The following is a 72,089-nucleotide window of genomic DNA, read 5'->3' as shown; positions in this document are numbered from 1 at the left end:
TGTGTGTTGTGTGAAGAAGTACTTCCTTATGTTTATTTTAAATGCCTGCGTATTAATTTCATTAGGTGACCCTTGGTTCATGCGTTATGTGAAGAGGTAAATAACAGTTCCTTATTCATTCTTTCCAAACCATTCATGATTTTATAGACCACTCGCATATCCCGCCCTGCTGTCATCTCTTTTCCAAGCTGATCAGTCCCACTGTTTTTAATACCTCCTTATATGGAGGCTGTTCCATACTGCTAATAATTTTTGTTGCCCTTGTCTCTACTTTTTCCAATTCTAAAATATATTTTTGGGGGGCAGGGGGGGAGAGGAGGTGACCAGCACTGCATGCAGTATTCAAAATATGGGCATGCCATGGACCAGGGGTGGTCAACCTGAGCCTGAGAAGGAGCCAGAATTTACCAGTGTACATTGCCAAAGGGCCACAGCAATAAGTCAGCAGCCCCCCCATCAGCTCCTTCACCCCCGCTCCCAGCACCTCCCAAACAGGTGTTTCGTGGCATGTAGGAGGCTGGGGTGGGGGAGGAGGAGGAGTGAGGGCATGGCAGGCTCGGGGGAGGGGGTGGGAAGGGGTGGAGTGGGGGCAGGGCCTGTGGCAGAGCCAGGGGTTGAGCAGTGAGCACTCCCCTGCACATTGGAAAGTTGGCGCCTGTAGCTCCAGCCCTGGAGTCAGTGCCTATACAAGGAGCCGCATATTAACTTCTGAAGAGCCACATGTGGCTCTGGAGCCACAGGTTGGCCACCCCTGCCTGGATTAACATAATGGCATTTTGATATTTTTTGTCTTACTTGCCTTTCCTAATGGTTCCTAACATTCTGTTCGCTTTCTTTACTGCTGTTGCTGAGCAGATGTTTTCAGAGAACTATCCACAGTGATTCCAAGATCTCTTTCTTCAGTGTTAACAGCTAATTTAGACCCCATCATTTTGTATGTATAGTTGGGAGTATGTTTCCCAATATGCATTACTTTGAATTTATTATCATAAAATGTCATCTGCCATTTTGTTGCCTAGTCACCTAGTTTTGTTAGATCCCTTTGTAACTAACATTGCCACCTCACTGTTTACCCTTTTTTTCAGATCATTTATTAATATGTTAAACAGCACTGGTCCCAGTACAAATCCTTGGGGACCCTATTATTTACCTTTTGCCACTGTGAAAACTGACCTTTTATTCCTGCCCTTTGTTTCCTATCTTTTAACCAGTTACTGATCCATGAGAGGACCTTCCCTCTTATCCCACGACTCATTACTTAACTTAAGAGTCTTTGGTGAGGGACCTTGCTAAAGGCTTTCTGAAAGTCCAAGCACACTATATCTACTGGATCACCCTTGTCCTCATGCTTGTTGATACCCTCAAAGAATTCTAATGGATTGGTGAGGCATGATTTTCTTTTACAAAAGGCATGTTGTCTCTTCCCCAACATATCGTGTTAATCTATGTGTCTGATAATTCTGTTCTTTACTATAGTTTTAACCCATTTGCCTGGTACTGAAGTTAGACTTACTGGCCTGTAATTACCAGAATCACCTCTCGAGCCTTTTTTAAAAATTGGTGTCACATTAGCTATTCTCCAGTCATCTGGTGCAGAGGCTGATTTAAGTGATAGGTTATATTCCACAGTTAGTAGTTCTGCAATTTCATATTTTAGTTCCTTCAGAACCCTTAGATGAATGCCATCTGGTCCTGATGATGTATTACTGTTTAATTTATCAGTTTGTTCCAAATCCTCATCTACTGACACCTCAGTTTGGGACAATTCATCAGATTTGTCATCTAAAGGGAATGGCTGAGATGTGGGAATCTCCCTCATATTCTCTGCAGTGAAGATTGATGCAAAGCTGTTCCATATTGTCACAATCAACCTGCTAGCCAACAGTAGGGCTATATTTGGAAACATTTTTGAGCTACTTGCAGGCTGTCTTCTTAGTATCAGCCAGGAGGCACAGCCTCTCTAGGATCCCCCTCTCCTAGAGAAAGTCAAAACAACCTTTTTCCTACAGTCTCCTGTTTGACATTGCCTTGTTCATTGGAATTAGGGGGCCAATAGGGTTGCTAATTGTCCAGTTTTCTACTAGAATGCACTGTTGAAAAGGGACCCTGGTGGCTCTATTCAGCGCCACTGACCAGGCCGTTAAAAGTCTGGTTGGCAGCGCAGTAGGGCTAAGCAGGCTCCCTACTTGACTTGGCTCCGTGCAGCTCCTGGTAGCAGTGGCATGTCTCCCATCTGGCTCCTACATGTAAGAGCATCCAGGGAGCTCTGCACGCTGTCCCTCCCCAGGCACCAGCTCTGCAGCTCCCATTGGCCACGCCAATGGGAGCTATGGGGGTGGTGCCTGTGGACAGGGCAGTGTGCAGAACTTCCTGGCTATGCCTCCAAGTAGGAGCCAGAGGGGGGGCATGCTGCTGCTTCTGGGAGCTGTCTGAGGTAAGTGCCGTCTGGAGCCTGCATACTCACCCCTCCTGCGCCCCAACACCCTGCCCCAGCCCTGATCCCTCTCCCGCCCTTTGAACCCCTCAATCCCAGCCTGAAGTGACCTCCTGCACCCCAAACCCCTCATCCCCAGCCATACCCCAAAGCCCACACACTGAGCCAGAGCCCTCACCCTCCCATGTCCCAAACCCTCTGCCCCAGCCCTGATCCACCTCCTGCCCTCCAAACCCCTCAGTCCCAGCCTGGAGCACCCTCTGCACCCCAAACCCCTCATCTCCAGCCCCACCCCAGAGCCCACACCCCCAGCTGGAGCCCTCGCACACCCCTCACCTCAACCCCCTGCCCCAGCCCAGAGCCACCTCCCACACTCCAAACTCCAAATCCCACATCCCTGGCCTCACAGGAGAGCCCACATCTTCCCTGCACATCAACCCCCTGCCACAGCCCAGCGCCCCATCCTGCACCCTCAACCTCCTCATTTCTGGCCCCACCCCAGAACTTGCACCCTCAGCCCAGAGCCTGTACCCCTTCCCACACCCCAACCTCCTGCCTCAGCCTGGAGCCCCCTCCCATACTCTGAAACCCTCAGCTCCACACCCCAGCTTGGAGCTCCCTCCAGCACCCCAAACCCCTCATTCCCAGCCTCAGCCCAGAACTCACATCCCCAGGTGGAGCTCTCACCCACTCCCGCACCCGAATTCCCTGAGCCAGCCTGGTGAAAATGAGCAAGAGAGTGAGGGTGGGGAGAGCGAGTGACAGAGGGAAGGGGGATGGAATGAGTGGGGGGGGGCGGGATGGGGCGGGGCCTCATAGGAGGGGCGGGACCAGGGCAGAGCAAGATTGTTCAGTTTTGTGCCAGTAGAAAGTTGGCAACCCTGGGCCCAAACTCTCAGTTGGTGTAAATCAGCATAGTTCCATTGACTTTAGTGGAGTTATACCAATTTGTACCAGCTGAGGATCCACCCCAATGGAGTTATACCAGAGTAAACACTGGTATAAGTGAGAGGAGAATGAGGAGTCTGGTTATTAAAGTTCTTATTATCCATAAGGGAGGATGTATTCCATGTTCCAGAATGCTGTTTAATAACCCAGAACCAATTAACATAAAATTATTTCCCAAAGAGGAATCCAAAGGTGCATTTGAATGAAATACATTGGTCCAGTTCCTCAGATGGTGTCAGTTGGTGCTGCTCCATCACAACGGAACTATCTCAATTTACACCTGCTGAGGATCTGGCCATTGTAACTGTAACTGTAACTGTGCCGAGAAAGCAGCATGGTAGGGTTACAAGGTTGAATTCCTGCATTGCTGAATGGCATTTAACACCACGCATCTTTAATTTTACACCATTGGATTCACTTCCAATCCAAATTGATTTTTTTCAGTGAAAATAATGTTGTTCGCTCCAGCAGAGCTTTCATGTTCCAGGATCATTCTTGCTGGTGCTAAAGAGCCAGGCAGTTTTCTATTGCCTCATCCTGGGACATCAGGGAAAGGAGGGAGGACCAAGCCCTAGAAAATCCAGGAAGAATGAGACACACAATCAGAACTTTAAGTGCACAAGGAAAGAAGAATTGGGCAGTAAGATTTTACATCCATACCTTGAGGAGGTGCCTCGATTGCTGAAGTGGTAGCTTCATAAATCAGGTGATGTTTTAAATTTGCAATCTGTTTGGTTTGCATAGTTTATCTTATTGGTCAGTGTTATGAATGGTTACAGTGACAATCAGTCCCAACATAGTAACTTTTAATGCCAGTGTACCTTCAATTTTCCCTCCACTTTGATGTGTGAGACTCAGAATTTTATTCTGTTCTTCCCTAGTTTAGGGCCAGATTGTTCCTCGTGTTGAGGTGTGCACAGCCCACTTAAGTGCTATGTTGAATTGCAGCCCCTGTACATGATGCTCCAAAAGGGGGTGTGGATGAAGAGGTACAATGATTTGGCCTCCCAACTCCAGTTATCAGAGCTGGTCCACTATGCAGTGGAGGGGAATCAGTCATACCCCAAGAAAGGTATAGTAGCAGGCATGCAACTTCTGTGCACCTATTTTCAGAAGTGCCTAGTGGTTTTGGGTGCCTTCATTTTTGGGTATCACCTGATTTTCCGAAAAAGCTTAGCTCCCACCCTTGCAAGTGCAGGTCCCTTCAAAAGGTTATAATTTGGGCACCCCAAAATGGAGGCAGCTCAACTCTGAGTCACTTAAGCTGGGTAGAATGCTTCACAGAACTCCACATGGAGTTCTGCACCATCCCTTAAACAGACCTGTAGGAAAATGGAACAATCCAGCCCCAAGGGGTTTTTGTTTTTCTAACTACTATGTCACTTTTCTCTTTTATTTCTCACTACTTGCTTAGGAACATGGACTCTTATACTCTTTTATAGCCACCTGCTGCAAACTGCACTGTAGTGGGGCAGTGACCCTGCTCCGACCATGAAAGGGTTAAAAGCCAGCCCTTGGAGAGGGATGGGTCTGAGAGCCAATAAAAATAGGCTGATTGGGAAGGCGGCCACAGCTGTGGCCATGCCCAATCAGGCCACAGCTGGCCCTATAAAAGGGCCATGAGCCCCAGGAGCTGGGGCAGTCTCTCTCTAGCTCTTGAGAGAGAAGGACCTGGCTTCCTGGGAGTGAAGGGTACTTGAGACAGCAGTGCTGGGGAAAGGGTGGAGGAGCTGGGGAGCTCTAGCCTGGTCAAAGGCCAAAATAGGTACTAGGGTTGCAAAGGTGCAGCCTGGGGTTAGGCAGAGGCAGCAGGTCCAAACCCCCACCTTGCCACTGATGAGTTATTTACAGACTGCAGTCTGCCCCTGTGAGTGAGGGTTAGATGATGTAGCAGTAGCCACTGAGGCAAGGTGGGTTTAGAGGGTGGGGGTTCCCCTGGGAGGGGAGACCCAGAGCAGGGGTACTGCAGGGGCAGAACCCTGAAGTAAAGGGCACTGGGGTCTGGGCAGGACACAGGGCCTGAGGCAGGTGAGCCATAGGCCTGCAGAGGGTGCTCTGGGCTGAAATTGAGCTAATTCCCAGGATAACCAGCAGGAGGTGCTGCAGCAGGGAGTCTCGCCTTGCTACATGAACTTATGCTTTTTTAATATTATACCCTTTAGTTTCTCTCCCCCCGTACCATGCTACTTATTTCAACTCATTTTCTTTGTGTGTTTATTGATATTAGCAGGCTTGATTCTCATTTATACCAACCCCCCATTCTGGCAGTGTGAAGGGATCTTATAGTGAGAATAATTTTTTTATATGCGTTCTAAGGCCCCTTTTCATTGCCAAAGTGGTGTAAGGTGGCCTTAGTGTAAATGAGAATCAGATCCCTGACACCACCCTCCCCCCGGTGTGTGTATTTGTTTCCTAAGAATGAGGCTTTGTATTTTTCACAAATAAGTGCCTCTGGAAAGGCAAAAAATTAAACATTTGCTGCTTGTTGTTCTTCCTTTTGAATTGCTTAATTCAATAAAACTATAGAACTGGTAGATATTGTGTTAACGTGTTTGTTCTGGTAATAGTTTTCAGTATTTATATTTGTCAAAGATGTACTTCCAAAAATCCTTTCAGGGATCTCACTTTTTAGAGTTGTATACAGATTTCTCTGAGATGAAAACAGTGGACATTCTACTCTACTGATATACTTTCTAATTTCATTTTGATGGGTGAGTCCTATGAATTTTGGCAGGATTTGCTCAATGAACTTTCTCTCTCTGGGCTTTCTTGAAGACGTCATGTAGGCCATATATTCCTAAGGTTCTAATGCACTTCTCTCAAAGGATCCCAAACCATTTCACAAACTCATGGTCCAGTTCTATCAACAGTGGTTACCTGAGTAATCACGCTGGGTCTGGTTCTGCATGGTTGTGCCCTTTGTGAAGCCATTTCTGTCTGTGGATTGTAGATATAAAACACTATGCTTCTGATTTTGTAGCATTTTATGCTCACTAAAGGCATAAAACCGAGTTAATTGGGATCACTAGATGCAACAGCATCAAACCCTAAGTATGTGAAGCACAGACTGCAATCCAACTGAACTCTGGGGTGGTGTGCAGAATCTAATATAATCTAAAATATTATTGCATATGTTGTGATTATATGACAAAGGATTTCCTGCTAAAAGACTGAATGTCAAGGCTAGAGAGATCAGAGGTAATAGCAGGATGAAGCTGGTTGCTTTTTTGTAAATTTATTTTGAAAGGAGATCTTGGGGTTTACCTAAATCAAGGTAAGAGTGTAAGGATAATCATGGTTATACTCTGAAATAACTTTTACAAGTAAAGTTTAGTTGATCTAGTGGTGGAATGAATTAGAATTAATTGTTCCTTTTGGATTTACTGTATTGAACCTCTTTTACAGGTGATGGAATGCAATGGAGTGTTCAGATATTTTTTGAGTGTCTTGAGTTTGTCATTTTTTTTTCTACATCAAAATGACCCAGACTTTTGTGCACCATCCATTTAAAGGGCTGTGGAGTTCAATGGCAGTCAATGTGAGTCCCAGGATAGCTATCACTTAAGCCAAGTTTGATAGAGTGGACTCCCATATCTAATAATGCTAATCTACAGTAGTGGATGAGGCACATTTTTTCCTGTTTTTATAGAATATTTCATATCGTGAGCTTGAAATATATTTATTGACTATTGGTTTATCTCAGATTTGTTGAGGAAAAATGATCGTGCGCCAGTGATAGGTGCATGCAAAGCTACACGCACACATGTAGAGCCTGAATTGAAGTTGTATAAAAATTTGGCCTCGAAAGTTTGGTTGTCCACTATACTGGTAGCTGTGGATTAGTTTTAATTCTGATCCTGAAAGCTTTCAGATTTGGAACTGCAGCTGTAGTAATCCTCTTGTTGTACTTGTGGAATCCTCTCCATTTTCTATAATAGATGGACTTTCTTACATCTTTTTCTTGCCTGAAGTTGAGATCCTGTTGAACAAGATGAACTTTGACGAGAGTACCTAGATTTGGAGGCTGTCCTTCATTTGTCTAACAAGAAAAATGTCTGTAGGCTGAAAATGGAATGATTGATCTGTATCTACTTGATAGATTGGATACAGTGATGATATCTCATGTGATCTTCAAATACTGAACCAGGAAAAGACTCTGCTAAATATTTTAGAAAAGCCTGCATGATGAAAGAAATGGTAACGGATATTGTGGGTCACAACCATGTAGTGCACGTCTCCTTGCTCTTGTCTACAGCAGCTACTGTGTCTCCATCAACACCTGCTACCTAGAGGTTTTTGCTTTGTTACTTTTTGATTGACAGGTTTGAAAGACAAAACCCATAGGAAGTTCACATTACAAAATGGAACTGTCACCATCACAGCATTTCCCTTTGATCCAAATTACTCATTTCCTTCATGCCAAAAGCAAGAATGAGTCCTGAAGTCCCATTTGCACAGTTTGCAGTATTTGTGATGCTCATCGATTCTTAAGCATTAGGCGTTTTCATTTTTTGTCACTTTCATTGAGCTTTTGTGCTTGTGTAGTTCCTTCATGTGCCCTATGTTTTGCAAAGAGCAAAAGACACGAGAGCTGTGCTGAGAATTGCTGTAAAAACAAAGATCCCTGTGCAGTATTGAAATACCTTGGAGGTGTACTTTGGGACCAATGATTCATAACTCTGGGTGCCTAAGTTTTTTGGGTGTCCAACTGAAAAGACCCTAAAGGAGCCTGATTTTCAGAAAGCACTGAGCATCCACTTTCTGAAAAACCTTTAAAGTGTCTCTACTTGGGCACCTAAAATCACTCGTTGCTTTTGAAAATCTTGGCCTGGGTTTCTAACTGAAGGCTTGTGCGTATGTGTTCCTGGCAACTGAAGAGAGCCTGCCGGAATAACAAGTCAGTGATGAACTTAGACCTAGCATGCTATCTATTTAGCCACAAAGAGCCCTCCTCTCCCATGAGCCCTTCTTCACAGGCATATAGACATCTCTCTCTCTCTCCAGTCCCTAGTTCCCCATCCAGGCTTTGTTCTCACTCTGACACTGGCAGGCTCATCACATCCATCTCCTTGCCTCATCCTTCCCCTGCTCACTCCAGTTCCTGACTTCCTGGTGTACTTGCGTGAGCAACAAAGGCTGCAGAGTCTCATAAAATGGAAGGCTGTGTAGCCACAGGTGGGAAAGGGATAGAGGGAGGATATGATTTGGTGTGGGGAGGCAGAGGTGAGGGAGTGAGCTGGATAGAGCCTTGCAGTGCTCATATCTTTCCTAGGGTGCTACAGAACTCTGTCAGCCCTGTAAGAAGCATACAACCCCTAAAAGAACAATGCTATATATATATATATTTTTTTTTACAACTGAGGAAGTCCATACTTTGAACTGTTGACTAAAGAGTGGACATCATGTCCTAGAATTAAAACACATTTTAAAACTGCAGATTAAAAGACTACTCTCTCTTTTAGTGCCAACAGAGAAATACAAAAGAGATGGAATACCACTGGGGATAGCTCTGTTTTAATGCAGTTCCTAGTCAGTTGAATGGAGGGCACATTTGTACAAAGATCTGGTAACTCTTGAAGGCTGGTGGTCATTTAACCCATGAGTGGAAAAAATATTTACAGTGTCTGTCTTTGATTTTTTTTTCTCTTTACATTTTGTCTATATATTCTTAAGAACGGCCATACTGGGTCAGACCAAAGGTCCATCTAGCCCAGTATTCTGTCTTCTGACAGTGGCCAATGACAGGTGCCCAGAGGGAATGAACAGAACAGGTAATCATCAAGTGATCCATTCCCAGCTTCTGGCAAACAAAGGCTAGGGACACCATCCTGGCTAATAGCCATTGGTGACCTATCCTCCATGAACTTATCTAGTTCTTTTCTGAACCCTGTTATAGTCTTGGCCTTTGCAACATGCTCTGACAAGAAGTTCCATGGGTTGACTGTGCATTGTGTGTGTGTGAGTGTGAGGGGGAATACATCCTTTTGTTTGTTTTTAAACTTGCTGCCTAATTTCATTTAGTGACCCCTAGCTCTTGTGTTATGAGAAGGAGTAAATAACACTACTTTATTTTCTTTCTCTACACCAGTCATAATTTTTATAGACCTCAGTCATATTCCCCCCACCCTTAGTTGTCTCTTTTCCATGCTGAAAAGTCCCAGTCTTATTAATCTCTCCTCATAGGGAAGCTGTTCCATTCCCCAATAATCTTTGTTGCCCTTTTCTGAACCTTTTCCAATTCCAATATATCTTTTTCTAGATGAGGTGACCACATCTGCACACAGTATTCAGGATGTGGACATACCATGGATTTATACATCTATCTTAATGATTCTCAATGTTCTGTTCTTTTCTGACTGCTGCTGCACATTGAAAGGATGTTTTCAGAGAACTATCCACAATAACTCCAAGATCTCTCTTGAGTGGTAAAAGCTAACTTAGACGGCATCATTTTATGTGTATAGTTGGGATTGTTTTCCAATGTGCATTACTTTCCATTTATCAACATTGAATTTCATCTGCTATTTTGTTGCCCAGTCACCCAGTTTTGTGTGAGCCTTCTGTAGCTCTTTGCAGTCTGCTTGGGACTTAACTATCTTGAATAGTTTTGTATCATCTGCAAATTTTTCCACCTCACTGTTTACCCCTCTTTTTCCAGATCATGTATGAATATGTTGAATAGGACTTGTCCCAGTACAGACCCCTGGGGGACACCACTATTTCCCCCTCTCCATTCTGTAAACTGACCATTTATTCTTACCCTTCATTTCCTATCTTTTAGTTACCAATCCATGAGAGCACCTTCCCTCTTACCTTGAGTAATTGAATGTTAAAGGCATTGTATTGACAGCCCTGTAGCTAAGTCCTTTGTTTCACCAGAGAATAGATACATCACAAGCAGTGCTAGCATAAAGTTTCCCCACACCAATGTGTCTGCTCTAGCCTGGAAGGACCACTGTAATCAGTTCTAAGGGTACTTCAGTTTCCATGGGTTGAGTCCAAAGCCAACTGAACTCAATGAAAAGATTCCCATTGACCTCAGTCGGCTTTGGATCAGGTCCCATGCCCTGGCCTCTCTGCAGATGCTGCCATCAAAAGGTGGCAGCACATGGAGGGTTTTGATGTGTAGTAGTGTGGACTGAGGCAATTACTCATCTCATGTTTGCCAGCAAACAGCCCTTTATATGCCAGTCACCCTGCAACCTGGCTTAGATGAAATTCACCATTTGTTAAATATCTAACATATTTTGTATTTTTTTTTCAGTGCTGCTTCTCCAGCTTTTGAGAACTGTGCTAAGAATTGTGTTTGGTATTTTCTCTGATGGCTTATATTTGTGAATCAGTCTCACAGGCCTTGCTTCTCTTCTTATTGAAGTCTCATAGACTTTAAGATCAGATTGGACTATTATGATCGTCTAGTCTGACCTCTGTACAACACAGGCCACAGAATCTCACCCACCCACTCCTGTAACAAACCCCTGACTTATGCCTGAGCTATTGAAGTCCTCAACTCATGGCTTAAAGAATTCAAGATGCAGAGAATCCTCCAGCAAGTGACCCATGCCCCATGCTGCAGAAGAAGGCAAAAACCCCCCAGGGCCTCTGCCAATCTGCCCTGGAGGAAAATTCCTTCCTGACCCCAAATATGGTAATCGGCTAAACCCTGAGCATGTGGCCAAGACTCGCCAGCCAGACACTGAGGAAAGAATTCTCTGTAGTAACTCGGATCCCACCCTATCTAGTGTCCTATCACAGGCCATTTGGCATGTTTACCACTAATAATCAAAGATCAATTAATTGCCAAAATTAGGCTATCCCATCATACCATCCCCTCTGTAAATTTATCAAGCTTAGTCTTGAAGCCAGATGTCTTTTGCTGCCACTGCTCCCCGTGGAAGGCTATTCCAGAACTTCACTCCTCTGATGGTTAGAAACCTTCATCTAATTTCAAGTCTAAACTTCCCGATGGCCAGTTTATATTCATTTGTTCTTGTGGCCACATTGGTACTGAGCTTAAATAATTCCTCTCTCTCCCTGGTATTTATCCCTCTGATATATTTATAGAGAGCAATCATATCTCCCCTCAGCCTTCTTTTGGTTAGGCTAAACAAGCTAAGCTCGGAGTCTCCTTTCATAAGACAGGTTTTCCATTCCTCGGATCATCCTAATAGCCCTTCTCTGTGAATTCAAACTGGAACAGGTATTCTTCTTAAACATGGGAGACCAGAACAGCACACACTATTCCAGATGAGGTTTCACCAGTACCTTGTAGAACTGTACTAACACCTCCTTATCTCTACTGGAAATAACTCACCTGATGCATCCCAAGACCACATTAGCTTTTTTCATGGCCTTATCACATTGGTGGCTCATGGTCATCCTGTGATCAACTAATACTCCAAGATCGTCGTCCTCTGTTACTTCCAAGGGATGCGTCCCCAGTTTATAGAATAGAATATCAGGGTTGGAAGGGACCTCAGGAGACCATCTAGTCCAACCCCCGCTCAAAGCAGGACCAATCCCCAATTTTTGCCCCAGATCTCTAAATGGCCACCTCAAGGATTGAACTCACAACCTTGGGTTTAGCAGACCAATGCTCAAACCACTGAGCTATCCCTCCCCCCAATAACACATTCTTGTTGTTAATCCCTAAATGACCTTGCACTTTTCACTGTTAAATTTCATACTATTACTCCAGTTTACAAGGTCATCCAGATCTTCCTGTATGATATTCAGGTCCCTCTCTGTATTGCAATACCTCCCAGTGTGACAGATTTCTGTTACCAATCTGCCTGAAGCATCAGGTGATTTAGTCTGAGGCCACAGGATCGTTAAGGGAGGAGATAATGGACCACACCAAATATCTAAGTTTTAAAGCTTTATTGCTAAAATAACAGCAGAGAGTGATAGGTGCTCCCCACATCACTCAGAGGAAGGAGGAAAGCATTAATACCCCAAGCTGTAACTGACTTTCATACTCGCACATGCACAAACTGAGACTGGCCAAGCCTGGGTGTAATGTAAGAAGAAGAGGGGGAGGGTGGAGAGGAGTTCTGGTCCTAGACCAGGTCATCTGGGGTCCGCTGTGATCTCCAAGTTGCTCCGGTTCTCAGGAGGGTTTTAAGTCCTGGGCTCCTTTGGGGGTGTTCCATTCTGCGACCTCTGTTCCTGGTGCTCTTTGTACCAGTCAAAATGGACTCTCTGTGGTCTCCTTGACTTTCCCAAAATACACAAGCTAGACTCAGTTGTTCTCTGTTTTCCTCCTCTGTGGCCTTCGCTTGCCTTACTTGTTATGGGCTGGCTCTGCAGGTCTGTTTTGTTGCATCTTCCTTTCTCACAGCTGGTTGGTGGATTCCCTCTTTCTTGGCAGGCGGCTGAGAGTCAGATGTGTGCTGTTGCCTTGAGCTGGCTGGAGTCAGCGTCTTGTCTTCGGGCCTAGTAGGAGCGTGGAGTTAACCTGTTCTTTGCTCTCTTCCGACTCTCCCCCACGCACCCTCTGGCCTCTCATGACCTGCAAAGGAATCCTTCATTCCACACTCATACCTTTGACTGTCCCAAAAAATCCTGCAATGTTTGCAACAGCATAAGCAATATACAATGCTGATCTACCTTCCCCAGGGGACCCCTAGAGGGCCCTCGCTGTGTGACACCAGCTTTGTCATCTGCAGACTTTATTAGCACATTCCCACTTTTTGTGCCAAGGTCAGTAATAAAAAGATTGGTCCCAAAACCGATCTCTGAGGAACTCCACTAGTAACCTCCTGACAGTTCACCTTTCAGTATGACCTGTTGTCATCTCCCCTTTAACCAGTTCCTTATCTACCTTTCAATTTTCATATTGATCCCCATCTTTTCCAATTTAGCTAATTCCCATGTGGAAGTGTATCAAGTGCCTTACTGAAATCAAGGTAAATTAGATCCACTGCGTTTCCTTTGAGAAGGTACCAGAACTTTTTTTTTTTTTTTAAAGATAGGTCATTTCAAGAGGCCCATTTACTTCACTGGGATCAATATCGTGTACAGAAATCTTTTTTTTTAGGAGGAGAAAGTGGTGAAACTGACAATTTACAAGCCCTAAGGAAAAGACCCATTCGAACAAAATATTTCTGCGTTACCTTTTCTTAAGCAAAAACAGTGTTCTAGTTGTTTTTCAGGCTTCTAGAAGTTTTTTGAAGGGTTTGTTCATATCTAGGTTAAAAAAATGACAACTTTGTATTATGTGTCTGGGCTAAGTTGACAAGCATACTGCATGGGTGATTTTTATAGAGAGCAAGGCCCAAAGGTGTCCAAAGCAATCTAGTCACAAAAGTAAAAGTTGTCATTTCTGAATAGGTTCTTAAAGAAAAGTGAACCTCCATTTTTCTTGATAAAAATACAATAGAGAACCAAAACCATGATTATGTATGTGTGCTTAGCTTTCATGGATAAATGGCTACAACCATCTTAATTTAATAAGTGAATCATGCAAGCTTCTTGTATGCCAATGATTGATGTCTTTGAATATGTAACTGACAATTGTGCTGTTCACAAGTTGCTGGTGGTTCTGCATTTTTGCAAACATGAACAATCACCTGCATCTTGGTGGGGTTTTTCCCCCCATGTGATTCTCATAGCAAAGCTGCCGCACTGGGTGCTGTCTTGTAAATCCAATCTTTTCTTCACAGCTCACACAACTGCATGCCCCAGGCCACAATTGCTCTGGCTAAGCCCTTGTACCAGTTCTGTACTATTCTGCAATTACTGTCACTTCAAGGACTTCACATTACAGCACACGGGAGACAGGAGATGAAAAGGCCTTCTCATAAGAGATTAGATTGCTTGAGGTTAGATTTTTTTTTTTCCCCTTAAACAAATGTACACTCTTGACTGGATGTCTGTTCAAAGATTGTCATATTTCATGGGCTGAGGTGTTCTGTCTGCCCTTGCAGATGTTGATCATTATCCACTCACGTAGATGTTGGGGAATGTTTTTTTACAGGGGTAAAGAAGGTGCTTGAATTACTGTGTATGGCATGTGGGGAAGGAGCTCCCTCATCCTCACATTCGGTCCTCTAAAAAACTTGTTGTGATCTTTCTGTGTAGAAAATAGTCAGCCAGTACTCATACCCCAAAAAGGGCTGATCATCCTTTTCATAGAGCTTCTTGTCATGGATGTTTGTAAGTAGGAAGGGTCTGTTGTATTCAGCTATCATTCTTATATCATGCCTATGGTCATGATGCATCAATGTCACCTCCTCCAGGTCTTCTCAAATGACCAATATGTCCTGATGATTCACATCTCCATTTTTAAAGAACAAAATATATGGAAAAGATGATATTTCTCCCTAGGAGTTAGTCTTCCTGGATCCAGTTCAGCTCCATGGCTAATGGGAGTGCATCCATGTGCCTGAGGGTACTGTTTATAAGGCCACTTTGTATTCAGATCCTTGCATTCAGGCTTCTGCACTGTAGAAATTATGCAATTTTTTTTTAAAGGATGCCAGGGACAATTTCTGTAAACTACTCCAGAAGAGTTTCATTCTCGGAGAATTTGGAAAGGTGTGGAGAAGAAGAGTGCATTCTTTCCATTTTAAAGCATAGGTTTCGGGGGGGGGGAGGGGAATTAAAACTCTCTAGAGGAAGTTTTACTCCATTCTTCATTAAACTCCATCTGGTGTGAAGCTGGCATGTCACTGGGGGTGACCTGCATAGCTAAAATGAAGAAAATTGAGTTAATCACAGATTTATATGCTGAATGATCCCACTAACCAGGCTCTGAGGGACATTGAGCACAGAGGGGAAAAAAAGATTTAACTAACCTTTTTAAAAAAATAGATTTCCTTTCTGTTAGATTCACTGGCACTTCCTAGATTGCTGAGGACCTCCCAGAATGCATTATGCTATGAAATTACATCATTGATAACATGAGGCTTCTTGGAATTGGTGCCATTAGCACACGCTGCTAAGACTGTGATGAACTCCATTTTTATTTTAGAAGCACAGTGATGTTTTTTTTCCACCTGCATGCACTTAAAATGGCCAGCAGCAGCAGCATAGTGGTTACGAAAGGAACTGTTTTGGTCACACTTTAGTTGCTATCTCAGTCAGATACTCAAAGATTTGTGTTAATGTGAGATAAAGCACTTCCCCAGCAATGAAGGCGTGTGGAGAATGCCAGGTGGTATGTTCTTTCACAGTGACATGAGCCTCGTGTGTCTGATTGAAACTTAAACATAAGGATGAAAATCTTATGAAGAAAGTTAATTGGTGATGTTGTCATACCAAGAGCACATCAATGTCATTTTACATGAATGTCTTCATCCAAAGCTCTGCTGATGTACTTTTTATTAATTACCTGATAGCTTTGTAGGAGAACAATTATTTTTGATTTATAAAGATTTAATGAGGAAGTTTAGCGCCAAGCCCTGTAGAGTGACCATTCACCCCACGTGTAACTTAGACCTATTCTCCACCCTCTGGTTGTCCTGTAATCAGCCTTTAGGATTGCCAAAGAGACATAATTATTTTAGCAGTGCAGATAGCTGATCTGCTTATGCCACCAGTGCTATATTTGCTGGGTTAATTCTTGCAGTTAGTATAGGTTACATTATAACAACATGGGCCAGTGGATAGGGTACTGGACTGTAATCCAGAGCCATTGGTTCTGTTCTTGGCTCTGCCACTGACTGGCTTTGTCGCTTCAGATCTCTGCCTCAGTTTCCCCATATGTAAAATGGATACCACTTGTAAACTACAGGGAGATCTATGGATGAAGAGTACTATATAAAAACTACATATTAGCACAACAACCATTTGGCCAGACTTGCTAAACTCAGGAAATTTGTATTCTCTGCAGTTCCTTCACCCATATAACCTTCAGTTGCATAGCAGAGGTTTTGCACAAAATCATTTTGTGCAATTCCATCTTAGATCACTTTGTCCTGGCCAGGAACAGAACAACTCAAGACCCACTCTAGATTGATGCTTATGTTTACAATCTTCTTCTCTGGCTTCAGTATTCTCTCAGAAAACTGCAAAGCACAGTGCCACTGGAACACTTTTAATAGCGGAGGTGCTGAAAGCCAGCACCCTTACTTCTGTCTGCACCTCCCCCTGAGCTGGGGCAAGGAGCAGTGTCATGTCTCCAGGAGTGAGGGACCCAGACAGGGGTAAGCGGGCCGAGGTTGGGGCCACAGGTGGGGACAGGCATGGGTCTGGCAGTTGGGACCTGAGGCACAGGGCCAGCAGTGGCACCCTGGGCACGGGGCTGGGAGCCTGTGTGTGGGGCCAGGAGCAGAGCACAGGTGCGGGGACAACAGCTGGGACCCCTCATGCAGGGATGGGAGCAGAGACCCACGTGAAACCTGGGGGCCCTGCAGCACCCCTGCACCACTAGTTCCTGCGCCAATGGCACATATCTGTTGGGACTCCCAAGGGGCCGTAAGTCTCTTCTAATGCTTTTCTCACTCTTTCCCCAGTGCCTCTCATCTTCTAGAACTGTTGTGTAACACACAAGCCTGAGCACTCAACAGTATTGGCAATCTGGTGCAATGGGCTTCTGGGTCCCTTTCATTCACAGCTCAATGGAGTTGAAATTGTGGTGAACTGTTTTTCAGAGAAAACTTCAGGTATGTACTGCCCTAAAGAGGAAATTATCCAAGGCCTTGTCTACATGCAAAACTTTCCTGATTTAATTAAACTGTTTTAGTTAAGCCAGTGCAAAACCCCTAAGTGGACACTCTTCATTTTGGTTTAAGAGTACTTTATTTCAATTTAGTTTCAATCTGTTCTCAGTAACTTAGGCCTGGTGTGTACTACAAAGTTAGTAAGTCGCTGTGCGTCGACCTATTTGTCCATATGTCTACACTCAAATTTGCCTGCAGCTGACATAAGCACCCTGTCGTGGCAATGCAGTAATATCACCTTCCCGAATGGGATTGAGCTGTGGTCAACCTATTGAGAGTGACACAGTGTGAGTGTAGATACTGCAAGACCTATGTTGATTCTAATAGTCCTCCAGCAGCTATCCAACTATGACCTCTCTGATCTCAAGTGTGAGCTCCACCACCCAGGGATCACAGACACCAAAAGCCAACCCCTTCTCCACCCCCCCACCAAAACCCTTGTGTGTTTTTTTTAAATGTATTTTCCTGGTTGCCTAGCTCAGCATCTTAGGGTCTCACAGGGATCAATAGCGGTGCTGCATGAAAACACAGGACCTTCAGCAGGCATACCACAAAGCCAGGGAGACCAACAATTGAGCTAGTGCTGAGCTGCAAACTTCCTGCACCACCCTTTACAATGAACTGCGTGCCTAGGGTTGCCAACTGTCTAATCGCACGCACCCAAACACCCTTGCCCCATCCCTGGCCCTGGCCCTGACTCTGCCCCAAGACTCTGCCCCCCCATGACTCACTTTCATCAGGCTGAAGCAGGGAGTTGGGGTGTGGGAAGGAGTGCAGGCTCTTGGCTGGAGCTGAGGAGTTAGTGTGGGAGGGGGCTCTGGGCTGAGCTTGGGGCAGGGAGTTGGGGTGCAAGAAGGGGTGTGGGGTGCAAGCTTTGGGAGGGAGTTTGGGTGCTGGAGTGGGCTGGGACAAGGGGTTGGTGTTTGGGGTACAGGCTCTGGGAGGGAGTTTGGGTGCAGGAGGGGGCTGAGGGCTTGGGCAGGAGGTCGGGGTGTGGGAGGGAGTGAGGGGTGTGGGCTCTGGCCTGGCAGTGTTTACCTCAGGCAGTTCCCAGGTGGTTGGGTAGTGGGGCTAAGGTAGGCTCCTTGCCTGCTCTGGCCCCCTGCCACTCCCAGAAGCGGCCGGCACGTCCCTACAGCCTCTGGGGGGTAGGCCAGGGAGCTCCATGCACTTACCCTGCTTGCCCAGCCTCCGCAGTTCCCACTGGCCACAGTTCCTGGCCAATGGGAGATGCAGAGTTGGCAGTCAGGGTGGGCAGTGCACAGAGACCCCCGACCTCTTCCCCCGCCCCCTGGGGCCGCAGGGATGTACCAGCCACTTCTGGGAGTGGCACAGAGCCAGGGCAGGCATTGATCCTGCTTTATCCCCTGTCATAAATATAAAGGGAAGGGTAACCATCTTTTTGTATGCAGTGCTATAAAATCCCTCCTGGCCAGAGGTAAAACCCTTTCACCTGTAAAGGGTTAAGAAGCTAAGGTAACCTTGCTGGCACCTGACCCAAAACGATCAATAAGAGGACAAGATACTTTCAAATCTGGGGGGTGGGTGGGGGGAGCAAAGGCTTGGTCTGTCTGTGTGATGCTTTTGCCGGGAACAGATCAGGAATGCAGACTGCTACTCTGAACTCCTGTTAAGTTAGTAAGTAATCTAACTAGAAATGCATTAGATTTCCTTTTGTTTAATGGCTGGTAAAATAAGCTGTGCTGGATGGAATGTATATTCCTGTTTTTGTCTTTTTTTTTTGTAACTTAAGGTTTTGCCTAGAGGGATTCTCTGTTTTGCATCTGATTACCCTGTAAGGTATTTACCATCCTGATTTACAGAGGTGATTCTTTTACCTTTTTCTTTAATTAAAAGTCTTCTTTTAAGAACCTGATTGATTTTTTTTTCATTGTTCTTAAGGTCCAAGGGTTTGGGTCTGTATTCACCTGTACAATTTGGTGAAGATTCTTATCAAGCCTTCCCCAGGAAAGGGGGTGTAGGGCTGGGGGGGGGATATTTTGGAGGAAGATGTCTCCAAGTGGTCTCTTTCCCTGTTATTTGTTTAAAACGCTTGGTGGTGGCAGCATACTGTTCAAGGACAAGGCAAAGTTTGTACCTTGGGGAAGTTTTTAACCTAAGCTGGTAAGAATAAGCTTGGGGGTCTTGCATGCAGGTCCCCACATCTATACCCTAGAGTTCAGAGTCGGGAAGGAAGCTTGACAGCCCCACTATGCCATTGCATGTTTAACAGCTTAAAGTCTCCCGGTTTTGGCTTCAGTAGCCTCCAGGAGATAGAGCCTGATTCTGGGAGATTCCTGGTGAAACTGGGAGGGTTGGTAACCCTATGCACGCTATATTTGGCGGAGACCCCACCAACATGCCACAGACCCCCAAGGATACCTCCGAGCCAGAGGATACGTCTACACTGGAAAAAAGAACACTCCATGGCAGCGAGTCTCAAAGCCCGGATCAACTGACTTGGACTTGTGGGTTAAAAATAGCTACCTGGATAAAAATAGCAGTGCACACATTACTGGTTGGGCTGGACCCAGGCTTTGAAACCCAGTGAGGGGGATGGGTCTCAGAGCCTGGGCTCCAGCCCAAGTGGGGACATCTTGACTGCTATTTATAGCCTCCTAGTGTAGGGCCAAGTCAATTGACATTGGCTCTGAGATCTGCTGCTGTGGTTTTTTTTTCTTTTTGAAGTGTAGATGCACCCTGAGACACAGCCCCCTGCCCAGAACAGTGGGGGGAGGGGAGACACATGGGGGAGGTCCAGCTCTGTTCCAAGCCAATATCTTTGAGTCTCTATTGCAGTCTGGCCATTCCTGCCAGCTGAGCATGGACCTGGCCAATGAAGGGGAAGGAACTTTGGGTAAGCATGTGCACGCATTTTTCCTTATGGTGTTTAAATGTAAAGATGGTGCCCAACCTAACTCTAAGTTAGCAGGACACAGGTGTTGACTTTTCATTGTTTTACTTGCATTAGAAGAGGTAGTGGTGCAACAAACTGAGACAGAGTTGGTATCTGCTTTTCATTCCTTTTCAGAAGCTGGCCAGGGGAGAGTGGAGCAGTTTGTTTTTGTACATTGGGATGTCCCTTGTATCCTCCTGAGAGATTTTGATGAAACTTTCATGGAGGTACTCTGCAATCCTCTCTCCTCAGTTTCTTCCTCTGCGGTAGAACGCTCCCACACCACTCTGTTATGACTTCAGCAGGCACCACTGCAGTAAACAGGTTAGGGGCATATGGTCCTGGTGGCTTTGGGAAACCAGCAGGAGCTGTGCTCTCTGAGCCTTTGTGACCCTCAGGAGTGAGATCAGCTAAAATCACCATGGTCTATCACATATAGTACCAGTACTGGGTGCCATGGCCCTGCACTCCATGGAAATAGGGGCTGAAATTGTATTGGTTCCATAAAACCAAACAATGCCCTCCTAAGAACAGCCATACTGTGTCAGACCAATGGTCCATTTAACCCAATATCTTGTCTTCTGACAGTGGCCAATCCCAGATGCTTCAGCGGGAATGAATAGAACAGGGAGTCATCAAGTGATCCATCCCTTGACGTCCACTCCCAGCTTCTGGCAAACAGAGAGGCTAGGATGCTCAGACCATGGGGTTGCATCCCTGACCATTTTGGCTAATAGCCACTGATGGACCTATCCTCTAGGAACTTATCTAGTTCTTTTTTGAACCCAGTTACAGTTTTAGCCTCACAACATCACCTGGCAACAAGTTCTACAGGTTGACTGTGCATTGTATGAAGAAGTATTTCGTTTTGTTTATTAAAAACCTGCTGCCTATTTTCATTGGATGACCCCTGGCTCTTGTGTTATGTGAAGGAGTAAATAACACTTCTTTCAGAGTAGCAGCCGTGTTAGTCTGTATCTGTAAAAAGAAAAGAAGTGTCTGTAGCACCTTAGAGACTAACAAATTTATTTGAGCATAAGCTATCGTGAGCTACAGCTCACTTCATTGGATGCATGCAGTGGAAAATACAGTGTGGAGATTTATATACACAGAGAACATGAAACAATGGGTGTTACCATACATATTGTAACAAGAGTGATCAGGTAAGGTGAGCTATTACCAGCAGGAGAGTGTGTGTGTGTATTTGGGGGGAGGAACCTTTTGTAGTGATGATCGAGGTGGGCCCTTTCCAGCAGTTGACAAGAACATGTGAGGAACAGTGGAGGGGGGAAATAATTTTACTTTGTGTAATGACACATCTACTCCAAGTCTTTATTCAAGTCTAAGTTAATTGTATCCATTTGCAATTCAGCAGTCTCTCGTTGGAGTCTGTTTTTTTAAATTTTTTTGTTGAAGAATTGCCACTTTTAGGTCTGTAATCGAGTGACCAGAGAGATTGAAGTGTTCTCTGAATGGTTTTTGAATGTTATAATTCTTGACGTCTGATTTGTGTCCATTTATTCTTTTACGTAGAGACTGTCCAGTTTGGCCAATGTACATGGCAGAGGGGCATTGCTGGCACATGATGGCATATATCACATTGGTAGATGCGCAGGTGAACAAGCCTCTGATAGTGTGGCTGATGTGATTAGGCCCTATGATGGTGTCCCCTGAATAGATATGTGGACAGAGTTGGCAACGGGCTTTGTTGCAAGGATAGGTTCCTGGGTTAGTGGTTCTGTTGTGTGGTGTGTGGTTGCTGGTGAGTATTTGCTTCAGGTTGGGGGGCTGTCTGTAAGCAAGGACTGGCCTGTCTCCCTAGAACTGAGAGTGATGGGTCGTCCTTCAGGATAGGTTGTAGATCCTTGACGATGCATTGGAGAGGTTTTAGTTGAAGGTGATGGTGAAGCTGAAGGTGATGGCTAGTGGCATTATTTTCTTTGTTGGGCCTGTCCTGTAGTAGGTGACTTCTGGGTACTCTTCTGGCTGTCAATCTGTTTCTTCACTTCAGCAGGTGGGTATTGTAGTTGTAAGAATGCTTGATAGAGATCTTGTAGGTGTTTGTCTCTGTCTGAGGGGTTGGAGCAAATGCGGTTGTATTGTAGAGCTTGGCTGTAGACAATGGATCATGTGGTGTGGTCTGGATGAAAGCTGGAGGCATGTAGGTAGGCATAGCAGTCAGTAGGTTTCCAGTATAGAGTGGTGTTTATGTGACCATCGCTTATTAGCACCGTAGTCTCCAGGAAGTGGATCTCTTGTGTGGACTGGTCCAGGCTGAGGTTGATGGTGGGATGGAAATTGTTGAAATCCTGGTGGAATTCCTCAAGGGTTTCTTTTCCATGGGTCCAGATCAATGTAGTGCAAGTAGAGTAGGGGCATTAGGGGACAAGAGCTGAGGAAGTGTTCTAAGTCAGCCATAAAACTGTTGGCATCCTGTGGGGCCATGCGGGTACCCATAGCAGTGCTGCTGATTTGAAGGTGTACATTGTCCCCAAATGTGAAATAGTTATGGGTGAGGACAAAGTTCAGCCACCAGGTTTGCAGTGACATTATCTGGGATACTGTTCCTGATGGCTTGCAGTCCCTCTTTGTGTGGAATGTTGGTGTAGAGGGCTTCTACATCCATAGTGGCTAGGATGGTGTTTTCAGGAAGATCACCGATGGATTGTAGTTTCCTCAGGAAGTAAGTGGTGTCTCGAAGATAGCTGTGAATGCTGGTAGCATAGGGCCTGAGGAGGGAGACTACATAGCCAGACAATCCTGCTGTCAGGGTGCCAATGCCTGAGATGATGGGGCATCCAGATCTTGGGTAGCAGATAGAATACCGCTGGTTGGGTTTCTAGGAGTGTCTGTGTGGATTTGTTCTTGTGCTTTTTCAGGGAGTTTCTTGAGCAGATGGTATAGTTTCTTTTGGTAACCCTCAGTGGGATCAGAGGGTAATGGCTTGTAGAAAGTGGTGTTGGAGAGCTGTCTAGCAGCCTCTTCATATTCCGACCTATTCAAGACGACAACAGCATCTCCTTTGTCAGCCTTTTTGATTGTCAGAGTTGTTTCTGAGGCTGTGGATGGCATTGTGTTCTACACAGCTGAGGTTATGGGACAAGAGATGCTGCTTTTCCACAATTTCAGAGTGCTTCCGCTGACATGCACAGGCTATGGAGGAGTCCACCCAGAATCCTTCTTTTTGTAGTCTTGGTAGGAAGGTTTCTGTGGGTTAGTATGTTCAGGGATGTGTTTGGAAATATTCCTTGAGTCAGAGATGTTGAAAATAGGATTCTAGGTCACCACAGAACTGTATCATGCTCGTGGGGGTGGAGGGGTAGAAGGAGAGGCCCCAAGATAGGACAGATTCTTCTGCTGGGCTAAGAGTATAGTTGGAAATATTAACAATATTGCTGTTGTGGCCCCTTGTGGCATGTAGTAGTTTAGATAGTTTAGTGCCCTTTTTCTTTTGTAGAGAAGCAAAGTGTGTGTTGTAAATGGCTTGTCTACTTTTTGTAAAGTCCAGCCACGAGGAAGTTTGTGTGGAAGGTTGGTTTTTTTTTATGAGAGTATCCAGTTTTGAGAGCTCATTCTTAATCTTTCCCTGTTTGCGGTAGAGGATATTGATCAGGTGGTTCCGCGGTTTCTCTGAGAATGTGTGGCACAAGCTGTCAGGATAGTCTGCGACGTATGTAGATTGTAATGGATTTTTTTATCTTTCAGTCCTTTTGGTATGATGTCCATCTGTTTGCATTTGGAAAGGAAGATGTCTGTCTGTATCTGTACAAGTTTTTTTCATGAAGTTGATTTCCACTCCATACAGCTAAATTTAGTGCCTTGCATAATGACAGGTTTCAGAGTAGCAGCCATGTTAGTCTGTATCCACAAAAAGAAAAGGAGTACTTGTGGCACCTTAGAGACTAACAAATTTATTTGAGCATAAGCTTTCGTAAGCTACAGCTCACTTCATCGGATGCATGTAGTGGAAAATACAGTGGGGAGATTTATATACACAAAGAACATGAAACAATGGAAAAGAAGCTTGGCCATGCCTCCATCTAGGAGCAATTGAGGGAGGGAGGTGGAGTGAGGAGGGCAGGGCCTCAGGGAAGAGGCGAGGTAGATCCTGGGTTGCCCTTAAATTCAAAAAGTGATGTGGGCGTAAAAGGGTTGGAGAGCACTGCTGCAGCCTCTAGTCTACAGGTCCAACAGTCATGGGCTTGCCTCCCTTTTAAATTAATGGAGAACTCCATTTTAGTACTTCCCTACCCCCCATAACATACCACGTGGTGTCAGGGGCTGCATCCTTTCCCGCACCACTCTATGCCAGGGGACAGTAAGGAAAGCCACAAGTTCACATACCTGTGAGCGCTATAGCATGCATGTGGTGCCAAAATTGATTGAAACAGGAATGTTTATCTACTTTTCTGATTTTAAAGTTCTGTTTTGTTAATTAATTTTAGAAGTTGGTATGGTATTTGTTTTTAATTGCACATTAGTTTGCACTATTTTTGATATGCCATAATGTTCTATTTTCTGGAAATAATTAATCTTTATTACTTCATAACATACACTGCAGAATGCCTAGCACAGCTCAAAGCATCCACTACTTGGAATTGTCCAGGACCACAGAACTCATAGGGTCAATGAAAAGCAGTGAAATAGTTATAAATGTATAGCAAGCACCACATAATTCTAGGTGAGTTAAAAGACAGCATGATATTCATAAATGTACACCAAGCAGTACCTAGCATTTCCTAACAGCCCCTAAAATTTTAGGGCCAGGGAAATCACTGTCTACAACACAGCATTACCGTGGCTGACCATTAAAGGGCTCTTTCAAGACCTCGTCAGCCACCTAGCTGTGCATCAAGCTCTTCTAATGGCCCTTGTGTCTAGTTGTTCAAACTTGGCAGATAGGTGCTCCCCCTCCACCCCGGCAACAATTTTTCCACCTTTGCCTCATAGCTGTTATGCAGGACACAACAGGTAGCTGTAACCAGTCGATATTTTTCTTATTGAGCTCAAATCTTGTGAGTAAAGATTCCTGCCAATGTTCCCACTAGTTTTTTCCGCCCCTGTGTGGAATGAATTTTATGTGCACCAATATGGAGGTGATGTGTGGCAGGGGTGGGGCTGAGGGGTTCAGGATGCAGGAGGGGGATCAGGGCTGGGGCAGAGGGTTGGAGTGCAGGGGGGAAAGGGCTCCAGCTGGGTGTGCGGGCTCTGGGGTAGGGCCGGGGATGAGGGGGTTTAGGATGCAGGCTGCCCTGGGGCTGTGGTAGGAAGAGAGAATTATAGAATCTCAGGGTTGGAAGAGACCTCAGGAGGTCATCTAGTCCAACCCCCTGCTCAGAGCAGGGCCAATCCCCAACTAAATCATCCCAGCTGGGGCTTTGTCAAGCCTGACCTTTAAAAACCTCAAAGGAAGGAGATTCCACCACCTCCCTAGGTAACCCATTCCAGTGCTTCACCACCCTCCTAGTGAAAAAGATTTTCCTAATATCCCACCTAAACCTCCCACACTGCAACTTGAGACCATTACTCCTTGTTCTGTCATCTGGTACCACTGAGAACAGTCTGGATCCATCCTCTTTGGAACCCCCTTTCAGGTAGTTGAAAGCAGCTATCAAATCCCCCCTCATTCTTCTCTTCTGCAGACTAAATAATCCCAGTTCCCTCAGCCTCTCCTCATAAGTCATGTGTTCCAGCCCCCTAATCATTTTTGTTGCCCTTCACTGGACTCTTTCTAATTTTCCACATCCTGCTTGTAGCGTGGGGCCCAGAACTGGACACAATACTCCAGATGAGGCCTCACCAATGCCAAATAGAGGGGAATGATCACATCCCTCGATCTGCTGGCAATGCTCCTACTTATACAGCCCAAAATGCCATTAGCCTTCTTGGCAACAAGGGCACACTGTTGACTCATATCAACATATCATATCCCAGTACATGGGATTCTTCTGTCCTAAGTGCAGGACTCTGCACTTGTCCTTGTTGAATCTCGTCAGATTTCTTTTGGCCCAATCGTCTAATTTGTCCAGGACCCTCTGTACCCTATCCCTACCCTCCAGCGTATCTACCACTCCTCCCAGTTTGTCATCTGCAAACTTGCTGAGGGTGCAATCCATGCCATTGTCCAGAAAGAAGATATTGAACAAAACCAGCCCCAGGACCGACCCTTGGGGCACTCCACTTGATACCGGCTGCCAACTAGACATGGAGCCCTCTTCCCACCACAGCAGTACAGGACTGGGGGAGAGGCATCTCTCCCTGCCACAACCCTGTACACTATGAGCTCCCTTACCAACCCCTATTCCCTACCTCACCCTACATGTCTCTCCTTTCCTGGCCCCTGTGGCCGCTTCTTCTCATCAGATGTGCGGCCCTTGATGGGCTCCAGTGAGGCACAAAGTTCGGGAGCCCCACTGCTGCAAATCCATCCACTCTGTCCTGCACAGTGCCAAGAATCACAGTTCTATATCAGAGACGATTAATGGCCCTGGACGCCTGCATGACATGGGCCCCCATTGTGGACTTTCCAACTCCAAAATGATTACCCACTGACCAGTAGCAAACCAGAGATGCAAGTTTCCATGGTACAATCACCACTCAATTCTCCACTATCAGTCCAGCTCTCATTCTGGTGTCCTTGCACTGGAGGGCTGGAGTGAGCTTGGCCCACTGATCCAGGAACCTGGCCTTTCCTATCCAAAAGTTCTGCAGCCACCGCTTATCATCCCTAACCTGCATTACAATCACAGCTGCCAACTTTCACAAAGTAAATAAGCACCCCCGACTTTCACAATAAGCCAAAAATCAAGCTAATCCCATTTCAAAACAAGGCCAAAACAAGCCAGTCCCTAAGAACCCCAACACTCTGTGACTAGATCCCCCCAGTGTGCAGTCTGGAATTGTGGTGGGCCTGCTGTGCACCCTGACTCTTGCCCCCCCTTTGCCGCTGTTCCCCCCCCCCCCCCTTATCCCTGCTTGCCAGGAGCAGATTAAAAAAAAAAAAGCAACAAGCAAAAAGCTACAAGCCAAAAATTAGCCAACAAGCAACTCTTTCAAGCCCAATTTCTGTATTTTTTTCCCCATGGGTTTGGCATATCTGATTATGATATAATCCCACCAGTCAGTGTTTGTTTCTTGGACCTAGAAGTGGTGCTCCATTACCTGCAGCTGCTCCATGAATGCCACCAACAACCTTGAATGGGTTTAAGCTATGACCCTCAGCAGCTTGGCCTTGATGAAATCATCATCCCCCCAGTTGTTGTGGTTCTTCCTGCAGCTCTGCAAATACCAGAGGATTGTTCAACCTGTGTTTGCAGCATTTGTCAGAATAGCACAGAGCTCTGTGGGCTTCATGCTTCTGTCAGATATGGCAGACAGTGAAAAGTGCTGTGTGATTTTTTTTGTGGGATTTAAAAAAAAGAAAATTATGGGATATGGATGACATTATGGGATGGAGAAAGTTGCATGATGGGAACTTGATCTCATGCTCCCAGTCACCCCTCTGCCACTCATTTCTGCCCCACCATGCATTGCCAAAATTTTCCAAAGGACAGTGCACCCAGAAGCTGGCAAGTGGCACGCTGGGATACCTACACAGCATGCACCACTGTGTGCATTGAGACAAACTTTCCTAGTGAATACATGCAATGTGGACATAAGTAGCCGAGTATGCAAGCATATAAGCGACATACTATCTGTGGTGGCTTTATGCTGATGTTACTTGCATCACAACAGTTGGTATTGTAGACATGGCCTCAAATTAAACCCAATTAGGTGTGGTTGAAACTGAAGTAAGAGTGCCCCTGCAGCATTTTCCACTGGTTTAACTAAATCAGTTTATAATCACAATCTTAACTGAAACCAGGGCAACTCTGTACATAGTCAAGCCCTGAGACATGGCACCACTTGTCTCTGTACCTTGTACAACATATTGTGTACAATGTAAGCTCTGAACTATTGGCTCCTGACATTTTCATTTAAACAGAATTCCAGCTCTCATTACAGCAAGTACAGGGCCAGATCCTCCACGGCAGTATATTGGGTTTATGTTGGTGTAGCTCTTCTAATGTCAGTGGAATTGCACCAGAATAGAAGTGCTGTAAAACTGTGTGGAATCAAGCCAAAGGAGGAGAAATAAATTTGGTTTTAAAAAATGCAAGTTATATCTGGAGGAAAAATAACCTAAAACTAATGGGGATGGTCCACATGCAGTTTTTGTATTGCTTTAACGATATGTGTGTTTTGTTTGTTCATGTGTGGGTTTTTTGTTTTGTTTTTACTTTTCTTTTCTCCTTTATTGCTTATTGCCACTGAGTGCAACAGAATGAATGATGTCTGGGTTTGGTTTTGTGCTTCTCCCCACCCCGCAACTAACTTTTCAAAACTCCTCAACTTTGGAAGAGTTTCAGGTTGGCAAAGGAAGCATGAAACATCATAGAGCCGATGCTCTAACTTTGCAAAAGTTGGTGAAATTGGAGAGCAGAAAGAAAAATTGAAAGAAAGAAAATGAGTAAGTGGGGGGGGGGAGGGAAAACCCTGAAAATTTGACAGTTCAAAACTCTTCAGAAATGTAGTTCATGGAAAAATATTAAGAAATCTAAAAATTGCTCCATTTCAAACCTACAAAATGAAAATAACTCAACATTTTCACAGAACTGTCTCCCCCTCCCCTTTTTTCTTTTCTTTTTTTTAACCAGCGCACCTAAGTTTGATTTGGAGCATGGTACTTTGTCCTGTCTGTGTTACATACAGATAAATGGGTGATACTACTGGGCTACATGTTTTAGATTTTTTTTTTTTAAATCTCACATTCAAAAATATAAGATTTCACGTTCAGCAGTATCATAAGGTATCCTTGCCCATAGCTATTATATGCCCTGTAGGTTTTTATACCATGCTCATCACCAGAATCCAAAGGCAGAGAGAGAAAAATGAAGTAGCTTAGGCAAGATCATATCAGTAGCAGAAACAGGCCCAGAACCCAAGTTCCTGACTGCTATCCCATTTCATTATCCACTAGGCCAGGCTACCGTCCTTCCCCCCCCCCCCGTACAACTGGCTTAAAGAGCCAACAGGGGATTACCATTGTGGTATAATGCCAGCATAGGGGGCTTTACAGGGAGAGCAACTTAGGCCATGTCTTCACTACCATTTTTGTCAGTATAACCGACGTTGCTCAGGAGTGTGAAAAAACACCCCCAACAGAAGTGCTGCAGTGGACAGCACCATGTCAGTGGGAGGGCTTCTCTTGCTGACATAGCTATCGCTGCTCGTGGAGGTGGTTTTATTATGTCGACGGGAGAGCTCTCTCCTGCTGGCATAGAGCAGCTACATTGGTGCCGCTCTGCCGCTGTAAGCTCACTAGTGCAGACATGGCCTTAGAGTTGTTCTAATTTTTGCTGAAGTCAAGCACTGCTTGGCCAGCCCTGGAATTGGGCAGCAAGAGCAGGTGTGTAAAAGCAGCATGAAGCTTCCTCTAAGCAGGATCTCTCATATCCTGCCCTGAGCACAGCTGTGGTGAAGCCAACAATCAGGGCCTTGTTCCATTAGTTGCCTACCACCCAGGGATGTGTGTGAACCACTTAGATGCTACAGTGACAAGCACTGCAGAAGGGTCTATAAATAAGTTATACTATATAATTACAATATGTGTAAATGTACAAAACTTACAGGCTGTAGCTTTCTACCCGATACAGTATGAATTAGCTCTATTGTAAGTTCCAAAACAAAGCGTTAACAACATGGGCTGCAGACTCTTAGCTACCGTGCCATTACCAAGCACCACTACAATAGCAAATGTTGCTGCTTTGAACTGCAGAGTTGTTTCCTTTATTTCTCATTGACACTAATTTGGAAAGCCAGGAATCTGCACAGAAGCCCTGGCAGGGTTTTCACTATCTTTGTTGAAGTGAAGATACAAATTTTAGAGGCAAGGGGAATTTGGGGGGGGGGGGGAGTTAGGATTGGTTTTATTTTTGTACTTTGGTAGACCTTTTAGTGGGGGGGGAAGGAGGAGGGAGAAGTCTAGGTGAAACAGCTTCTTCTAGTCTCCCTAGTCTGTTACCCCAACTTACTCTCCCAGACATGTCATGTGCACCCCCCTCACAGATCACCTCTGAATTTGGCTCCCTTAGTGCAGCAGAGATTAAGCTGGTGTAATGCCAGGACACCAGCAAAAGGAATACAGCAAGAAAAGCAGCTAACGGGAGGGTGTGAGGCAGTATAAGTGAAAGCAGGCCAGCCCCTTCTTTACCATACACATTCTCATAGCTCTTTCCTTTTCCTCAGGATGTACATTTCACTAGCATAGGCTTCTTTACACACATTCACACATTGGTAAATGGGTCAAACTGAATAGAAGGAAGTCTAATGTACATCACTTCACTCCTGAATTTGGCTCCAGACAGTATGTATTTATTTGTTTTGATAATACACACTAAAAAGAGCTTTAGGTGCTTGTGAATACATATACAAAAGCAATTCCATTATAAATGATTCAGTTCTGGCCCATATAATTCCTAACCAATGAGCTGTGCAAATTCAAAGTTAAAAACACTCTTCCTCTTCAGCAATTATAATTTCCTGACATCATCAAATGTTGAGGGGAAACAATGTGGTTTTCAGCATGCCCTGAAGCCCACTGGTTTGCTGAGTGACCTTGTGTAAATCACATCCCTGCTCTGTGCCTCAGTTTTCCCATCTGTAGAATGGAGATAATGATACTGACCTCCTTTGTAAACACTAAGATCTACTGATGAAAAGTGCTGTATAAGAGCTATTATTATTATCGGATTCATTTCAAACCAGGGAGAAAAATGAGTTGCAAAGCCATGGGACTCCCCTCAGACAATTCCCTATTAGCAGCCCCTTTTCAAAGACAAAGATAATACTTCAGTTGTCACCCAGAAACCCAAAGGCAGCCAGTTCAGATTATGGAGCACTGGTACCATATGCACATGGGAGGGTAGGCCCGATTATGTCACTCTCAAGTGACATACTGTAAAAGTTATACTAGTTATACTGTAAAAATCAGTCAGCATTTCACTGTACTATGTGCGAACCAAATGGAGAGACTGATTCATATACAACTTGTCCACTCTATGGTGCAAATAGAGTGGAGCAGCCAGGGATGGAAAAGTAGGAACTGGAGGGAAGACTGGGATAGAGGGCTTGGGAGAGACACTCAACACCAAAAAGAAGAGAATTACAGTTGAGAAGGACAGTCCAATAAGAAATTATTTTTTACCAGTAATGTTTCACAATTGCATCCGATGAAGTGAGCTGTAGCTCACGAAAGCTTATGCTCAAATAAATTTGTTAGTCTCTAAGGTGCCACAAGTCCTCCTTTTCTTTTTGCGAATACAGACTAACACGGCTGCTACTCTGAAACCTGTCTCACATTTTGAATCAAAACTTTCTGAAGTTCCATTTAAAAACCCAGCATTTTATTTTAGACCTGTCTGCTCAGTTTTTACATTGTTACCTACATTTTGTTATGCGCAGGGCTGGCCTTAGGAATGGGTGAACAGAGCAGTTGCCCTGGGCACTAAATTCTGGGAAGGGTGCCAAATCAACATGAGGAGATGGGACGGCCTTTTTGTTTTGTTTTCACAATCACCCCATCAGTAGGGGTGAGGGGGCACAGTTTTCAGCCCTGGGTGGCAGAACCTGATTATGCCATACAATGCCCCAAGCATCTTGTCAGGGAAGCATTTTTATATTATCCTACATAATGTATAACTTATTCTCATCAGAACCCTGAATACACCCAGAATGGGTTTGAATGCTAGTCCAACCCTCCATGAACATTTAGCACTTACAATATTTGCACAGTACAGCACCCTACCACCCACCCGAGGCCCTGGGCCCTCATTCCAAACTACTGTTTGTTATCTTCCAGACACTAGTGTCTTGATTCCTTTGCTCATTCCTAAACCCCCTCTCCTGAATCTTCAGAGGGCATCAGGTAGCTGCTTTCTCTAGATTTGATGGTGGTTTACTAGTATGGTCCATTGTTCCCTCAAATCCAGAGACACTTCTGTGGTGTTAGAAATCAACTGACTCTCCTCCAGTAGTGAGCAAGAGAGAGAGGTAGCACTCCTCCAACTGCTGTTACTCCCTGAATGAACTGGATGTGCAAGTAGAGCTACATATTAGGGCTTCCCTTAGAGTTGTCTGCTCAGCCTCATATGGTGCTACAGTTAGTAGCAGTTAGTTTAGGAGTTAGTTTAGCAGCTGGCAGCTGCAGGAGAGGAGTGCTTCCTCTTTTTGACTGTCTGTACAGGGAAGGCAGGCTGCTTCCTAATGGCTCTGAAGACTGGATTCTGAAGGAAAGTGACTAATGCAAGAAGGTCCCCAAAGGTCCCCCCTAATGCTAGAAAATGGATAAATCAGTCACTTGATATATCAAGGAGTCCCCAGGGAAAAGGCATGGTGGGCTAGGAACAGCCCATTGATAGATGGAGGGGATCAAGCCATCGGCCTTACCAGAAGACGGCAAAGGTAAGATTTGGGAGTCTTGGGAGTCCCAAGGCCTGGATGAGGGACCTCCTGGGTGGTAGTGAGCTCTCCACTCATCGCTGTGGGATGCAGTTTCCTGGAGATTCAGGTCCTCTAGAACACATACCTCCAAGTGAACTAGGATGGGCTCAAGAAAAACATCCAAACTTCTCAGCATATTAGCAGCATCTAACCCATTCCAGGGAACCCCCACATTCCAGTTCATGAACCCATATAAATCAGACCCTGCAAGGTTCACTGAATCCTTGTTATCTTCCTTTTATTGCTGTAAGTTACTGATATTGGAAATGCTGTGTCATAAAACACAAGGTAGAGAAGATATTCTTTGTGCATTCTATTAATCTTCCACATTGTTATGTGGACACTGAGTGATATGCAGAAAGATGAAGGACTGAAAAGGGCCAAGAGACAAGGCAAAGGAGGGAAAATATAGAATAGAAAGCGCCAGGAGAGAGAGAGAGAGAGAGAGAATGAATTTACACAGAACAGGAGACGACAGGTGGAAATAATACTGACTGAAGGGAGAGAGAAAGAGACAGGGGTCACAGGTAAAAGGAAAGCTCATGCCAGAAGATAAAAGGTGACTATCTTTTCACCTCTTAGCTTCTCCTTCTTCCTCCCTCTTTCTACCTGGCTCTCCATAATTTCCTTTTTCGTAGCATTCCTACTGCCTGTTGTGTGCTTTTCGGGTGTCTGAGCTATTTACCACCTAGTCATCATTGTGCTTTCTAATCAGAGAGATAGATAAAGGATCATTAACCTCAGTGTGCTGAAGTTAAACTATATATAAATATACTTATCACATTCCAACATCTTTGACTGACGGAGACATTACGCACTGCTTGCGTGAGGCGGTATTCTTAATACAGTTCTTTACAAGGGGAAGAAAGGACAAGAATTCATGGGCTGTACACCACATGACAGACCATTTCAAACAAAAAGGAATAATAAATATAATGCTCTTACTGTGCCTTCCATCTTAGGGTCTCAAAATATTCTAAAGACATGTATTAATAAGCATCACAATATCCCTGGCAAGTAGGTAGATAATATTTTTATATTTGTTTTGCAGCTGGGAAAACTGAGGTGCAGCCAGGTTATTGGCCTGATTTTCATGTGCTGTGTACTCACAACTCCCTTTGACTTCAGCACTTCTGAAAATTAGGCCATAAGTGCCTAAGATGACACAAGTACTCCTTTTCTTTAAGATGGCACAGCAAGTCAATGTCAGATTGGCAGATAGAACCCCATTTCCCTCTGATATCGTCTAAATCCCAGCTAATAGGTTCTGATTACTAGCCAATGCTTCCTCCTTTCTACAGTTTAGAAAGCAAAGTAGAGCTGAGCAAGCAATTAGTTCAATGAATCAAGGTCCAGATCCTGTAAACTCTTAATCATAGGTGTAACTTTAAGCATGTGCTTAGTTCTATTGAAATCAAAGGGGTTGTGCAGTTGCACACACATGCTTACATGTTTCTTGGATGAGAACATTATTCTCTTTTTCTGTTTGCAGAATGCCTGTGAGAAGAATTCCCTTGCATTAATTTATTATTCAGTGATTTTTAAATTTCATGTATTTATTTTTTCAATTTTTCCTCCTCTGTGGATTGATTGCAAACAGTTTGTTTGAGCATGTAGGTGTACACATCAACTTAGGAAAAGGAGTACAAATTATACTGAACTAAAACCTTCTACTTTAATTTTCACTCTGTCACAAAAAAATTGGGCCTTGCAGTTTAACACACAGGCACATGGCACACACACACACCTTTCTTCTCACCCAAATCTCAGTCTGACCCTCTTCACTTAAAACAGTGGGCTAATTTATGGCTCTTACAATCCTGAGCTGCACTGTAGAGGGTAAAACGGCATATTGCCAAATAAAGATTTGATGCCTCTGAATGGCAGAATACATTCAGAGCTCTGGAGGAGCATGGGTAAGGGATCTCCTTGCTACACCCATACAACAGGTTTAGCCGCATTTCCTACAGCATGACTACACAGGGGTTGGAGCCAGGACCATGCTCTTGCTTCACTGAGAAATGCCCTCTAGTGTTTCTGAGCCAGCCACCCTAACAGTGCTTAGAGCCATTCCAATTATGCATTGCACCCTGACAAGTGCACAAAGTAGAGGTTTGAAGAATTCCCAATACTCTTTCTCCCTTTCAGATATACCAGATTTCAGAGTAGCAGCCGTGTTAGTCTGTATTTGCAAAAAGAAAAGGAGTACCCGTGGCACCTTAGAGACTAACAAATTTATTAGAGCATAAGCTTTCGTGAGCTACAGCTCACTTCATCGTTCCACCAAATGCATCCGATGAAGTGAGCTGTAGCTCACGAAAGCTTATGCTCTAATAAATTTGTTAGTCTCTAAGGTGCCACGGGTACTCCTTTTCTTTTTAGATATACCAGAGGGAGGCATAATTTAGCCCAGTACATTAGGATGATTCCTTTCTTGTTACCCTAACATGAGCCCTGAATATATTTTAATGAAAAAGGTGTTTCCTAGCAGGAACCCTTACCTTTGATTTTCAGCACTTAGTTCACAGTTTAACTCAGAAGCCTGTGTGTAAATCCTGGCCGTAGATCACATCAGTGAATGATAGCAGGCCTTGGGGAACACAGTTCATTCCCTAGTTATAATGAATCATTTTCCTTTTATGATTAATAAATTCTGCTCAGAGACATCCTGTCTGAGGAAAGAATTTGGTTGGAGTGAGTTCCTTTTGGATACTGAGGGTGTCTGACACGATTTAATTATGTCTCACTTTGGTTCTTTTGTAGCATGATCATTTAAATGAGGTTTATCATAAGTGGCCTAGATTTGTAATTTCACCATTTTAGTGCATCCTGTGAGGTAATGAGTTCCCTCAGCTTCCAGGGACTTCAAAGGGAGCTGAGGACACACAGCACCATACAGAATTAAGCCCCGATCTCTACAAAATATTGCAGTGGAAGAGAGCTCCCTCCTCCCTCTCTTTCCCTGTGAAGGATTGTCATACTTACACATAAGATAGAAAGAGTAAAGATTACAAGAGTTTCTTTTGCTGGGATGAGCCCTACCTTTGTGTGAATAGCTGGTTTGGAAACAAAGCCCTAGAAACCAATTCGCCCACATACCAAGTGCAAGAGAGATTTCACAGAGTTTCTAAACTGGCTTTCAATGTGGAGAGAGGAAACTAGTGGAAAACAGGCTATAACAAGCTGGTGATTTTTCTCTGAAATAATCTGTTATAAATTCCTACTATCCCAACTGATTATTATCCTACTTAGGTTATTTCAGATTAAAGTTTTAGTAAAAGTCAATATGAGGGTGAGAACCAGTCATTTGCAACCACACCTAAGAGCCAGAGCATATCCCTGAGTTCTGCTCTTGTCTACATGACTGGAAATGAAAGCGAGCCAACTTTATAAAGCTATTTCTGCCCCTGGGCATGTAGAGGTGTTGTGGATCCAGTGTCCATGCATGGGAATGGGGCACAAGAAGGGCTAGGATGATGGGCATCATTCTCTTCAGTCCTGCAGTACGTCTTCTCAGGAGTTCATGCAGATGAAGGCTGTATCAACTATTGAGAAGAACCAACAGACATTATGCTGTGGAACATTATTTTAAGAGGAGGTAAAGAGGCAGCTGTGGCTAGAAGTCATTGCTTCAGAGGAGAAAAGGGACAGCAATAGTGGCAGGAGACAGCCAGCATAGAGGCTGAGCTCTATATGAATTTCCATGGTTTCCTTTGGACCCTGGAAGATCCCTGGAGTTTGTAATCTCTCTTATTCTGCAAGGAAGCAACCACCTTCTTTCCTTTCTGACAGCAGGATTTGGAGGAAGCTCTATAAGGAGAACTTTATGGCTTTTTCTCCTCATACAAATAAAAAAAAAATCCACAAGAAGGGGTGATAGGACCCACCCGGTGAGAAAATAAAATTTCTCCATCTCCTTTATCTGTTCCCTCTCTTCATTCCTTTTATCATCTCCTTTAAAGCTTTATCCTTTTCACGTACCCTTTCTTCTTCCATCCCTTCTTTCCCTTCATTTTCCCTTTGCCCCTTCATCTGCTTCTATTTGTTATCTTTCACCTCCTTCTGCTTGCTCTTCTGTTCCTCTTCCCTACATTTGATCCAAAGAAGTTGCTTGTTCATGCATATTGATACATGTTAATATAAATCATATACAGATGGCAACTAAGAAAACAAAACTCATGGTGGGGGAAAGGAAGATGGGGAAAGAATGAAGAAAAGCAACCAAGTTGTTCCTATTCCTACTTCATGATTGACCAGGATTCTGATGCATTTTCCATGTTTGGTGGTTGAGAAAGGCAATGGACTGGCCTTATATAACACATTAATTCATTACAAGTGTTAAAAACTATTTGGATCTGATCCTCTTCTGCTCTCACTCACACTAGTTTTACACCAGTGCTACTTCCTTGACTCCAGTGAAGTTGATCCTCATTTATAGGGGGTGTAACTGAGAAGAAAACAGGACCTGTTGTCTCCAAATTACCCCTGCTGAGAATTTACGCAATAACAGATGTTAAAAGGATAAATCTAAAATTGTTTGAGAAGACGACATGGGAAAAGAAATGACAAAGAGCAATGGAGTGAGATCCGGGGCAGAGCAGTTTCCGCAACAATCTGTACAAAACCAAATGAGAATGAGCACAGGGTATGTCTACACTGAGTCTGGGAGCAAACCTCCCAGCCTGGGTCCACAGACCTGTGCTAGCAGGGCTCATGCTAGTATGCTAACATGAGCTATGTAGATGGTGCTTTGAAGTTGGAACTGGGGCTCTGAAACCCCCTCTTTTTGTGGCTGCAGATCCCCAGCACCAGTGTCTACAGAGCTAATTTTAGCATGCTAGCAGGAGCCCTGCTAATACAAGCCTTTGGACCCACACTGGGAAGCTTGCTCTTAGATGCAGTGTATACATATCCTGTTAGACTGAACATTAATGCTATAAGACTCCAGAAATGATACAGCAAATCTGCAATACAGAGACTTAGAAATGTTGGAGTAACCTAGGGAGGAGGCAAAGCATTTCCAGTATTGGATGGTGGCCCTGTCCTAAGATGCAAGTATACTGGAAGCTTAATTGCTTCACAAAATAGCTTTCATAATATAAGGATGAAATTACCATTAGGCCTGCAGTCTCATACAGTACCTCAGAGCATGCCTTTAGGGGTATATTCATAGACCAATAAAAAATCCCTTGTATCTTAATGCTATAATAAAAGTGGCAGCTTATGTGTTCTTGGACTGCAGGATGAAAACACCATAAACTGTGAGAATGTAGTGTAGCTGGAGTAGAGCATACCTGGAGTGGTTTATGAGTGCCAGCAGATTTTGAACCTTGCAAATGACTTCAGTTTGGTACTATATTCCGACTGGGGCTTGCTTTCTACAGTTCTCTGGCAATAGCCCTCCAAATACAATACTTTCCTGTCTGATGCTATATATCCCCCTCTATACCAATAAAAAAAACCCCATTTTTCAAAATTGTGTTGAAATATAATCTTAACCCTGCTGCAATGGATGTTATGTTGGGAAAATAAGATGTTGGGAAGAAAGGTGGATAGGGTCATCAATTATGGGTTTGAATGTACACGACTCAGAAAGGATGGGCCTGAGCCTGCTTCCAAAGAAAATTCCCAGACATTTCAATGGCATCAGGAGTGGGTCTTAAGGCAATTCAGACCCAGTGTTGAAATTCACTCCAGATTTTCTGTTCTCTCCAAGCTCTGCTTGGGGTGGGCAGAGCGGGCAGGGTTAGTAGTAAAGGTACCTTTGAGCCACCTTTGTACTTCCCCCCAATTCTGGGCTCGGCCCCCAGTGTAAGTTAGAGTAGCCTTACTTTATGCTTGGCTGGCTATGGCCAGAATGGGCTGTTATGACAGCTGAGAATAGCCAGAACACAGCACTTCCCCTGCTCCCCACCCACGCAGCCTACACTGGGGGTGGCAGAGCGTTATCACTCCAGCTTTGTGCTGCAGGCGAATTCTCTTTTTAGGAGGGAATTCCTCAATAGGCAGATCTATCAGCTTTATGACCCCCATAGTGCCACAGGAGAGGATCAAATGGTCTATAATGTAACAGACAATCAGGCCCTGTATCTCTCCCTGTTGTACTGGGACATTGGTGGAGAATTCTATAATGATATTTTTTATGTATCATCTAATCAGCAATACCCACATACAAGAGGCTGACTTTCCTAATGGATTTTCCTGATTCTAGCTTATCTTGGTTTTGTGGTTTTAAGATAGAATTTTAGCTGTATTTTATTATTTAATCATTTGTGATTTAGACTAATAGTGGCCAAGCATTTGGAGAGACTGTGTGCTGGTTTACCAGATTAAGACTTTAACTGTAACAGCCAGTGATCAATTTGCTCAACTTCCCAGGCAACCAGCTACCTTTCTCCTCTTCTTCTGAAGCCAATGGCCTTCTTGCCCCACTTCCCTTCCAGCCAATGACCTCTGCTCCTTCTTCCCTTAATAATGAATCTGGGGCCACCCCGTGTGCTGAGCCCTTGTGCACCAATAGTGTCTGCCTCCCAATCAGCTGTCTGCATTCTCATCTGCAGTTGTAAGTCCCAAAGTGGCCAGATCATTTGAGACCAGGATCTTCATATATCTGTTTTAAAAACAAATGCTTCAATAGTCTAAATCCCTTGCAAATAGTCTACTGCTCATTACCACACAATAACACACTAGTGTACATGGGATGACGGGAACATTACTCTTTCATTATTGGCAATGGACTGTATGGGAACAGGGTTAAGAAAACTCTGATTAGTTTTTCCTTCTAATCTCTCAGTTTTGTATCTGTCTCTTCTAGACGGGGTCTAGTATACTTTACTACGATGGGGGTTTAACTTTGCTGATCCTGTCCATGCCAGCATTTTCAACATTGGTTTGGAAGGAACAGCAAATGTTTGCTGCACTGCAGTGTCCACAGAACTCGATAGCAAAAGTAGCTGGCCAGCAACAGAAAGGGGGAAATGTGGCCACACAGATGGATAGATATCCATGTATCTGTATATAAAGAATGAAGAGAGGTCCTTGCTTTGCCTTTGAGCTGTGACCCTCATCACTGGGTTATGCTGTCCCCCACGCTCTCTTGTGTGCTGTTCAAAAGCCTCAGCTTTGTGACATATGGGGATCCCTTGGCTCTTTTATTGACTTCCTTTATGCTTCACATTTCCTTCCATATATGTGTGCCTATGCTTGTGGAGGTTGTTGTTGCGTGTTGCCACTTACAGTGTCGTTTGTAACTGTTTCATCTTCCTTCTCCCTGTCTATAGGCCAAATTCACAGAGATGCTCTCAGTTGCAGTTAATGCAAATTACAGGTACTCAGCACCTCTCAAGAATTGTCTCTCTACCTGTCATTCCTAAAGTACCATCACCATAGCCTAGCATGCAACCATCAAGTACACAATTAAGAAATGCAAAATTTCATCCACAAAGATAACACTGTCCTGCTCTCCGTGATCTCACCACCATTTTTCTAAGGGATATGTTCTTTCTCATTTCTTTTCCTGGAAAAAAAGCTGTCAGCCATTTGTTAATCACCACTGCAGTAATGCATATGTAGAGGTGTCTGGCACTGTGTTCTTTGACAGGCATGTCCTGATCTCCAGTTTCACTGTAGACTCCATCAGCCACAATGTGCCCATTGATCTCAGCTCTCAAGCTGGGTTGCCCAGAGAGTCTTTGAGATATCTAGGCCCCAGTTCATTGAAATATTTGAAGATTAGCCTAAAACCTTGAAATGGATGTAGCATAGGGAGCCAGATGGGAGGATCAAGCACCAATATGATGTGCTCTTGTTGGTCGGACTTATCTAAATGGCTGTTCACTGCATGAGGAACCAGCTGACTTTTCTATGTAGCCTTCATAGTAGTCCAACACTGAACAAATTGCAATAGGCAAGCCTTAAAGTGGCACGTATTGATCACCTGATAGGAAAGAGTGCAGTCTCCTAGCTTGCTGAAACTGGAAAAAGCCATATTTCTGCTATTTCAGTGTTTTGGAGGTCCAATGACTCCAGAAGGAGCACAAGGCTGTACCTCATCATGACAATCAGGGCAGGTAAGGTAAGACCAGAGCTCCTGCTAGTTCCTTGTTTTCCTCATATCAGCATAATATATTTCTTATCTGGACTGAATTTAAACTAGCTGCTTTTTCATCTCAATATTTATCTTGCTCACACTTCTCTCTCTCCATATATAGTAATCCTGCACTTCTCTTGACCATTCCTTGAACTGCTGTGCTATCAGTGCATTTTATGGGAAATGATAATGTTCCCATGGTGACTGCCATCTTGGGTGCTGCTGATGTGCAGTTTCATTGCTTGTATACATTTTTCCACTTTTTTGGAACAATTGGAGTCCTAAATGGTAGTTAGACACCAGCATTTATACAACTTTATTTAGTTTATTTTTAATATAATGCCAAAAAAACGGGACTCTGTTTCAGTTTATTTTTCCTCCAGATCCTCCTCCTTTGTCCTTCTAGTTTTGCTTCAGTTTTCGGGGGGGGGGGTTCATAGTTAAGGCTAAGATTTTGTCATGATTTTTAGTAAAAGTCATGGACTGGTCACGGGTAATAAAAATTCACGGAAGCCATGACTTGTCTGTGACTTTTGATGCTGCAGTGCCATAAACAGTGGTGGTGGGGAGCTGTGGGGTTCCCTCTCTGCCCAAAGCAGTTCGAAGCTGTGGAGGGAGTCTGGGGGGGGCTCCACCCACAGTAGGAGCTGCAAGGTGACCATATTTCTCAAAGAGAAAATGGGACACCCCAGCCATTTGCCCTAGGCATCCCCCCTCCTCCTCCCACATGGGGCTGTTGCATGTCTCTGGAACCGTGAGGAGGGCCCCCTCGGGAATCTGTCGCCTGTCGCTGGAACTTTGCAGGGGGCTCCCTGTCACTTGTCACCTTGCTGTCGCCTGTCGCTGGAACTTTGCAGGGGGCTCCCTGTCACTTGTCACCTTGCTGTCGCCTGTCGCTGGAACTGTGCAGGGGGCTCCCTGTCACTTGTCACCTTGCTGTCGCCTGTCGCTGGAACTTTGCAGGGGGCTCCCTGTCACTTGTCACCTTGCTGTCGCCTGTCGCTGGAACTTTGCAGGGGGCTCCCTGTCACTTGTCACCTTGCTGTCGCCTGTCGCTGGAACGTTGCAGGGGGCTCCCTGTCACTTGTCACTTTGCTGTTGCCTGTCGCTGGAACTTTGCAGGGGGCTCCCTGTCACTTGTCACCTTGCTGTCGCCTGTCGCTGGAACTTTGCAGGGGGCTCCCTGTCACTTGACACCTTGCTGTCGCCTGTCGCTGGAACTTTGCAGGGGGCTCCCTGTCACTTGTCACCTTGCTGTCGCCTGTCGCTGGAACTTTGCAGGGGGCTCCCTGTCACTTGTCACCTTGCTGTCGCCTGTCGCTGGAACTTTGCAGGGGGCTCCCTGTCACTTGTCACCTTGCTGTCGCCTGTCGCTGGAACGTTGCAGGGGGCTCCCTGTCACTTGTCACCTTGCTGTCGCCTGTCGCTGGAACTTTGCAGGGGGCTCCCTGTCACTTGTCACCTTGCTGTCGCCTGTCGCTGGAACGTTGCAGGGGGCTCCCTGTCACTTGTCACCTTGCTGTCGCCTGTCCCTGGAACTTTGCAGGGGGCTCCCTGTCACTTGTCACCTTGCTGTCGCCTGTCGCTGGAACTTTGCAGGGGGCTCCCTGTCACTTGTCACCTTGCTGTCGCCTGTCCCTGGAACTTTGCAGGGGGCTCCCTGTCACTTGTCACCTTGCTGTCGCCTGTCGCTGGAACTTTGCAGGGGGCTCCCTGTCACTTGTCACTTTGCTGTCGCCTGTCGCTGGAACTTTGCAGGGGGCTCCCTGTCACTTGTCACCTTGCTGTCGCCTGTCGCTGGAACTTTGCAGGGGGCTCCCTGTCACTTGTCACCTTGCTGTCGCCTGTCCCTGGAACGTTGCAGGGGGCTCCCTGTCACTTGTCACCTTGCTGTCGCCTGTCGCTGGAACGTTGCAGGGGGCTCCCTGTCACTTGTCACCTTGCTGTTGCCTGTCGCTGGAACTTTGCAGGGGGCTCCCTGTCACTTGTCACCTTGCTGTCGCCTGTCGCTGGAACTCTGCCAAGGCTCCACTGGCTGTCAGCTCCAGAGTCTGGCAGCCTCTGGGGCTGAAGCAGAGAATGTCATGGAGGTCTCTGGAATTACAGATTCCCGATTCCGTGACTTCCATGACCTCCGTGACATAAACGTAATCTTAATCATAGCTGGTACCGCTCTCATCCCAGCATTGTTTCAGCTCTCCCATCCCCATTCACTTCTATTCCCCATCTCTGTCCTCTCCCCACTGCTGCCCTGGCCACCTTGAGGCTCTCAAGGTTTGAGCCCAGATGATGGGTTCTGCTCATCATCCAAATGCCGGTGATTGAGAATGTGGTTGGTTTTTGGTTGTTGTTTTTTTTTTTTTTTTTTGGAGCAGTCACCCTTTGTGAGGGTCACAGAATTGACTGCCCTCAGCCAGGCAAGTGGGGAAAAAGGGGAGGAAACAATTTCTTTGGAACGGGGACTAATTTTTGCACGGCGAGCTGCAGCCAACAGCTCCCCGTCACCGGCGCTCCGCCTCCCCCGGGGAGACCTGCACAGACGAGGAGGCAGGAGACGGTCGCCGCGGCCGCCCCGCCCAGGCCCTTGGGGGGGGGGGGCGAGCGAAGGAGCGGAGGGAGGGATGCGGGCGGGGAGTGGTTCCCCTTTGGGGTTGCCGGGAATTGCGGGGCGTGCCCCCGCCGCTCTCCGCTACTGAAAGTGAAAGTGGCGGTGTTTGGGGCCCGGCGGGGCGAGTGTGTGTGTGTTGGGGGGCGGGGTGGAGAAGCGGCTGGGGGCGGAGATCGCCCCTCCGGAGCTGTTTGTTCCTCTTGCTCTGCGTGTGCAGGGGGAGGAGGGTCCTGGCCGGCCGCCTTCCCCGGCTCTCGCCGAGCTCAATGTGAGGGGATCGGGGCGCTGATGAGCCTGGGCAGGGCCGGCGGCGGCGGCGGCGGCGGCGCTGCTGCTGCTGCTGCTGGCGGAGGAGCCGGAGGCTAGCGGGGCTGCGGTCTGCCCGGCGGGCCCGGGGGGATGCCGCGCAGCGTGGGAGCTGATCGGAGAGGGAAAGCAGCCGCCGCCGCCCGGAGAGGCCGAGGAGGAGCGGAGCGGAGCAGCCCTGACATGCCTTTCCCTCTGCCTCCTCTCCAGCGGCCATGTTAGCCCGGAAAGCCTCGGCGAGCGCGGCTGCGGGAGCTGCCTACCCGGCGGGTAAGGAGAAGGCAGAGCCCGGGAGCGGCCCGCCGGGACCCGCGGCCTTTGCTCGGGGGCCGGGGGAAGGGGCTCAGCCCGCTGCCCTCCCGGCCCCAGCGGGGCGGGGCACGGAGGGAAGCCCAGCGGCGGGCAGCGTTACCCCTTCGCCCAGAGGCTGCTTCTACAGCCCCCCCCTCCCCGCGCCCGTCCCCCCGCAGGCTCGGGATCCCCGGCGGCGGGGAGCGGGGATCTGGAGCAGGGAAGCGGCGGAAATCGGCTGGGCTGCGTGGGGGGGTTCGCGGCGCCGATCCGGGCTGCGCTGCCCCGTGGCATGTGCCCGGCGGCGGCGGCGGGGTCCGTCGTGGCCCGCGGGGCTGCGCTGGGCTGACAAGCTCCGCGCACACTGGGGGGCCCGATCCCGGCCCTTCCTGCTCCCTCCGCTGTGCCACGTTTGCGGGCCGCTGCCCAGGGCTTTCTGCGTCGGCAAAACGGAGTCTGGCGGCGGCAGGAGGCTTCCCCCTTCCCCAGCCTCCCTGCTGTCAGCCGGGTCCGCCCCACCGGGCTCCTCTCCTCGCTCACCGTGTGCTCTCCCTTTCTCCGCAGGCAGGGGAGGGGACAGTGGGCGCCCGCTGCAGTCTTCCCCGGGCCTCGGAGCCGGGGGATCCCGGACCGGCCCGCCATCACCCATCGCCTTGCCGCCGCTTCGGTCCAGCAACACCGCCCACACGGTGAGAGCCGGGAACGGAGGGGGCAGGGGCCAAAGGCCTGGCTTGATCTATTTGCAGCGACCCTCTGCGGCTCATAGGACCCTCCCCGTGGTGCCTGGGGCTCTGCGGCGCCAGGGCATGTTCATTCTCCAAACGCAATAACCCCCCACCGGCCGCCTCCCCCTTCGCATTAGTAGAAATACACGTGCTAGGCGCAGTCCGGCTGCCCGCCTGCCAGAGAGCCGTGAATGAGGCCAGAAAGGGCGGAAGCCGGTAGGATCCCTGTGAATTACCCTGCCTGTCTCCTGTCTCATGAGTCCTCTTCCCAGCCTGGTTTCAACAGGTATTCTGATGGGGCCGAGGCGGGTACTTTTTTGAGTCCCTTGAAGTTTGCATGCTTGGGATTGAACCCCTGGCCGCCATGAGTCCTGTGCGAAGCGGGGGCAGGCCCCTGGCCTAGGAGGGTTTCCCAGGTTGTTATCTGTAAAAGGAATAATGTATAAACACTGCTCATTGCATTTGAAAGGGTCTGGTTAAATGTTGCATGGCTCGCTTTGAAGCTGGCACCTTGCATGGATTTTGCATGGAAGGCCTGTGCTGGTACCTGTGGTCCCATGAAATGCCGTTGTTTTGAACATGAGGTTAATCGCTGTCATTAGAGGATGGCCTTTACTACAGTGCGGGAATGGAAGCTGCTCTTTCCTCATTTGTCTGATTAGCTCAGGCTGATCGCTCTTTCCCAGGGTAACAACTATTATTGTATTCAGGGGCAACAGGCGGATGAAAGGCTGACACTGCAACACAGTGTACCTAAAGAAGCATGTGCTGCCTCACCTGAAGGGGATTTTTATTTTTCAGGTCTGTGATATCTCACAGTATCTTCCGGTCCTAGCTAATCCCACTGGAATGGAAATTCACAAGTGTACCACTGTTTATGGATGCAAGAGGGCACCTCTCTCCTTAATGTGTGACTGAGTGGATAGCAGGTCTATAGGAGTATATATTAGAACTAGGTTTCAGAGTAGCAGCCGTGTTAGTCTGTATTCGCAAAAAGAAAAGGAGTACTTGTGGCACCTTAGAGACTAACAAATTTATTAGAGCATAAGCTTTCGTGAGCTACAGCTCACTTCATCGGATGCATTTGGTGGATCTCTCCTCTGTTTTTTCCACCAAATGCATCCGATGAAGTGAGCTGTAGCTCACGAAAGCTTATGCTCTAATAAATTTGTTAGTCTCTAAGGTGCCACAAGTACTCCTTTTCATATTAGAACTAAATAGCTCATGTTTTTATTTCATAGATTTTAAATGGGTGAAAAGTGTACGATTTAAAAAGCATTGCTAGAATATTTTTCTTTGAGCTAATAATTATTTTATTGGATGCTCACATGCTATCTTGGTAAACATATGGCAGAGCTTTAAACTGTAATGTGATTATGGGCTGATGGAAGGTGAAACTCTGCATTTGGATATTACTGTTGCACTGACTTTCTATGCTTTTGTGTTAAAAGCATCGGCCATTTACAATAAGAATAGGCTTTTTTAATGAAATAACACATATAGGGTGCACTGGAAAAGAATGTGATAGTCTACAATTTGTGTCTGCATACACAAAATTAACATCACTATATACGTAAAATACAGTATGTGTCCACAAATTCAAATGCCAAATTTTGTTCTGAGTTACACATATGTGAATGAGTTGAAGTGCTGACTTGAGTTAAAAAGAATTAGAGGCAGTTTTTAAAATTTTCTTTTCAGAACAGAACATAAGACATAATAACAAAAAACACAAGTACAATGATTGTGTAGACTCTTGCATCCATTCTTGTGGCGCTCCCGAGACTTAACTGAAGCTCTGCATGGGCATATAGTGATCCACTTGCATAGTTCTACTTACAGAGTTGGGACATAGTCTTGACAGTCCAGACCCTCAATCTAGTGGTTTTTTGTTTTGTTTTTTTGTTTAATGCACAAGGGTGGCCAAGCACCGCGTATTGTTAGCTTTCAGGTCCTGATAACTTCTGATTGTTAGAATCTGTACTTTTGGAATATATGATCTACTGCACACAACATATTTAGCCTTGAATATTGTTTTAGAAATATTGCAGGCTGTCCCTCTGAGTTTTGTAGGTTGTTATTTTGTGGTTGGTAGAAGATGCTAACATAACTTTTTATAGTAAGAATCAGATGTGACATTAGAATAGCGGATTGTAACTTTAAAAACCATTTGGATATGTCTGTTACATGATGATTCTTGGAACTGTAGTCCCAGTGACCTCTGTTAACACTGACTGACTAAAATCCCTTTAACTTTATGTCCCACTGCTTCCTCAAATCAGTCATGACTAAAATGGAACTTCTCATCTTTCTATCTGAACTGTCTTCCCTCCCTCTATCCATATACTTAAATGGCCCCCATCTCCACAGTGTCTGAGTGCCTCCCAAGTAACTAAAAATAAAAATAACAATCTCTCCCTTTTGCCTTCTCAGACTGTAGGAGAAATAGCTTGGCTGGTTTACTGGGTTTGAGTGTGTTGTGTATATGAAGAATTTATCAAGGGAAGAAATGAGTTTTGCATTTAATTCTGAAAGTGAAGAGGTCCATTGTTATTCTTACCTCTTACAGGAGTGAGTTAAGTAGTCTAGGTCTAACTCCTGTCAAAATTCTATCTCCCACCTTGTTGGTCAACAGTTTAATTGTTGCTGTAGTATAGCTTCATGGGGGATCATGGTCAGAGAGGTAGAGGTGTGAAGATGAGGACAGAGGTTGTGTAATCATGGCAATCTGTGTTGCTAACCAGACAGGCTGTTGTGTATGCCCCAGGTAGAGGGTTTTTTTTTGTTTTTTTTGTTTTGTTTTGTTTTTAAAGAGTGTGTGGCTTCCTCCTAATTCTTTCCTTCTCCCTTTCCACTGATACTGCCACTGTCTTCCTGGTCAGTCAGGCTCAAAAACATGGGAGCATCACTGATTCTTCTTTGTCCTTCTCTTCTCCAAAATCTGCCCTTTCCTCTCTCTTCCTCACTTTCAAAATCCTTTCTTTCTTGCCTAAACTACTGTAACTTTTTCTGTTCAGTCTCTCATCTCTCCACTGTTGTATCCAATCAACATGCTGCAACAAAGATAATCTTCCTTACCTGCTGCCCTGATCATGTATATCCCCATCCCTCTGTGAGTCTGTTAGAATTATTATTATTAATATAGAATACTGCCACAATGCCAGTTTCACCATAAATTCCTTTATTCAATCTCACGGCTGAATAGTAGTTCTACAATTGCTCTAAACATATCTAAAAAGCCTAAATTAAATGCAGTTTAATACTTCCATACAATAACAAGCATTTAAAAGCATTTGATCATATTACTCACAAAAGGGCTAACCCTAGGGGTGCTTGGACCCATGCAGGTCAGCTCCAACTTGATCAGGCTGCTATTATCAATGAACCCTTAAAGAGTTCACCCTTTTATACCCTTTATCAAACAAGTGATGTCATTATTTCTAACTTAGCTAAAAACCAGGTTTTGGCCAGTTTGGAGTTATTGCTGGTTCAACACACACAATCCTTCCGTATTATTTACTATGCCTCATGGAAGGAAGAAAAGGCCCCAGTTATCTTATCAGTTACCTTTCAGGTCCAGTTTTTCCAATTAGGCCATATTCTTTCAAGGCCTTCCTATTACTGCCAACAGACTGAACCTCACATGACCTTATATATATATATACACATTTCGAATTAATTCAACCCTTTATGTCTTACAGGCTCCATCTACCAGCTTCTTATCTCTGCCCTCTGCTCCCATCTACATCTGTGCTTTTATTATTTGTTGCACCCACTCTTCTACACACCACTCTGCCAGCTTCTCCTGTATTATTGCCATTCTTAGTCGCCTTCTCCCACTGCCTAGGACTGGATTGACCTTCCTTCTACAATGCATCAAGCAGCTTTGTTATCCTTCTTCATGACCCTTCTCAAATTTCCCTATTTGTAGTTAGCTTTCCATTACTGACCATCTTCCATCTAGACCCTATTCTTTTGCCTCAACTCATAGTCCTAAAATTTAACTTAAATTACAGTATAACAGAGGTTCCCAAATTGTAGTCCATGAAGAGCTGATTGGTCACATGCTGCTAGTTCTCCTTGGTTTTGGTTGCTAAATCTCATTAAGACAGCTGAAAATACATTACTTTCTTACTGTTACTTTTCCATATAATCAGTTACTCTCATTGCCACAATTGCTCATGTTATGTGAATCTGAGTGGAAATGTCTATACAATCATGAATGCGAGGAGAGGCATTCGTAAGACAGTCTTTTTATTAAAATGTGGTCCACGCTATGAAAATTGTGTGTGCTTTAAATATCTGATACTTAGTGCAAGCTCTTCAGGGCAGGGACTTGGTCTTAGATCTGTAAAACACATGATAATAATCAAAATCATTTCAATAATGCTGCTACATTGGTATAATATTGGCTAATAAGGAGATATTTTTAGAAGTTATGAACCACAGAAGCTCTTGAATCCATCTATTAAAAAAAAGGACATTCATACATATACATGCTTGTGTTGCAAGCAGCTAAATGAGCAATGAAACGTGCTACACCTGATATCCATATATCTCTGGTGTGTTATGAGCAACAAGGCTGAAAGCCAAGTGCCTTGACCTAGCCTAGAGAGAAAAGCATGTTGTGTAACCGTCTTTCTAGAAGTATTTTATTGCTTTTACAAAATGTTTTCCCCCACCGATTTTTGTAACATCAGATTGACAAGTCCTGGTTTTACTTGATATCTCTACAATCAGAGCCTTTGTCAGCCCGTCACATTGCTTGTTGAATATAATCTGGTCTTGCCGTTTCAAATTGTCTGTGTTGTAACCCCAGGGTGGATTTCTGCCTTTCCAGATTTTCAAGTTCAGTGATAAGATCTTTCAATTTTGAATTCCATAAATCCTTGTCTTGCAAGTCCGCTAATTCAAATTCAAATTGCGCTCAATTGATTCCCGCAAATGCTGAAAAATTCAATGCAGAAGTGTTGGCTTCAAGTGGTTTCAACAGAAATGACAAAGTGGCCTTCTGAACTCGTGAAATCAGTCAGCAAATGCAGCCTGCATTTTGATGACTGTTTCTGCAAGGAACCTAACATCAATGTCACAGTCGTTTGTTTGTTTGTTTGTATTGCTTCAGTGCTGGGAAATGCACGAACATGCCCATCTCAGTGTCCCTTACAAACAAAGACAGCTTTCGTTCAAATGGAAGAACTTCTTCCAAAACCGAAATTGTAGTATTTCCTTTTCCCTGTAGCTTCGTATTCAACACATTTAAATGAGAAGTTAAATCCACCATGAAATTGAATTTCTGCAGCCAGTGAGGATCCGTTAGTGCCGCATATTTAAGGCCCGTTTCATGGAGGAACACCTAATTTTCTCAAGACATGATGCAAACCTCATCAGGACTGCACCTCTGGAAAGCCATCTTACCTTGTTATACATGAAAAGATCAGAATATTGGCTGTTAACTTCTTGAAGAAGCTTGCAAAACTGTCAATGATTGAGAGCGCTTGCCATTATTTTGTTAACAATCTGTTATTTTGTTAATACTCTGCACGATCATTTCCATTACTTTTGAGATTTCCTCTGGAAAGGTTTGTGCACACAGCACCTCCTTGTGGATTATGCAGTGAAATGAAATTACATCGTGTTCCATACTTTTTTTAAATAAAGAAATAAAACCTTTATGTGCCCTCTTCATGCTCAGTGCTCCATCTGTAGCAATAGCAATTATTCTGTTGATGTCAATATCTTTTTGTTTCAGACATTCAGTGACAGCAGATGCAATATCTTCACCCGGGGTGTGTCCTTGCGTTATTGCCACTCAAATCAGCTCTTCTTGAGGACCTTGATCATTAATGTATCTGCCGAGTAAGGCAACCTGAGTGATGTCATTCACATCGCATGTCTCATCGCAGGCAATAGAAAAACCTGGTGCGATCTAATGTCACTAACCCGCTGGCTGGTTATGTCTAAGGCCATCTTAATAGTTCTGTCCTTTACAGTCTTCGCAGATAATAGCATTTCTCTAATTTTTCTTAACTCTTTCACGTTTGTTTTTAAAATCACCAAAGAGGTGCTCAAATGTTTTAATGAAACATTCTTTCACATATTCTCCATCTGTGAATGGCTTCCCTCGTTTGACGATTTCTTGAGCTGCCACGAAACCAGCAGTAGCAGTTCCACTCTATGCCTTCATCCATTTAGCAAACGTATGTCTTGTTTGCTCTGCTTTGCGTCAGAGTTCCTCTACTGATTTTCTTCTTGCATCACCAGCTGGCTAGGTTTCAGCAAACGTCCAAGCTTTCTTTTCAAAATGTCTTTCTAGGTTTGATAGCTTATTGTTGGATAGTTTCTTGTCGCAAATGGGACACAATGGGAGTCCAGCTGAACTCACTATAAAAGCCTAAGACTCAGTCCAATCATTTTGAAATTCTCGCTGTTCTTCTTCTGTTGTTCTCTTTGTGGTTGTCATTTGTTTGACTGAAGGTATTTAGCTGATCTATTTTATTTCTGACTTTAGACTTTTTCAAACTGTTGGACGTTGGAACATACTAGTACAGAGAGAGCAGGTCCGCTTCCTTTTCACAAGAACTTCCATGAGTTTTATTGATTGGTAGACAACAGTTGCCTTAGTAATGAGCCATTTGAATATAAACAGGAGGGGGCTCCAGGCTGGGACAGGGGATTGGGGTGCAAAGGTAGGTGCGGGGTCTGGGACGGAGTTTGGGTGCAGGAGGGGGTTCTGGGCTGGGACAGGAGGTTGGGGTGCAGGAGGGGGTGCGAGGTGCAGGTTCTGGCTGGGAGGTGCTTACTACAGGCGGCTCCTGGCCGGCAGTGCAGCACGGCTCAGCAGACTGCCTGCCTGCCTGCCCTGGCCCCATGCTGCGCCCGAAGCGGCTGGCTGCTGACACGTCTCTGCGTGCCGCTGGTGTTGGGAGAGGTGGCTCCATGCGCTGCCCACACCCCCAGCACCATCCTCAGAGCTCCTTTTGGCAAACTGCGGGGATGGTGCTTGCAGGCGTGGGCAGTGCATGGAGACCCGCTGTCTCCCTCCCCCAACGTGCGCGCAGAGACGTGCCAGCAGCCAGCTGCTTTTGGGAGCAGCATGGGGCCAGGACAGGCAGGCAGACTACTTAAGCCCTGCTGCACCACCAGCTTGGAGCTGCCCGTGGTAAGCGCCTCCTGGACAGAGCCTGCAACTCGCACCCCTCAAAAAACAGCTGCCTGCAAGGGGGCAGCCAAAGAGCCACATGCAGCTCCAGAGCCACAAGTTGCCAATCCCTGTGCTAGGCAGAGGTTGATGCATAGAGGCAAAACCCCAGGTGAGTATTCAACCCCCATCCCTCCAAAATGTTTGGAAGAAGAAGAGTGCTGTGATTCCTATGAAATGCTATCCCTGATCCTGTGTGGGAGGGGGACGTGCCATCTTTCATATCTGATTAGCAGGGGCCTGATAAATCTGAACCCCGTTTAGGTTGTTGGTTGGGAGAAAGAGTTCTCTCCCACCCCAGAACTATGTGATGCTGTGGGAGTAGGGAAGTGGGGTGTCAGCTACTTTTGAGCCCTCTTCCCTTGTAAATAGCTTTCTAGTACTTACTTCTGCTTCTGCACATGCAATCTCAAGAAGCTGCTGAGTGAAACTGAATGACTGGTCAGCAGCAGCGGAAGTGCTATCTAGAATCCAGTGAGAAGCAGTAAAAAAACTGAGCAGTCTTGTTAGTTTCATTCTTCTGCTTAGAAAACCTGTGTGCAGCAGGAGAAACACTGAAACTGTCTAAAGGCTCAGGAAGGCAGAACTATATTTAATATTTGGAAAGCTTATCTGAAAGCTTCATTAGGAAACAATTCCTACTCGCTACTGGTGGTGAGTGGATAAATGGATTTGTTTTTTAACTCTTGATACAAGACAAATATCTACAGTTCAAGGAATGTACATCCTCTAGTGAAACCTACAGTACTTGTAAAATGCAGAAGCCAAATAGTCCTTAAAACCAGGAGAATCAAATGAAAAAATAAAATGAATTCAAAGGTTTAGATTGTGGCATTGAGCACTTACAGAAATTCCCAGAGAGATGGTTTCTTCCTCAACACCATCTCAGTCTAATTGCTCATAAGAAGTATTTTCTACTCATGTCTTAAGTATGTTCTAGTTTTGTTGTTAATGTGTATCATAATATGTGGTTGGATTAATGTTGTAGAAGAAATCTTAACTTCTCCAATTTCTTGGCTTTAGAGTTTGCAACCTGTACTTTGCACTAACGCCATATTTTTACGTGATTCTTATTTACACAGTCTTTTAATTCTACATATACTGAACCCTTCCCTGTAGCCCTCTCCCAAAACCAAAAAACCCTCTAAGTAATTTCGTGCTTGTGAAATATGCCTTCCTGACAGCTCTGTGGACTGAAGTCCTCTCCTTACCCACCAAAGAAATATCGCATGCTCAGGAAAAGAGCAACTTTCCAGACCCTGCCACACCAATATTCTTCATACTTAACCTGGAGGAATTGTCCGGAGGGGTCACAGGGCAGTTAAGTCTTTCTTGGTGGTTTAATTCATGGTGTTTCTGAGAATTTAAGCAGTTAGTTCAATATTCTGTATCTCTCCACTATGCTTGAACAATATAAGCTCCTTTGCTCTGAATGCCAGTGTGTTGTAAAACTTCATTTAAGATCAGTCAGATTTGATTGCCCAGGCCCAAATGGCTTTGCAAATAAACATATGCAGTTACGTTACAATCTTGAAATAAAATAGACCTGTTATTAGATCCGAGTCAAAATGTATGTGGAAAAACAATAAACTCAGCAGAAAGAATCCCCAAGAATTCTAGAGAGTTTCCATATTATGAAAACTTAAGATGTGCAAACTGAAAGAATATCATTAAAACCTAAAGCTTTCCTCCATGTTGTCTGCTCTTCAGGAAACGAATGATTTTACAAAGAGATGTCTGTCATATTAGAGTAAAACCCTTAATAAAACAATGTAATCTGCTAATGGTGTACTACATGGGGGATTTTCTCCTGGGGAAGCCCTTTCCTCCGCAGTTAAAACATTGCCTGATCTCAGAGTGTACTCTAATCATTTCTGAATTTCATTTTGACATTAGTGCACTTTTGATTAGTGATTTGGCGTACATTTTGAGGCCGGTAAGTCAGGTGGTGAGATGGCAGGAGAATTCTTCACACATTTGTGTAAGACCAAGCTGAAAGAATGACGAGTTATTTGTATTACAGTAAAATTTAGAGGCCTCAACCAAGAGTGGTGTTCCATTTTGTCCATTGGTACACCATACGGACACATAGAGATAGCCCATGCTCTGAGTAGCTTACAGTCTAAATAGACAGGTTTCAGAGTAGCAGCCATGTTAGTCTGTATCCGCAAAAAGAAAAGGAGTACTGTGGCACCTTAGAGACTAACAAATTTATTTGAGCATAAGCTTTCGTGAACTACAGCTCACTTCATCGGATGCATGTAGTGGAAAATACAGTGGGGAGATTTATATACACAGAGAACATGAAAGAATGGGTGTTACCATATATACTATAACAAGAGTGATCAGGTCAGGTGAGCTATTAACAGCAGGAGAGCGGGGGGAGGGGGAGAAACCTTTTGTAGTGATAATCAAGATGGGCCATTTCCAGCAGTTGACAGGAACAACTGAGGAACGGTCCGGGGGGAGGGAGGAATAAACATGGGGAAATAGTTTTACTTTGTGTAATGACCCATCCACTCCCAGCATTTGCTTAAGAAACTCCCTGAAAAAGGACAAGAACAAATCTGCACAGATACACCCCTGGAACCCCAACCAGGGGTATTCTATATGCTACCCAAGATCCATAAGCCTGGAAATCTTGGACGCCCCATAATCTCAGGCATTGGCACCCTGACAGCAGGATTGTCTGACTATGTAGACTCCCTCCTCAGGCCCTACGCTACCAGCACTCCCAGCTATCTTCGAGACACCACTGACTTCCTGAGGAAACTACAATCCATCGGTGATCTTCCTGAAAACACCATCCTAGCCACTATGGATCTAGAAGCCCTCTACACCAACATTCCACACAAAGAGGGACTACAGGCCGTCAGGAACAGTATCCCCGATAATGTCACGGCAAACCTGGTGGCTGAACTTTGTGACTTTGTCCTCACCCATAACTATTTAACATTTGGGGACAATGTATATCTTCAAATCAGCGGCACTGCCGTGGGTACCTGCATGGCCACATAGGATGCCAACATTTTTATGGCTGACTTAGAACAACGCTTCCTCAGCTCTCATCCCCTAATGCCCCTACTCTACTTGCGCTACATTGATGACATCTTCATCATCTGGACCCATGGAAAAGAAGCCCTGGAGGAATTCCACCATGATTTCAACAATTTCCATCCCACCATCAACCTCAGCCTGGACCAGTCCACACAAGAGATCCACTTCCTGGAGACTACGGTGCTAATAAGCGATGGTCACATAAACACCACTCTATACCGGAAACCTACTGACTGCTATGCCTACCTACATGCCTCCAGCTTTCATCCAGACCACACCACATGATCCATTGTCTACAGCCAAGCTCTACGATACAACCGCATTTGCTCCAACCCCTCAGATAGAGACAAACACTTACAAGATCTCTATCAAATATTCTTACAACTACAATACCCACCTGCTGAAATGAAGAAACAGATTGACAGAGCCAGAAAAGTACCAAGAAATTACCTACTACAGGACAGGCCCAAAAAAGAAAATAACAGAATGCCACTAGCCATCACCTTCAGCTTCACCATCACCTTCAACTAAAATCTCTCCAATGCATCGTCAAGGATCTACAACCTATCCTGAAGGACGACCCATCACTCTCATAGTTCTTGGGAGACAGGCCAGTCCTTGCTTACAGACAGCCCCCCAACCTGAAGCAAATACTCACCAGCAACCACACACCACACAACAGAACCACTAACCCAGGAACCTATCCTTGCAACAAAGCCCATTGCCAACTGTGTCCAAATATCTATTCAGGGTATACTATCATAGGGCCTAATCACATCAGCCACACTATCAGAGGCTCATTCACCTGCACATCTACCAATGTGATATATGCCATCATGTGCCAGCAATGCCCCTCTGCCATGTACATTGGCCAAACTGGACAGTCTCTACGTAAAAGAATAAATGGACACAAATCAGATGTCAAGAATTATAACATTCAAAAACCAGTCAGACAACACTTCAATCTCTTTGGTCACTCGATTACAGACCTAAAAGTGGCAATACTTCAACAAAAAAACTTCAAAAACAGACTCCAATGAGAGACTGCTGAATTGGAATTAATTTGCAAACTGTATACAATTAACTTAGGCTTGAATAAAGACTGGGAGTGGATGGGTCATTACACAAAGTAAAACTATTTCCCCATGTTTATTCCCCTTCCTCCCCATTGTTCCTCAGACGTTCTTGTCAACTGCTGGAAATGGCCCACCTTGATTATCACTACAAAGGGTTCCCTCCCCACACCCGCTCTGCTGCTGGTAATAGCTCACCTTACCTGATCACTCTTGCTACAATGTGTATGGCAACACCCATTGTTTCATGTTCTCTGTGTATATAAATCTCCCCACTGTATTTTCCACTGCATGCACCCGATGAAGTGAGCTGTAGCTCATGAAAACTTATGCTCAAATAAATTTGTTAGTCTCTAAGGTGCCACAAGTCCTCCTTTTCTTTTTACTCTAAATAGACAAGCAGTCAAAGAGTGGAAGAAAGGAAGTATTTCCTTCCTATTTTACAGATAGGGAATTGAGGGGTCAAAGAGATTAAAGGAAATCTGTGGTAGGGCTGGAAAGTCCTAGCCCAGTTCTTTAACTGCAAAACCATCTTGCCTCTCTGTTCTATCTTTTAGTGTATGTCACTGGAAAAAACTGAAAATATGTTATTGACAAGATTTTATCAAGACATTCATCCTGTAATCTTTGTCCAGTACGTTAATGGAAAACTAACCAAAGATAATGCCTTTATTTTGCTTATGTCCCACATGAGTAATATCACAGAGGTAGTCTGGCATTCTGGTTTCAATAATATTTTTTAAATGAATCCATGAGTGTCATTCACAGCCCATGTCTTGATATTGAAGTTGTGAAATTGACTTCAAAGATTGATATGGTTGTGTTAATGATTTAGAACCCATATTTGTAAATGAATCTTAAACACTTAGGGTTGCATAGCATTAGCTTCACTATTTTATCCTTGAAAGTTTTTCCAAGAAATTAATATAGAAAAATCAGATCCCACGTCGTTATAACTGACATATCCAAGTTCATTACAGGCAGGAATGAAGAAGATGTATTTCGATTCTTAAGGCCTGTGTGTCAGAAATACTGAGTATCCACAACTTCACTTGAAGTCATTGGGAGTTGTGGGCTCTGAGACCACACAAAAATCAGGTCTTTAGACCCAAGGTCGTCCCATCAGTACATTGACTACATTTTTGTTACTGTAATTTGAATTAATTAATTACATTAAAACTTAGTTTTGTTACCTTTTTACTCCAAGACTCAAATTTATTCTTCCATTGACTTTAGTTGAGTTACACTAAGGATGAATTTGAGTTGTAAAGTTACAGAAATTTATTTTTTATTTTAATTTACAGCTTGAAATTAATGTATTTATGGATTGTTTAAGGCCCTTTTTACAAGAGAGAATGTCCTCCACAAACAGCAAATGAGAAATTACAAAGATATCAGTGTTAGGAACAAGGGTTTGCTTATATATTTCTTGTTTCTCATTACAATTAGTTGTTATGTAAACTAGTCCTAATTTTTTTAATTACAGAGAGTGGAAAATAGATTTTGATTGTACGCTCTTTGAGGCATGGATTTTTTTTTTTATGGTTTAGTGTTTGTCCAGTGTCCAGCACTCAATCCTGATAGGTGCTATAGTAATACAAATACAGTACCCAGTTTGGCAAAGTGCTTAAGAATATGCTTTAAGTCCTATTGATGTAAGTTCATTGCTGAATTGTACCTATAGAGTCTATAAATGTTAAACTCGGTCTCTTGCGCTTTTGTAACGTCCAGTTTTTTTTTTCTTTTGAAATGACAAAACTCATTCCCTTCTGTTTAAAATTGTATATGACAGCCTTTGTCCCACAGCAAATTTTGGAAGGAGTTAAAATCCTGATTTTTAAGAATTTGTGGAGTTGGGGAAACTAAAGGTGCCTTATCAATAGAAGTTCCTGCCAGTGATGTGAATCTCAAGCGTAACTGAAATTGCTACTTTGTATTCTCTAGAGTCAAGTTTAATTTCCCTCCAGCATATATTTTGATATTACTGGGCTGTTGCCTTACAGATTCTCTGGAGAAATTATTAAGCCCATGATATTACCATACCCTTGTTTGCCTTGCTGCAAACCTCTTATTTAAATGGTCATGACAGTGAGGAAAGTCTAGAAGTATAAGAGATGCTAAGATCTTTAAAGTGGGACCAGTAACGAAAGATATCCTGGGATATTGGTCATATGTTTAACCTAACTGTAAGCAGATTTAGAAAAATGGTTAATTGAAGTAAATTGGGCCTGGTGGGGGGACAAAAGTAGTAATTTTGAAACATTAAAAAATGTGTAGAACTGAATGTTCTAATTGGAAAAATATTATTTTGAATTTTAGGTTGGAGGCAATAAGCCCACCATGAATGAGCACCTGCGCGTTGGTAGCCACGGACAGATTCAGGTTCAACAGCTGTATGAAGATAATAGCAACAAGAGGACAGTTCTAACAACACAACCAAATGGGTTCGCAGCAGTAAGCAAATCTGGATTGTCAGTGGTGCCGGACAGACAGATAGACAGTGCTCATAGACGACAGGGGAGCTCCAGTTCTTTAAAATCGACAGATGGGACAGGGAAGGTGAAAGCCTCCTTTATGACACCAGAGCAAGCAATGAAGCAATACATGCAAAAACTAACAACCTTTGAGCATCATGAAATTTTCAGTTACCCTGAAATATACTTTTTGGGTCCAAATGCAAAGAAGCGGCCATGTGTGATTCAAGGTCCAAACAATTGTGGTTATGATGATGACCAGGGGTCTTACGTGCAAGTACCCCATGATCATATTGCATACAGGTATGAGGTTCTGAAAGTAATAGGGAAAGGAAGTTTTGGGCAAGTTGTGAAGGCTTATGATCACAAGACCCATCAACATGTGGCGTTAAAAATGGTGAGAAATGAAAAACGTTTCCACCGCCAAGCTGCAGAAGAAATTAGAATTCTGGAGCATCTAAGGAAACAGGATAAGGATAACAACATGAATGTTATTCACATGCTGGAAAACTTTTCATTCCGCAGCCATATCTGCATGACATTTGAGTTGCTGAGCATGAACCTTTATGAGCTAATAAAGAAAAACAAATTTCAGGGCTTCAGCCTGCCATTAGTCCGCAAGTTTGCCCACTCAATTTTACAGTGCTTAGATGCGTTGCACAAGAATAGAATCATTCACTGTGACCTTAAACCAGAGAACATTCTGTTGAAGCAACAGGGTAGAAGTGGTATTAAAGTTATTGATTTTGGCTCTAGTTGTTATGAGCATCAACGTGTCTATACTTACATTCAGTCACGTTTCTACCGTGCTCCGGAAGTGATCCTGGGTGCTCGTTATGGGATGCCTATCGATATGTGGAGCTTGGGCTGCATTCTAGCAGAGCTTTTAACAGGTTACCCGCTCTTACCTGGAGAAGATGAAGGGGACCAACTGGCTTGTATGATAGAGCTACTGGGCATGCCGTCCCAAAAACTACTGGCTTCATCCAAACGAGCCAAAAATTTTGTGAGCTCTAAAGGTTATCCCCGTTACTGTACCATTACCCCATTGTCTGATGGTTCTATAATACTCAATGGTGGCCAGTCCCGAAGGGGAAAATTGCGTGGCCCACCGGAGAGCCGAGAGTGGGGGAATGCATTAAAAGGATGTGAGGATCCCCTCTTCCTTGACTTCTTAAAACAGTGTTTAGAATGGGATCCTGCTATACGCATGACACCCAGCCAGGCTTTACGGCATCCCTGGCTTAGGAGACGTTTGCCAAAGCCTCCAACTGGAGAGAAGGCATCGGCAAAACGAATAACAGAAAGCACTGGTGCTATAACGTCAGTTTCCAAGTTACCTCCAACATCAAGCTCGGCTTCAAAACTTAGGACTAATTTGGCACAGATGACAGATGCCAATGGGAATATTCAGCAGAGAACAGTGTTGCCAAAACTCGTTAGCTGAGTTTGAATAACCCAATGCTGGTCATACGAGAAATGCTACATTGCTGAGCCTTATTCATATGAAAAAGTAGCTCAGATTTTTATTTGCTCAATAACTTTATTCATTTGTATCTTTTTGGCACTCATTTTAAATGTAAGAAATTTTGATTTTGTTTTTATAAAAAATATGGGGACAATGCTTTAAGTTTTTATACTTATTTTTCAAAGTGTTTGTTTTCTAAAGTACAATTAGCCTTACTGTAATTAGTGTGGTACAGTAATAAACATCAGTGGCAGGCCACTGGTTACAACATGACAGTCATGTATTACAGCTTAGTGTCAAAGGTGTTAACCATTTTTTTTCCACATGGTTCATGTTACTTTTCCCGTGGACAGAGGTGAAAGTGGGCCGGTACCGGCAGCAGTGCTTTAAGGACTCTCCTTAAAGTCAGTTCCCCATTTTCCCTGCCTCCTTCCCCCCCCCGCCCCCGGGGCCGCCAGTGGGGGATGGGGGGAAGGGGCAGTTGCCCTGGGGCCCGGCAATTTAAAAGGGCCCGGGGCTCCTGGCTGCTGCTGCTACTGCAGCAGCGGCTGGAGCCCCAGGCCCTTTCAATTGCCACTGGAGCCCCGGGTGGTGCGGGCCAGGCAGCGTGGAAAGGCTGGCTGCAGGAGGCTGACCCACCCCCCCCGGGCCCCGCCCCTTCCCGGGGCCCATACCGGTAAGTCTTTTATCTTACTTTCACCCCTGCCCTTGGGTAAATTTGCAATACTCTTCCTTCTCTGAATTCATTTATATATATAGGTCGTGATCCTACAAACACTTACACAAGTGCTTAATTTGATGCCGGTGAGTCTAGTCACATGAGTACAGTCAAGCACCTGTGGAATTGGGGCCATAGCATGTTTTCATTTTCCATATAGTAGCTTGGAAGAAATGACATTTTGTAACAATGATATAGCTACATCCTATAGATTTTTTTGAAAAGAAAAAACAACATTAATGATTAAAATAAATGTTCAAATGTAAGCCAAAAAAAGAGAAGAAGCTGTGTCCAGCACTAAAATTACCCTAGTGGCATTCATATTATGTAAAAAAGAGAGAGATGAACAGACAGTGGGAGAATAAATAAAGGTGGGAATATGTGTTAATGTGACAGATGAGTTACTTTCTATAGATGAAGTTATATAAAGCAAAATGTTTTGCACATCACTTTAGGTGTACAACCTATATTCATGTTTGGTTTCTTTTTTTTCTCCTGTTTTCTTCTCTCTCTACTTAAGTACAGCTAGGCCTCACTACATCATACATTCGGAGCTGTTTGCTCTGTCATTTTCATACTGTATCTTCCAGACTGTTAATACAACACAAATTTTAACTTTTTACTTTAGATCAAATCAGTGTACAAGGGCAAATGTTGTTTTGCTCCTTCAAGATAACTATTCATTTTTAGAAAACAAGACAGTAGACAAGAAAGCCACTAACCTAAAGATTGTTAATTCTGAGCATCTGCAAGTGTTGTTTCCTCAATGGAATGATTGGAAGACATAAAGTTAATCAGTGAAATAAACTGATGCACTACATCTCTAGGGAAAAAAACATTAAGGAAAAGATAAGTGGTTTGAATTAATCTTTAGCATGGTAGCTGAAGAAAACTTTGAAGGAAAGATAGAGATTTAAGTAGATTTGTGTTTGTACGTTTTTTTTTTTAAACTGCACTCAGAGAAGGAAGATGGTCTTTTTCAAGGAGTTATCTCTAGAGTTAGGATAAAAATGTAATATGTTTTCACTAGTAACAGTTTGTTAAAATCAGTATTATATCACAAGCAATGACCGTGATCTACCTTGGATGTATGAAGTACATGAAAAGGAAATTTTGAAGAAAGTAGAACATAATCTAGAAGGATTTGCGGATGTCAGAACAAGAGAAGTTTGGATGGGTTGCATAAAACTTCAATAACTTTATTATAAACAATATTTATATGCACAGATTGCATTAAATATTTGTAAAGTTATTAAAAATACTTAAAGCATGGTCCCCAGAGAGGCCAAGAAAGTTTCCAGTTAAGTTCTCATTCATATTCATTCAGATTTTTCATTTAAAAAGAAAGCAACGTAAGTTTTATTTAACTTAAGACTCTGGGGGTGGGGTATGGAAAAGAAATGACACTACTCTCAGGAAACATATAATACAACTATTTGCCAAAAAGTCAGTACACAAAGAAATCCTGAAAATTAATTTCTGATAAAGGATGGTGGTTATTGATGATTGATAACGTAAAACATTCAAACACTACTAAACTAATTTTTCTTACTATATTTTTAAAATGATAGTTTCCTGCCTCTAGTCAAATTTTAAATTATTTAGAAAGTGTTAAATGTAAACAGTTTTATACAATATGTGGAAGTGCAATATATAAACATGTATGGAATCATATTCAAAAATGAAATATAATACAAATAGGTAACACTGGCTTCTGGAATCTAAATATCTGGTGACTGACAATTGGTAATTTCTAGGTCTGGAAAAACATTTATTTACATGTAAAATAAACCAGTTAAGCTCCTACCCTCCAGCTGTTTAGGAAATTAGCAAGGGATAAAACAGGAATTCCATTCTGTTAGAAAAAATGACCGCCCCCCCCGTATATTTTCTAAATTAAACATTGGAACCTGTACCTGCCTTTAATGTAAATTTAAGGTGAAAATATACATAATGTTTATGGGTCATTAGTAGACTAAAACCACTACATTTTCTTTTTCATGTAACCGGTTTTTTAAATGCCAATAATGCATTTGTGATGGACTTTATTCATAAATGCTACTGGAAACTTTTAAGCCAAAATATAGTGTGAGGAGCTATTTTTAACCCAAATACAGTAAACTTCCTCTACATTTAAAAGAGCAGCTATATTATGGATTTTAGTGATATAGCTTTTGTTGTAGCTTATTTATAAATGTAAAAAGAAGGGGGGGAAGAAACTGATATTGCCTCTTGCTTTGATGTGATTTAATGATAAGGGCTCTGATAATTAGGCTGATAGAAGTGGCTTGGAAACAGTGCTTAGTCTCACATGTTACCATTGTCTAGAGATGTCTGAGCTATTTTCAGATTTAGTAAATAGCACAGTGTTGTCTTGTCTTTGGTTGCAGTCTCATTTGGCTCAGTTTCTTGCACCACTGGAGTGTTCATTACCACTTAAGTGTATTGGAACAACAGAGTGATGCAAGATGTGTAGATTAACAACAAAGGATAGATTGTGCTCTTGGTGTTAACAATGTGCCTTTTGTTATAAATGCCATTTTGTAGGGCAGACATCTTGGCCTGTTTAACCCTTTGAATACTAGATAATAAGGATGAAATCTATTTTTAAATGCTAGATCTATCTTAAAACATCCTGTACGTTTTCAGAGCCTTAATAGAAAACATAAGGCAATCACACTATGTTGGATAAAACATTCTGTTATTGTAGTAACTTCTATGTTGCTTAAGGGGTTAAAGATGGCACTTCATGGTTAGTTGTATCTTAACATCAGACTGATTTTTTTAATATGTTTTTGTTATGGTAACACGAGCAGAAATCAACTGTATTTGTAAAAATTTACCTCAAACTGCTTAATTTTATAGTGTGATTTAATCCCAGGGCATTTGGTATGAACCAAAGTGCATTCCTTTTATATGTGCCTGGCTCTAATAAAGATGGCCAGGGATTTTTACAATTTGGGTGCAAGGCACTTAAGCCACTTTTAACTTGGTGGGTAGTTTGGAGCGATAAAGGACTCCATCAGAATGTTAAAACACTTTAGACATAAGTAGCATTGGGCTATATTTGAATCTTTAGGAAAGTGTGTGTATTATTTGATGCTCTCCATTTTTATAACACCTTTTTGTCCCCATCAAGAATATTTCTGGTAAGTAGGAGACTTTTTTCTTTTCTTTTTTTAATTCTTGCTGTCAGTAAAGATTTTAATATTGCCCAACTTGATGCTGCGGTAGCATTTAAATAAAAAAAAGCATTTGTGAATTATTGTTTGTAGGGGCTTGTACATCTCTGCTACAAATTGTAATTACTTAGCTCAACTGCTACAATTACGTCTAAGCAGTAGCTTGGGTTTGTATTGAGCGACGACGTAGACACGTGACTGTAATATGCTGCAACTGTGTGTACTGAAAACGTGAAAAATGATTGAATGTGGACTGTGTATATATGTTTGTATAATTTTTGTGAGATGCTGCTGTCGCCACTTAACATTAAATATGTTGTAGTGGATTTTAATCCTAGTGGCCAGTTTTATGATACTGTATGTATTGTACAGCTGATGACAGGAGTAAGACTGTTTTAGTGCATATTTGTTACAGTTTATTGTTATGGCCAGAGATCATTTCAGAATAAAACTTTATGTCCTACTTTTCCTCTTGCTATTGCAGTTTGGGTTTTGTCTGACCGTAAGGAGCCCTTGGAATGCTGGCATTTCCTAGACAAATAAAGGCCTCTTCCTGTGCCCATTGAAGTCAATGGCAAAGTGCCCTTTGTCTTCAGCAGTGCAGTACGAGGCCCTAAGCTAAGATCCTCAAAGGTATTTAGGTCCCTAACTCTCATTGATTGAGTTAGGCACCTTAATACCTTTGAGGATCTGGGCCTAAATGGTTAGTGGGACCTATATACAGTATCTATACATTAATGGATCCTGATTTTTGTTGTTGTTTGTCCAAAGGCAGCTCTTGGCTTGAAATTTCTAATGTTCATCTCAGGAGCTGGAGTATAATTTTTAACATAATTTTTAACATCAAGTTGTTGCCACGCGCCAAAGAAAATACGCCTTTGATGAAACTTTTGTCTGTATAAAGAAGGCAGGACTTGGTCTTTAGTTACTTTTCAAAACTATTTAAAAATAATTTTAAATGTCTTCTGTGATTGTCGTAAATCTTTTATGAAAACAAAAAATCTGTTTTTCTTTTTTGCAAAACTTCCAGTAAAAAATAAATATCCAGACTCAGTTACAGGATTGGTCAACATGACAACAAACAGATACTGGAGACTCTGTACGAGCGTATTTGTCAGACTTTAAAGAGAGACCATTGTATTCCTCAGTGCTAAATGTGTGTTTTGGGCCAAATTCTGCTTTTAGTTAAATTGGTTTGAATCCAGAATAACTTCAATGCCAGATTATATGGATCCCCAATTACAGTTAATGGGCCAAATTCTCTTCTCAGTTACACCAGTGTATATCCAGGGTAACTTTATTGAAAAAAGAACAGGAGTGGGCTGTTGCCCACGAAAGCTTATGCTCAAATAAATTTGTTAGTCTCTAAGGTGCCACAAGTGCTCCTTTTCTTTTTGCAGATACAGACTAACATGGGTGCTACTCTGAAACCTGTCACTATGCAATTCATTGAAGAAAGACACTGGTATAACTGAGAATAAACTGACATTGAGGGCCTATGGAATTGGATGGCACTTTTAGTATACTTTTCTCACTGTGTCTGGGGAATTTCTGCAACAGATTAAAGTAATTTCTGCAATAGGACAATGAATGCATAGAAATCTAAATGCCAATGAAATTAAGTGTATATTGCCAAATTCACATAACCAATTCCAATACAATTTTATAGTATAAGAGTAAAAATTAATCTTTGTAAATAACAGGTAGAAGTTCACCATTTGGTCCATCTCCATGCTCTTTTGGGGTCAGGACAGATGCTGTATTTTGTTTTAAAGGATTCCCCTTTCCTCTTAAATGCGTTGCCTTTCCTTTATTCTTCCTTCCCCCAGTCCTGTATCCTGCTATGCAAACTCCTCTTTCTATCTGCTACTTCTGCTTATTCATGCAATATGTTACTACATATTAAACAGCATTTTCAATACGAGCAATAAAGTCGCAAGACCAGGAGGTGAAAATGTCATTATATAGCGGTATAAATGTGCATGGCACTTCAGCAGCTGAGTTGCACTTACATATTTTCTGTGGCTGCTTCTATCTTTGCAATACTTTCCATGGCCAGGTAACTGGGGTGTACTATCGGTGCTGGTTATAATTCTCCAGGTTTCCTATACATTGATCCAAATAAAGAATATGAGAAGCATAAATATTAATGATGTTACAGGATAGCATTTCTCAATATGTGCTACTGCTACTGCTTTTCTTTTAAATCCCAGTTTTAAGACCTTTTTTCAGTATTCTGAATCAGCTTAAATTTTTCCCGTATCCTATTTCAAAACATGACAAGAAAGGCTAATGGTCTGGTCAAGCAGGTCAGGGAGGACTGTCTGTGCAGAAAGAAAAGGAGGACTTGTGGCACCTTAGAGACTAACAAATTTATTTGAGCATAAGCTTTCGTGAGCTACAGCTCACTTCATCGGAATCCATCCGATGAAGTGAGCTGTAGCTCACGAAAGCTTATGCTCAAATAAATTTGTTAGTCTCTAAGGTGCCACAAGTCCTCCTTTTCTTTTTGCAAATACAGATTAACATGGCTGCTACTCTGAAACCTGTCTGTGCAGAGGACAAGGTGTGTGGAAACTCACAAAGACACTGATAGGAGAAAAGCAGACAGTTGTGTTTGAGGTCAGTGTGTTTCCTATGGAAATGAATGTGGTGTATCAAATTCCACTTTATGGCTTCACTTTATGGCTTCACTTCAACTTCTAGATGGGGCTGAGATAGGCTCAACCTTAAATAAGAATAAGTATTTGAAAACTATTGCTGACTAAACTATTTCAGTATAAAAGTGTCTTCAAAATTAGTATTACTGCTCTGCTTTTGAGGCTTGACATTTTAAATCCTACGCATATAATTAAAGGATAATTTTAAAGTGTGATTTTTTTATGCTAAACTTCATAACATTGTTATAACTTTCCTTTAAAAATGTAATTGCTATTCATGGGAGAAACAAGGTAGGTAAGGTAAGATATTTTATTGGACCAACTTCTGTAATGATACTTTTCAGAGTAGCAGCCGTGTTAGTCTGTATTCGCAAAAAGAAAAGGAGGACTTGTGGCACCTTAGAGACTAACAAATTTATTTGAGCGTAAGCTTTCGTGAGCTACAGCTCACTTATGCTCAAATAAATTTGTTAGTCTCTAAGGTGCCACAAGTACTCCTTTTCTTTTTGTAATGATACAGTTAGCATAGTCTTCTGGTTAATATTTTAAAGTTATGGGAGGAAGAGTGCCTTGCATAATCACAGGTTTCAGAGTAGCAGCCGTGTTAGTCTGTTAGTCTCTAAGGTGCCACAAGTACTCCTTTTCTTTTTGGGAGGAAGAGTATAATTCCTGTAGTTTCAAGTACTGTGTAATGGAGGTCTCATAGTGACATCATATAGTAGAGGGGAATGGAAATCTTGAGATTCAGCACATGACTTATTCAGGGAATCTGGATTTTGTTCCTGGCTCTATCAAAGACTTCTTCTGTAACTCTTGGAAACTCAAATTCCTTGTGTCATTTTCCCTCTTTACATGGGGGCAGGGGTTGTTTTTAAGAAATACTTAAAGACTTCCAATGGACATTGTGAGGCTTGAATCTTCACTGAATTTAAAGCATTCTGAGATGCGTAATGGAGGGCACTGTAAAAATCATATTTATTATGCTTTGCTCTGACTACAAACAGAAGATGATCCTTATGGGTGGCTATATCTAAGTTATTACTAACATCTACTATCTGAACACCTCAAAATTTTGGAGAAATTCAGATTCAGATCCAACCTCTGGGCTACATCTTTCACTGTCCAAATCCCTGCAGGAGGTGCCCCAACTCTTGTGCATGTACTTAGCTTGTCTCACGTGAATAGTCACATTGGCTCTAATGACCTATTCCTTCCAGTTCTCCAGTTCTCCAGAGTGTCTTCCCAGATGGGGTGCGTTTGTGTGTGTTTGTGGGGGGAGAGGGGGAATCGGGTAGACAAGATATGAACACTAAAAGCAAGCAGAATGTATTATTATTGTTTAAAAAACACAGGCTTTCTTTATAACAGTTAAAAGCAAAAAAAAACCTTAGAAGCAAAAATTAGCACAATCTCATTTGTTCCCCCCTCCCTTTGCAGGGCACCTTGACGTTTCAGAATAAGTACAGTATCATTAAATTTATGTAGCATGCCAAAGAAAACGACACCTGTTCGAACAGCCATTTAACTGGATGAAGTATATAGACATTAGTTTGGCTTCCCAAGTACTAAGAAGAGTGTGTCTAGTTACTAGGAGGGCAAAATTATAAAGCCAAAGTATTCACAACAATAGTCACTAGTAATATTTTCTCAATGTTAATTTTTTTTAATCAGCTGGGAAAAAGATTTTGTCCATCTAGCTTCTTACACTTGGCAACTAATGACTCCTTAATCATTAAAGCCTGAGTCCATGAACGCAAAAGGAGTCTATAAACTTTTTAACCAAAGAAACAATAACCTAAGCCAGTGCTGACCTTTTAAAGCCCAGGTTCAACATCAAAATGGCCTTTAAGAGCTAAATTTGTGTCTTAGCATCATGATAAAATGGGTCATCTGCGATACAGAAAATAAGATCATTTAATTTTTTGTAAACAATCCTTACAGTCTCCAAAGCTTTAGATATATTTTCAGAAATCAATTTACACAGCTTTGTCCAGCACAGAACCTGTTGTTACCAACAGGAACAGAATGCCTTAGACTACATTATGTATAAATGGCAGTGTTTCTAGCTCAGCTGTGGAAGGAATGTATGTGTGTGCAACACAGGAGCTGCACAGCCCGACCTGCATCCCACACGGAGTCCCACTGATCTCTCTGGGGCTCCCTATCAGTGCAGGGGTCCACTTACACAAATCAGCTTGGGGCCTTGCATAGAGGGCATGTCAGGGTGGAGCAGGAGGGACATTTCAGGACTCGACTGGAGAGGGGCTGCCATGCATAGCACTGCTGGGATTTAGGGCAGTACTTCTGTCCATAAACTGCTGTGGTCAGGAAACCCCTAACTAACCTTTCATGGGTATCTAAATTATTCCAAAAAGAAAAGGAGTACTTGTGGCACCTTAGAGACTAACAAATTTATTAGAGCATAAGCTTTCGTGAGCTACAGCTCACTTAAGTGAGCTGTAGCTCACGAAAGCTTATGCTCTAATAAATTTGTTAGTCTCTAAGGTGCCACAAGTACTCCTTTTCTTTTTGCGAATACAGACTAACCCGGCTGCTACTCTGAAACCTAAATTATTCCAGGGTCTGTGCTGGCCCAAACAGCCTCCCAGAATAAGGATGATGCAACAGTGTCTCCAAGCCTATTAAGCACCACCTCTCCTTGCCCTGTGCCACTTAAGGTGGGTGTACACTGCAGCTGGGAGGGCGCCTTCCAGCCTAGGTAGATGGACTTGAGTTGGTAGTACTTGTGCTAGCGCACTAAAAATACCTGTGTGGACAGTTCAGCACTGATGAAAGGCTTCGTCTAGACACCTGAGCTCAGACTCACACTAGCCTGAGCCTTTGAAGGTGCCACAACATCCACACAGCTGTTTTTAGCATGCTAATGTGAGCCCAGCTAGCCCAAGTCTGTCTACCCAGGGTGGTAGATTTGCTCACTGGTGCAGCACAGACACACCTTTGAGGTGCAGCAAAAATCTCACCTCACATGGGACTTGCAGCCTTCTTTTTCTTGCCCTTTTAAAATAAAAATGTCTCCCCTACCCTTGTCCTAGTGCAGTGCTCCATTTTCTTTCCATGTGAGGTTCTTTAGATAAAGTGATCCACATTTCCATGGTTGAGGAGCTATATTTTTATTTGAAACGACATAATTAGGAATTAACTAACAGCAGCACTCTACACATATTCAGTGAGAATTGCTTGGAGCAAACAAATCTAGCCAGTGTCATCATCAAGGTATGCTAATGCATTTTTATATTTCTTGAAATCACACATTTTTCAGACCAACATTTATTCCCCCCTCCCCCCCCGACACTGATCAAGTGTGACAGCTTGGTGCTCAATGACTGCAGCTCAGTGAATGTCTTACTCTGTGGGCTTTTAAAAACCAAGATTTATGATCAATTCTACAGGCATTGTAACTTCCATAGATTTTTCAGAGTTTGTGCTGCAGTCTGCATACCCTCTACAAAGTCAGGATGAGGAGAAAGGGTTCTCTGTCTTCAAAAAGACACCAAGCAGCATGTGTGCTGTTGGGGGGAGTTATAAGGAGAAGCTGCATCTGGTTTTCTAAGGCCCTGCACCTGCTTTGTTTCATTCACAAATGTTTGATCCCTCTGCTATGGAGAGAGACCACACAGTCATTCCCTGTTATGGTTGTAACTGGCCATGTTGCACCCCACTTCCTTGAACTCAGCAGCTGAATACAATTTTTATACTCTTACATAAGTCTAAAGAAATTGTAGATGCCAACAATAAACTAGATGTGGAAAATAGGGAGTGTTTTTAAAATGGTCGGTGAATTTAGTTTTTGATGATTATGAGGGGGGAACAGCTAAGCTGAGCTTCATGGTGCGGTCTTATTGCTAAATTCATGCAATATGTAATGCAAGCTGGCACCCGGCTCTGCCTATTCCCACAGCTCAACCTCTCAAGAAAAGGTTATTGTTTATGAGAGCCATTGGGTCATATATGAACTAAATTAGGTCTCACTTTCATATGTGACTTCTGTCCAGGATTTGAAACCACATCTCCAAAGGTGTGATAGTTGTATATTGACCAACAGTACCACATCTTCCCTAGAACTTTGTATTTTAAAATCATGCAGATTTCTCACAAAATCATGTGCCCAGGAACTGATGACCAAGAAGAAATTCTCACAACTAGATCCCACAACTTTTTTTTTTGTTGTGGTATACGCAGATTTTAAAATAAAGTACAGTGGGTTTGGATTCTCCACACCTTTCTCTTCGTTATGAAAAAAACCCTTACCTACAAACAATTGTTTCAATGCTCTATGCTAACTAAGCAAATGTTATCTGTGGAGGGAGGGGACAGGAAAGTGTTATGGACAGAGCTAGTTTAAAATGGGAGGAAACATTTCATGAAAATATTGCATGTTTTGTTTTGAGGTTTTTTAAAATAAAACATATTTCCAATCAATTTTAGATTTACTTGTAGCTTGTTTTTTATAAATTTTGGGAGATAAAACATACAAACAAAAAAACCTAACATATTAACGGAAATGTAATTTAGAGGCATCAAACATGAAAAACATTACATTGTGCTTAGATTTCACTGTTGTTCGGAAGTGTTAGAAGTTTTAACCATAATGCCTTTTGTGAGAAATGCTTAACTGTGCTGACATCTTGAAGCATATTTACAAGTGTAAAAAGCAAAAATCCACAAATGGAATCTTCTTCTCCCATAATCATCTGTTCTACTCTACACCTGCTACTGGGGAGTAGAGGACTGGGGATGAGTGACCTAAGAAATGAAAACCAAGGCTTATCCTTGGTATTAGATAAATATTTATACATCACTATTACTTTCTTTTTATTGTAGGGCTTAAGGGGCTACAATATTTTGGCTTGCCTAGAATGCTGTTTGAATAAAACCCAGCTGAGGTAATAGAATGTGTTAATGTCAACATGACATGAAGAATCATAGTTATGGTTAGATATGAAGCTATTAAGGTCTTTGTCTGGGAGGGATTTTGGTTTTGGTATGTGCATTTGTCCATCCAAGCCCATACAATCAGCAGAAGAAGCTATCTAATTTTCATTGCTTGCCTTTAATACCCAGACTGAATTGACAAATAGTCAATCTAGCCTTAACCTCAGCACAGACAAGGGAATGAAACTTGTAAAATATATCAGCATGTGTGTGTTGAGCAGTGCAGAAACCAAAGGTAAAGAATGGACAAGTTTTGATTACTAGCAGCTGCTGTCCAGCTGATGTAACTCAGTAATAGCCCGTGACAGGCAGACACTATAGAAGAGACAAGTGCTAACTCCTCAGGGAGATGACTATATTAATAATTTATAAAAGTGCATTTTAGAGTAGGGGGTCAGAAGAAAGTGGAAGGCTAACTCTAAAGGAGAAGCTAGTTTTGTAGAGGCTATGAGGATGTGGAACATCAGCTAATGAAAGGGGAAAAAATGACACTTAGCCATAATGGAAAAGGGAATTAACTGGGTGAAGCCAATGGAGAGACAGGAAATAAAAATTAAATCTGAAAAAAAGGCATGTTTTAAAAAAAAGTCCATTGAAAATTTGTGGCAATCAAGATGTTCAGTTGGGAACAAGTCAGTTTCTTTTTAGGGAGAAAAAAAATCAAAATGAAGTGTTTTGATAAGGCTTTTGGACTCTAGCTTTCAGTTACAATGAAATTCATTCTGAGCCAACACTCTAGGCCCCCGCTTTCAGATGCTCAACATTTCTGGGGAAAAAAATCAATTAAACTGAAGCTCTCCTTTCT

General features: G+C 43.6%; 1 protein-coding gene and 1 long non-coding RNA gene across 4 annotated transcripts; one reads left to right on the top strand and one right to left on the bottom strand.

The window, feature by feature from the left end:
• The first annotated feature begins 43,329 nt into the window (after positions 1-43,329).
• On the top strand, positions 43,330-64,139 carry DYRK2 (dual specificity tyrosine phosphorylation regulated kinase 2). Of its 3 annotated transcripts, none has more exons than XM_038386798.2 (3): positions 43,330-43,755; positions 44,341-44,465; positions 58,149-64,139. In XM_038386798.2, the coding sequence occupies exons 1-3, from the start codon at positions 43,701-43,703 to the stop codon at positions 59,748-59,750; spliced, it is 1,782 nt and encodes a 593-aa protein (XP_038242726.1). In that variant the 5' UTR covers positions 43,330-43,700; the 3' UTR covers positions 59,751-64,139. The 3 variants fall into 3 exon arrangements, with proteins under 3 accessions (XP_038242726.1, XP_043349674.1, XP_043349677.1); XM_043493739.1 differs by lacking the exon at positions 43,330-43,755 and adding an exon at positions 50,251-50,357 and having other exon boundaries at positions 44,356-44,465; XM_043493742.1 differs by lacking the exons at positions 43,330-43,755; positions 44,341-44,465 and adding an exon at positions 45,291-45,430.
• On the bottom strand, positions 48,778-66,354 carry LOC122456077. The gene is made up of 3 exons (XR_006274724.1): positions 66,218-66,354; positions 65,684-65,991; positions 48,778-48,849 (listed from the first exon to the last, which is right to left on the bottom strand). It is a non-coding gene; the product is annotated as an uncharacterized LOC122456077 (long non-coding RNA).
• Positions 66,355-72,089: the final 5,735 nt, after the last annotated feature.

The sequence above is a fragment of the Dermochelys coriacea genome, chromosome 1 (assembly GCF_009764565.3).
Source record: "Dermochelys coriacea isolate rDerCor1 chromosome 1, rDerCor1.pri.v4, whole genome shotgun sequence".
NCBI classification, from domain to species: Eukaryota; Metazoa; Chordata; order Testudines; family Dermochelyidae; genus Dermochelys; species Dermochelys coriacea.
This window is presented reverse-complemented; position numbering and strand designations above follow the sequence as displayed.

Coding starts and splice junctions, on each gene's coding strand:
- DYRK2 (XM_038386798.2), top strand. CDS start 43,701: ATGTTAGCCCGGAAAGCCTCGGCGAGCGCGGCTGCGGGAGCTGCCTAC. Junction 43,756..44,340: donor GGGAGCTGCCTACCCGGCGG/GTAAGGAGAAGG, acceptor CTTTCTCCGCAG/GCAGGGGAGGGGACAGTGGG. Junction 44,466..58,148: donor CCAGCAACACCGCCCACACG/GTGAGAGCCGGG, acceptor TTTGAATTTTAG/GTTGGAGGCAATAAGCCCAC.